Genomic DNA, 72,089 nt, shown 5'->3' with positions numbered 1-72,089 from the left:
AGTGAATCTGTCACTTTCACTTCCACCTTCATAACTCATAGTATTCATACATGCTAGAGTGAAACTTTCACTTTCATTACTCCTAGTATATATACTCGTATTCTTATATTACAGTACTACTCATTTACATTTCTATTTACATTCTCTATTTTATTTACATTACAGTATTTACATTTCTATTTTATTTACATTGTGTTATGCACTGTCACTTGCAGTAACTTATAAAACTATTTTCCACTGTTCACTAATATTTACATTCATTGCTTTCACTTGCTGTTTACACATTATTTACAGTACACATTATTTACATTTCTACTTGCACTGTTTTACTCACCAGGAAGATCGTAGTCACTGTCCATAATTTTCATTGATAAATTAGCCAATTCACATTCCACAGCAGCCACTTAGCCCTATACCCCTTTCCACACGAGGTTTAGTAGGGGGTACAGGTCACAGGGCCCTTTGCATGGGGCTAAAAAGCGGCGGAATTGGACAGGCGCGAATCCCACCTGGTTTCACTTTGAAAGACGACAGTAAACTGAATACAGTGTAGTGGACTGGTGGCCTAGGGGGAGTGCAATGCTGCCAATGTCAGCGTGGTGACAGCTGCTAATATATACGCTAGGAAATGACTGGCAGGAAATCTAGACAATACATAATAAATTAGGTAGTTCCAGGTGAATGTAGATATCACTTAGGCTTCTCCCTACCTTTCTTATATGTATTTTTATTAAACGAATAGATTATACGGCATATTTCAAGAGGAAATAAACAGTGAAAATTATCGAACGAGTGCACGTGAGGTGCTGTCAGGTGATAATTTGCCAATTCCAGGTGTATGGCACTATCACTTACCTTATTTCTTTTTTGTATATATTATTTGGTATAAGAATAGGGTATAGGGCTTATTTCAATGGATGAAATCAGTGGAAAATTCCAGGGAAGATTTACTTAGAGTAGCGCGGCCGGGCAGGCAAGAGGAGAGGGTAATGGAGGGGAGGTAGGGAGGGGAGTCAAGAATGGGGAGAAATGGCCAAATTGTCAACAATGGATGGGACTACAGATGACATTAGGAGTGCTGACTAGTGTTGGACATTGGCAGTACTGACAGATGATACAAGCCACCACTTGAAAGCCCGGGCGAATTCAAAATAACACAGAATCACAAAAGTGATGCCTCGTGGTATGATCCCTTGCTCTCAAGCATCACGAAAGTGACGCCCCGCGGTTAAGGGGTTAAGTAGCGAAGAACAGGCCACATCAACATAAGTAGTAATTTGCAATAGAAATGAAGGCAAGAACCATTAAGACAAAAACACACAAGGAAGTTTTTAAACTAAAAATACCCAGGAGTCCTTGAATAAAGTTTGGTGAAACTAGTGGAGAGACCTCAGTCACAAAATTTACAATTGTAGTTTTTTTCTCAATAAATGATAATTATCACTATAATAAATTTTAAAAGCTGTGGAAATGCATAATTTTGAAGAAATCAACTATACAACCTTATCAGTTTTACATGCAAACTATCGCAAGGGGTCACTCGCCATGACGGAGTTTCATGTTGATTCGGCTCCAAAGTCAATCCATAGCTTATTTTTCGTACCTACTAATGGAAGGAGTGTGTAGCACCAGCCGATCAGAGTGGTAATCCCAAGGGGAATGGGAATGCTGGTGACAGGGAGAGCTGGAGCTCCTCTTTCACTGGCTACTTAACCATCCCCCTTTGTTGACCATTTCAGTGTGACCCTAACATGGAGAATAAAGCAGCACACTCTCCCAAACACTTCCTTTAACTATCTCATACACCACACCACATGCGCTTTACATATCACACAATGTACCCCACTACGTCACAGGGGCTGACGGCAGCAAGGGCATGCGGACAGAAAACTTTGCCCCCACTACCTAGTGGCGGACCTTTTGAGGGGAGGCGTGACGAGGGCTCCGCCAGCATGCATTGTCGGGCCGGGATGAGCTGGGGCTCATACCTATGATAGAGGGTACAGAGCATTGCAGTTCCCTGGCTGCCACTTTCGTCCAATAGAGAAGGCCCAAACCTCATAACAGTGCCCCAGGTGGCTGCCCTATCAATGGGTGTATAACGGCAGGGCAGTTACAGTGCCAAGGCACACTTTGAGGGTATTCCTGTATCTATTCTGGCAGGATGCCTCAAGGCCACTACCACAGCCACTGGTCATGGCTGGTGGGCTAGAGGTCCCAGATCCATTGGCTGGACCTGGGACTGTGCAGTGGGTGGGGCCTATGGCATCTCTTTCTCCTTTAGTATTTTTACTGATTATGACCAGGTTAAAGAATGAAAGTCAAAGCATGCCTGAGGATGCAAAATCACTCAGGTGGAACAGAGTAACATCATGGAATGTGGGACGTTTGAGGGGTTGAGAGGGAGAAGTGGTTGAGACACTAAGTAGGAAGTGGGTGGATGTGGGATGTGTGCAAAAAGTCTAGTAGAGGGGTGGATCGGCGAGAAAGATTGCTGAGAGGGATTGATATTAAGTTGTTTTGGCAGGGTAGGACAGACGAATATGGCGGTGTGGGTGTGTTGGTTGGGGAGAAATGGGTTGAATATGTCATCAATGTTATGAGAGTAAGTGATAGGATAATAATATAGAAAAATTATGTTTGGTAGAAAAATGGCTGCATTAATATTGGCATATGCTCCACAGGCAAGATTTGATGATGCAGAGAAGTTAGATTTTGGGATGACTTAATAAGTGAGGCACCCTAAGTGGTATGGGGGATGATAAGATTGTAGTTTTGGGAGGAGACATAAATGGTTTTCTAAGTGATGCAGCTCAAGGATATGAAGGAATACATGGGGGATGTGCATATGGTACAAGAAATGAGAAAGGGGAAAGGATACTCGTGTTTGGCGGCAATGAACAGGATTGTGTGCAACACATAATATAGGAAGAGAGAGAGCAGCTTGATTACATACGAGTCTGAGGGAAATAACAGCCAAATGGACTATATTCTGGTCAGGAGGGTTGACAAGAGGATAGTGAGAGATGTTAAAATTATAGGGAGTGAGAAGTGTGTGCAGCAGCACAAGTTATTGATATGTGACACAGTGCTTAAAGAGTGGGTGATGAAAAAGAGGACCTTTGAACCAAGGAAGAAAATATGGAAGCTGAGAAACCAAGCAGTAAGGGATGCCTTCTATAGCGAGATGAAAGAGTGGTGGCTGAACAGAAAAGGCACTGACAGAGGTGTTGATGAACACTACAGTAGGGGAGTGTCAGATTAGCGATTTTTCTGATTTTGCATAGTCTCTGCATTTCAACTGGTGCTCCAAGTCAAGAATCTAGTGGTTAACTTATTTTTCACCTAAAATGTCATTTGACTCCCTGTACATGGGGTCTGAACATATGGCATGTCTGCCCGCAGGCCATTTATTAAGACTGGGTTGGGAACACATGCAATAATCCATCTCTGAAGAGCCGTGAATATCCATGTGTGCTCTAAAATTGTCAATTTCTCTATAAATCATTGTACATTCTGAGACTAGAGAAGTTACAAGACCCTGAGAGTTTCTTTAGGCAGTTGATCATACTTTTAAGGCATTTTGTCATCAAAAATAAGCATTACATCACATTTTATTCATAAAAATCTACGTTCATCACAACAACGAAGAGGTTCTCGCCCGTAGGTATCAAGGATTGCTTATTCAGGGCACAGCTGAAATCACTGATGTCCATGTCAACGTGTCAAGTAAGTTTCCTCAGGTACACTTTGAGGTTACTTGCGTATGTCTCGTTGGAGAGGTTTCTGTGGCTCTTCTTGAGCTTGAATATATCCGCCTGCTTTGGGTACGTCACGCAACTGTTCCTACCATGCCTGATTTCAAGATACAGTTGATCGTTCTTGTTCTTTTCGCTGATGTTACTGATTGTGTATTGGTCCACCTCTTCTACATCGGTGAATGGACCACCACGGTCCGTGAGACAAGCTAAATCAGCATTTCTCTGTATGTCTATGGAGATGTCAGCTACTTGTCTCTCGTCCATTCCTTCTCCCTCAACTCCCGTTGTTGCTTATTTCACTCCTTCATGATTTGCAGGAGCTCTCCATCTCTGCCTGTTATTTTCTTGAAATGTTTGACATTCATCTCTTTGTCCTCATCAGCCCAGATCCCGCTGCATTGACGTGGACTGTGCTCACTACCTTTAGCTGCAAGCCCCTTTCAACTTCAACCCATAACTGATGACACCCACAGATCTTTCAGAGTTCAGACTGCTGATGGACGCAGAAGCAAGCTTCTCCTGATCCATCTCACTCAGCTGATGGGGAGCTTCAAAAGTCAGCGTTCGGTCCAGACTGAAACATGTCTCCTCTCTGTCTCAACCACCCAGTCGCAAGTCATGGAAGCAGGATCTCCAGAACCTGGCAACATTCATCCCTGTACATCTGGAGTACAGCCTCAGCTGGTTTCAGGAGAGAACATCTCAAAACCTCTCTTCACTCACGAAGGAGAAGGCAGGCTAAGATGTTAAGCAATCTCTCCACGGAGGTCGTGGTTAGATCCAGGTACAGCTGACGGAAGGTCTCCATGATCTGGTCATATGTGGCTGAGCTACTGGAGAGGAGGGACACGAAAGGGTCCACCAGATGAATGCCGATCGCCACTCCCACTGAGGCTAAGATACGCATGCAATATTCGAAACACCTGACTATGCAAACCAGCTGATTTTGGTGATCGACTGGAACTTGAGCAAGAAACTCGTCATATCTTGGTCCAAGAAGAGAGCCACTGTACAGCAGAACTGAACCTCTCCTTCTGCAATCTCTTGGCCAGGTTTCTTCTGTCTGAGAAATACGTCGGACATATTTGCCTTGTTCCATTGCTTGTGGTCGAAGTTGTGGGAGACCAGTCTCAGAAGACATTCGACCCAGTTCTCAGTGACAGATACCTGAGGGTTGCCTGTCGTGATAGGAAATCTGTGAATATCTTCTCTGGCCCCAATAGACCTGTCGACGTCACTCCAGAGCTTGCACAGTTCCCTGTTGAACATTAAACTCGGATGAACTTGGCATAGCAGGTGGTCAGGGATGTGGTTGACTTCCAGCTTTTCAGCTACCATTCCCTTGACTCCAGTGCTGTGAATGACCCTGTCTGTCATGATGAAGTCGATCTTGCTCAACAGGCTTTGTGGAGTTATACCTCCACACACTGCCATGATCGAGAGGACAACCACTTTCAGACCGGCTAGGTTATCCTTTGTCTCAGAAAAAATTCTGAGTGTTGGGAAAGGATAGTGCTTCCCCCTGATTATGACTCCTTGGACGGAATACGGTACGCTCCAGTCCCTTGTGTTCTGATGCCATCATCGTGATAGGTAATCAGGACATTCTCATCACTGTCCAACATCTCGTGCACAATCTGGGAAAGCATGAACGCTTCGATGGCTTTGCTCATAGTGATGTTGATTTTCTTGTGAAGAACAATGTCGACATCGATGATATAGTAATCTTCGTCATGGTACTTCTAATTGAGGTTTAACGTATACCTCCTTACTTCCACTATGGCTGCAGAAGCCTGCCCCATTGACATGTGGAAACTGGACATCAATTTGTCTATGACATGGTAATATTCCGGCCAAACTTTTTGTAGGCTGTGCCTTATGTGATTCCAGACTTCAGGAAGTGTCTCCTCAACTGACGAGGACGAGGAGCCTGTCACAATCTTCCGCTTCTTGGACAACAGTTCCTCTTCTGGTGGTTGGTATTCCTCATCACTGCAAACTTCTGGACACTTGTGTTCGTGGTCGTCTGAGGCGAAGTTACTCAAACTTTATCCAGTCTTGCCAAATCAATCGCTTCCCTCCTCATCAATTCGGCCATTCCTTCTTCACTCTTCTTCCTCCTCAGTGCCATTTTCTTCCACTTCCTGTTCACGAACATTTCACAAAACATCTCCCTAGCTGTCCTCTGATCTTGCAGATACGCTTCTTCGTCTTTGGTCATTTTGACACCATACAGAAACTCTTGCTTCTTGACGAAAAAATTGCTCTCTCTCGCTACTTTGAAAAGAATGCTTTTCACATGGTTGTTGAATGGCTCAACACAATTTTGGCACTAGGATTCAGTTCTTCTGTTCTTCCTGGGTTGAAGGAGAGAAGAAAACTCTTCGTATAACTTCAGGATCATCTTTTTCATGTTGTTCTTGGTACCAAATGTATGGGAATGGTCTATGACTTCATCTGCAACCAGTCCAGCAGCTTGTTCACGACTAAGTTGGACACGACCACCACCACGAGGGCGAACATGGAAGATCATCAGTTCTATGATGTCTTTCTCGGCAGGCAGAAGGTCTGGAGCGAATTCATGATGTTCTCAGTAGATTTTGTCTTTCAACATCTTCTCTGTCACAGATCTGATTTCCCTCTTTTTGAGAAAAAGCAACACCATTCAATGAAAACCAGAAGAAGCATAAAAAATTAACTTAGACGTGTATAAAAACAACAAAACTGTGCTACGGACAACCTATTCGGCATACACCTGCCTGAATAAATTATAGGTGAACATCTCATACTTCACGGGGTAAGTACATGTGGTCAAAAATATTCATAGGTTGGTATAATTTTTCATGACAATGATTGTACTCAGGCAAGGCACATTTTAAGACCCGGAGATATAACATTCACAAAATTGTCAACCCTAACTCCAGAGCCCTCCAGAGCAGCCTCTTGAGAGTTATTGATTCAGCTGCTATGTGGATGGACTAGAAGCCTGCCACGACATACAGTAACTTGGTGGTAGGATGAGGGTGGAGAAGTTGCAGTTAAGGAGAAAAGAAGACTTTTCCAAGGATGGGAGAAGGGTGGTAACAAAGAGGAATACTTGGGTGCCAAGCACAGGGCTAGAAAAGAGGTTTCCAGGGCGAAGTCTGAGTCACAGAGACTTTTACTTGATAACCTAAATCGTGTGGAATGGAAGAAAATGTTTTTTAAGGAGGTAAATCGGATGAAGAGGGAGAACAGGGATATCATAGGTGGGCAGTGTGTGAAGAATGATCAAGGAAGGGTAGCTAGTGGTGAATAGTGGAAATAGTAAAGACTCATGGAGAGAACATTACAGCCAGTTGTAGAATGAGGAGTTTCACTGGGGCAGGGAAGGTTTGGCACCAGCAGATCCAGTGTTTGACCCTTGGCCTTTGATTGATGCTGCTACTGTGAGTGGGGCAATAGGCAGGATGCAGGAGAGGAACGCAGCAAGTGTGTCTGGGTTGACTGCTGAAATGCTGAGAGCCTCAGGATATTTGTCACTACTTAATGCTTTTCTTTCCGTTACAGGCGGCTTTACATTAAGTGACGAGCCAAATGATTTCCTGTAAGCCAAGAAACCATTTACAACGCTGGGTGGTAACCATATAACCAAACCATACGTGCTCCCTACGTGTCAAGTGAGTTGGTGGAGGGTTAGTGCCCCTCCCTGTAAAACAAATAACTCAAAGTCAAATGGCCACCCCGTATGGGATTATGGTGTCTGGCAATAGATAGATAGATAGATAGTATTTACTTAACTGAAATTGTAATTATCCTAATCACACTATTAGCATTTTCATAATAACTACGATAGGCTATATACTGGTTACTCTCTCTCTCTTATTTTTTTTACCTTGTGGGTCATGAAGTCTTGAAATATTCCAAATAGGGTCACCCACAAAAAGGTTTGAGAACCGCTGTTCTAAACGGTATGATTAGAGAAGGAATGAATACTCATGAGATGCAGTCTGGGTTTATGCCAGGCAAAGGGACCACTGGTGCCATATTCATTGTTCGACAGCTTCAGAAAAAACATAGAGCTAGGAAAGAAAAGGGAATTGTACTTTGGTTTAGTTGATTTGGAGAAGGCCTTTGACAGAGTCACTAGAGAGATTCTGCAGTGGGCTGTGAGAAAGCTTGGGATTCAGGAATGGCTGGTTATGCCCATGTATGTGAGTGCTCACACCCTGGTATGGGTGAATGGAGATTTGAGTGATGAGTTTCCCATGAATGTTGGTGTGCACCTGAGGTCAGTTTTGAGCCCCTTGTTGTTTATCATAGCACATGAAGCCCTCTCACATGACTTCAGAAATGGACTCCCGTGGGAAATGTTGTATGCTGATGATTTGGTGTTGATTGCAGAGAATGAAAGGGAGGTGGAGGAAAGATTTAGGAAGTGGAAATATGATATGGGGCATGTGGGCTTAAGAGTAAATGCAGATAAAGCAAAAGTGATGGTATCTAGGACTGGTGGTGGTACTGTCAAAGATGAGGGAGAGTGGCCATGTGCAATTTGCCACAAGGGCATGGGAAGTAATTCCATCTTGTGCAGTGTCTGTGATAAGTGGGTACAGTACATACAAGTACCGGCAGTAGTATTAGAGGCAGACTGCAAGATAATGCTGATTTCATGTGTGCCGTGTTGGGGAGAGCAGGTGGAGATTGTCAGGCATGAAAGGACTAAACTAGCTGGTGAGTATTTTGAGTGTGTGGAAGAATTTTATTATTTGGAAGATGTGCTATGTGCTGGACCTAGATCTGTGGCCGGAATGAGGAGTGACTGGAAGAAGTTCATGGAGCTGTTGCCTCTCCTGGCATTGAGAGGGCTGTCTCTCCATGCTGAGGGATCTTTGTATGCAGCTTAAGTTAGGAGTGTAACGCTGTATGGTAGTGAGACCTGGGTAGTAAAGGAAGAGGATATTCGCAGGCTCAAACGTACAGAAAAGACAATGATTTGGTAGATGTACAAATGCGTCCCTGAGTGTCAGGCCCGGGGAGGACTAGGTTTACAATGCAAGAGTTATGGGGTAAGTTGGGACTGGAGTGTACTGGTGTTGTGATGAGGAGAGATAGACTGAGATGGTTTGGGCATGTGGAGAGGATGGGGGATGATGACTGAGTGCAGAAAATGAGAAGTGTTAATGTTAAGGGTAGGGTAGCGAGAGACAGACCAAAAGAAACCTGGGACGAGGTCACAAAGTGTGACCTCATAGATATGGGACTGAATAGGGAAGCTGCCAGAGATCAAGCAGCATGGACAGCCACCATAATGACCAAAGCTGACGCATGCAAGCATGCTGGAACTCTCAAAAAGTGAACAAACTAATCTTAACCTATTATGGCCTATGGTAACCTAATCTAACAACTGAACCAAACCTAAGTAAACACAACAATTTGGGGATATATAAATTTTCTGTTCTCATCAACAAACTGCTCTCTGTAGGGCACTGTCAAAATCAACAAACCCAACTTGTTGGTATTTAGTCTATCTATCAATCTATCTATTGCCAGACGCCTCAATCCCGTTTGGGGTGGCCACAAACAAATCGCCTCCAAGTCGCCCTGTCCCCCGCCATTTCACTACCCTACTCCCAACTCACACCCCCCTCTCTCATATACCTCTCCACCCCATCCCTCCATCTCATCCTCGGCCTCCCCCTCCCTCTTCCCCCCTCCACCTCACTCACATACACTCTCTTCGTCAGTCTTTCACCCTCCATCCTCTCCACATGGCCAAACCACCTCAGTGTGTTCCTCATAACGCTCCCTATCACATCCACATCAACACCACAACGTTCCGTTATATCCTCATTTGTCAGCCTATCTCTCCATGTGACTCCACAGGCTCCTCTTAAATAACTCATTCCCACTGCTCTCACTCTTGACTTGTGTCCTTCCAACAACGTCCAAGCTTCACTTCCATACGTTAGAGTTGGTATCACAATACTGTCATGTTGTAACTTTTTCACTTCCATGCTCACTTCCCTGTTCTTATCACTGCTTTCAAAGAACCAGCAACCTTTCTTCCCTGCTGTACCCTTTCAAGCACTTCACCCTCCAAACCTCCATCCTCACTCATCACACTACCCAAGTACTTAAACGTACTCACATTTTCCAATTCCTCACCATCCAACCTCGCTGTACATTCACTGACTTCACCTCTCTCAAAGACCATCACTTTACTCTTCCCTACATTCACCTTCAGATTCCGTTTCTTACACACTCTCCCAAACTCATCCACCATGCCTTGCAGCTCCCCTTCGTCTTCACTCAACAACACAGTATCATCTGCAAACAACAGTACAGGGAGTTTCCAAACACTATCCTCTCTCACCAGGGCCACTCCAACATCCACTACCCTACCTTGTACCTCTTTTATTACCCCATCCATGTACAGATTGAACAACCATGAAGACATGACACATCCCTGTTTCAACCCAACTTTCAAAGAGAAAAATTCACTTAGTTCACCATCCACACGCACTGCAGCCTTCGCACCATCGTACATACTCTTCACAGCATTCAACAACTTCCCATCTACTCCATATATTCTTAACACTTTCCACAATCCTTGTCTATCCACCCTGTCATATGCTTTCTCCAAATCCATGAAAGCCGCATACAACTTCTTTCCCTTCTCTAGAAACTTTTCCACTAAAGATCTAAGAATGAATATCTGATCTACACAACCTCTTCCCTTCCTAAAGCCTCCCTGTTCTTCTCCAACTAATTTTTCTGTTCTTTCTCTAACTCTGTCAATAAGTATCCTACCATACACTTTTCCTATTATACTAAGAAGACAAATGCCCCTATGATTACCACACACTTCTTTTTCCCCTTTTCCTTTGTACAAGGGAATAATTATACCTGACTTCCAATCCTCCGGGACTCTACCTTCCTCCCAGGCTAATCTGCACATCTTCCACATCCATTCTACTACTATCTCTCCCCCATGCTTCAGGATTTCACCACACACTCCATCAATTCCTGGGGCTTTCCCAGATTTAACTTTCTTCATTGCTTCCACAACTTCTATCCTACTGATTTCTTCCTGTCTTCTCACCTCCCTCCTTCTCCCAGCCATTCCCCAGCCACTTATACTCGCATTACTTCCATCCTCTACGTTCAACAATTCCATAAAGTGTTCTCTCCATCTGCTCACTTTTTCTCCCTTCTCCACTAGTAATTTAGTCAACAGATATTATTTCTGCAGGCTTTGGGTGTCATAAAGGAACTATACCGTACATTTATGGAAGATAATTGCTGTCACAAAATGTTCATCTTTTTCTAATGGGAACTTTTCTGCAGTTTGTCCTAATGTTTGCCTAAAATTTATCTTGTGGGTTTGTATGACTCAATTTTTGCCTAAAAATTGGGATAATTCCCATGTTCCTTTTTTTCTGATGTTAACACCACTAGTGGCAATAATGTTTAAAATACTAAACTCCCTTAGTTTTGCTGTCTTGTGAACGTGTTCTTTATTCTTATACATATGATTAAAAACATGCAACAATACGTTGACGTCATTCTCTAACTGAAAACACGGTACCTTGATACGTTTCTTACTTCGGCACATTCCTAATGTAATTTATAAAGTGGTATGAATCTTATTATGGATACCTCACAATGTATAATACTAGGAATAGTAATAGCTATCAATGAATGCTGAAGTGTATAACATACCAGCATAACAGACGAGCAGAAACACCAGCAGGTTGTCCAGCCCAAGCGTGATGTTTATATTTTTAGGCGCCAGAAACTAAACGTAAACAGTAAAAGTAGTAGTTCGGTTTATTACGATTTCGGGACATATATGCAGCAACTTAGAACACATATGGCAACTAAACTATAATGATGTATAAACATTTCTAAATATATGTAAAGCTAAATATGACTTTACAAAGTACAATACACATAACGTTACTAGATTCGAGGACAAAATCGGCAAATTTATCTACGGAATTTAAGTATGTTCGTAGAAACAAGGTGAAAAAAAAATATTATCAAAGTCTTAGTTTTCCAAAGTTTTTAACGATAATGCGATTAAAGGGACTGACTGACGAAATATGTATCGCTGTAAGGTAACCTATACAAAATACGTATACAAGAGAAGGTGGTGGGTTTTGCCACACCACCGACTATTTTTTAGTTATGTACCTGAAATATCGACCGTGGCAACTGAGCTCCACCGGGACAGAGCGACACCCCCCAAGGAGGCGACCACGGAGGGGCTCTGAGAGCGCGCGCACTGCCAAGGCAATATGGACCTATGTCCCCGACAACCTTGCGCCCTTATTCCCCGGAACGGATCCAGCGGGAGTGTCGCAGTCCGTATACATTACCCTCCAACTATACTAGCCCTCAGCAGGTCCGGGGTGGGGCTGAAGAGGCAGTCCCGAGCAGCACCCTTGTGACGGCCTCTATAGCTACTCTACAAAGGAGACGGCCTCTAGCCGCTCAAAACTAGTGACGGCCTCCACCCGCACACAAAAAGTGTCGGCCTCCAGCCACACACAAAACGTGACGGCCTCTAGTCGCACACAAAATGTGACGGCCTCTAGCTCCACAAAACTAGAGATGACCTCTAGCCGCTCAGGTGCTGCTCGACCCCCCCCCCCTACTGCAAAAACCAGTGACGGCCTCCAGCCACACTCGGGGAAAGCAAGGTACGCCCCCTGTCCTTGTGCAGCTGCCTCCGGGAGTAGGACACCGGTGACGGCTTCCGTCCACACCTCAACTGCACGTCACTCCCCCTGGAGGACACCAGTGACAGCCTCTAGCCACACCCGCGGTCAGGGGATGGCCTCCACCCACACCTCGCCTACGGTCCTGCTAAGAAGTGGGGCCCCAGTGACAGCCTCCAGCCACACCGACAGGGAAGGGACGTCCTCTAGCCGCCCTCCCACTGTTGCATATGGGACCTTAATTGGTGATGGCCTCCAGCTGCGCCTGGGAGAGGCACCATCACCAAAGCTTCTCACCCCCTGAGACTTCCCCAGCAGAGGACAACCCTCACTCAGCTCACCCCTCCTGTAGCCAAGCGGGACATTCCAATGCTCCTCATCACAAAGGCAGTCCCCAGGAGGAGCCTTCCTGCCTGGAAGAAGTGTGACGAGGTCCCATGCTGTCCCCGGGAGCGTGTGCCATCCAGCTGGCACCCGTGGGAGACAACCAGCTGATGGACTCCTGCCGGAGGTGACGCCTCAGTCCAACCTTGACAGCAGCCCGATGGGAGGGAGACCGCAGATGCCGGACTCCCCGCGGAGCCCCTGCAACCCCGAGCATGATCTCTTCGGCCCTAGACAACAGCAACTTCCTCCCCAAGGTGGATGCAAGCAAGCGCACCTACTTGCACTGTTTGGCCCGAGCCGCAAGGACGAGACTACCCCGCCAGGCCCCACGAGTAGAGGGCCTCCCACCATGCCAGACCACAGCTCCCAGGAGATGACGTCACCTTTGAGGGTCATCCCGTGGCCTTTGAGAGAAGGGACACCAGATGGGTTCCCTCCAACACCTGGCCGACACCTGGGGACCACCCGGCTCCTGCAGCCTAGCCGGAGTCCCCCAGCCTGCCCAGTGTAACAGTGACTGCCCAGACATATCGTGATTATAGTGCTTGTGATATATACAGTGTCAAACTAATACTCTAGTGACTACGTAGTTTGCCTCTATGTCTATGTGTGTACTGTGCTTTACTAGTCCTCTTGCCACTGTGTAATATACGACAAGACACTTACATTCAGATTGACTCTAAACCCAAGTAACGAACTCTGTGAGATCTAACACCACTTGTTGTGCAGTGTCCATTCAGTGTCCTTCTGACTGGATACTATCCTGTGTGATACCAACCACACACAAGCTAGTCAGGACCCTCTAGTCTGCCCAGCACAGTTGAGAGTAAAGAGTGTATCGTGTACAACTCCCATCCATACTGTACGAAGGTTATAATTTAGATAATACACGTGTAAGGTTGTTGTCCAGAGTTTTTATGTCCTGCTCTTTTCGTGTGTTCTAGCTCCGGTCTTGAAAGAGGACACCGGCTCTATAGCTGGTGTTTCTAGGGCAAGAAGTCGGCCTAAAAACACCTAGTATAACAGTACCGGTATTTGTTTTGTACATGTCCTTCAGTGATACACACCAGTGTTTTCTTTTACATTGGCTTGAGTGGTATATAACTTTGTTAGCGTCTATGGCCAGGTTGTGGGAGATGGAGACTGTGAGGCTATGTAAATTATACCAGCAAAATATGTATACCTTTAACAACAACAAATATTGTTACGTCCCCGTCCCACACTGCCACAGGCTCCAACAGCAGTAGTTCATTACAGGAAGGCCGTTGCCCAGTGAGTTTTTTACTTATGGTCAACCTTTCGGTGTGCAACAACGAGATTAGCTCAGGCGCTGTAAATAAAACACTGGCTTCTTATGTTTCCTGTCTTTATTCTCCAAATAATTACACTTAATGCTTGCCAACTTTACTTCACTGTTTTAAAATACCCGGGACTCCAGCCCAACAGGTCGAAAGATCTACCACAGTCCCGGCTACAAAGCGGCCGTAGAAAATATGCTCACCTGGAGAAACCACCATCGAACTACGGGAATACAAGTGTCCGCCCAAGAAGGACACAGAGAGCTGCGGCATCCCATGGCCGGATGTCCCTCTAGCCAGGAGTTACCACAGAGCACCCATCGCAAACCAAGTCACCAGTACCAGCAGCGCCATGGACTCGTCAACTTAGTGCTTGCTAGAGGCAGCACAACTGAGCTTGATAGATGTCGCTTGGCAACGCAGAAGGAGTTCCAGTGTTCCAGTGTGTTTGCAAGATGCGGCACAACCGAGCTTGCTAGAATTAAGTGGTTTGGCAATGCAGAAGGAGTTCCCGTATTTCAGTGTGCTTGCTAGATGCGGCACGACCGAGCTTGGTAGAGGCGGCTTGGAAACACAGGAGTTCCAGTGTGCTTGCTAGACACAGCACGACCGAGCTTGCTTGAGGCGGCTTGGCAATGCAGAAGGAGTTCCAGACCACACACTCTCTGAAGTCTGGCAGGCTTCCCTAACGTGACACTGAAGCTGGAGTAGATCCACCCCAAACACACACGTCCCCTCCCACAGGTAGAGTACCCTCCTACCCCTGGAAAAGGAATCTCAGGTTTAGTAACATAACTTGTTGTCCTGACTGTCTCGGGTCCCTTCTAACCTCACTGCTAGACCCACTCTGGGTACAAACCACGTTATCCTATCCCCAAGCTAAAAGAGGGCGGAGCCAGACATTGGGCATCCACTTTCTGGAGCCTGGGTCATAGCCTATGTCCTCTGTAGCCCTATCATCATTGATCCACTACATTGCAACACCCATTACAGATCCAGGACCAAACCCCGGCCCCTTTCCTTTTCCAGAGTGTGCTCAAGCGGCGAATGTATGCATATTATCCAGGACATCTCCCTCCAGCTCTCCCTTCCCAATTCCCCTTTGCCCTAATTTACCATTTTCCTATAGATATACCTCACGATCTTGGAGGTAAATCTGTATATGGAGGCTAGTGAAATAAATCTTTTGCCTTTCCATCTGACAGTTCTGTGTCTACCTTTTACTCTTAAGGTGTGTCGAATCCTGCATTGGTGTTCCTCCCCCTTTGGAAGAACCCCATTAGACTAGAAAAGTCTTGGTATAAGACTGGTGGTTAGCGGTGGTTCAAAATACAAAGGGAAGGCAAAGCAGTTTGGGGGAAGCGGTGGCTCAATTGGTAGAGAGTTGGCCTAAAGGAGCCGGGTTCAAATCCCGCTGGGGCAGGGAACAGTTTAAGGATTTTAATTTCATAAAAGCAGACTTTACTGATCTACCAGAAGACCCACCGACATGTCGTAAAAGTACCCCAGCTAATACCAGTACACCAGTCCTGTATGAGACAGCCCTAGCATGTATTCAATACGGACGGTGGGTGTTAGCGCCGAAGTGGTGACATGTAGAGGTGTGTGGTATGTAGGAGGACTACTGGGCCTTGAAAGCAGGCTGTGAAGCCTATGCCCAGAATCGGTCACATAAAAAAAAAAAAAGTTTCTATCACAGTGCTGCCAACATGGCGGCAATGAGGCCCCACATCCTTATCCCCAAGTATGACCCAGAACTGTGTGATATCACTACTTATATGGAAATCGTCAAACCAGTGTTGGACTTGATATATGAGGAGGATGTACAAAAGATCGCAGTATTACTACCCCACTTGTGGCAGTTGGCTGCACTGGTAGCCAGGAAAGTTTACGTGGCCCTAACATGGGCACAATTCAAACAAATAGTTATTGATGCCACCCAACCGTCCCTTGGGGCATTCGTCGCACTGTCACAAGTCAATGAAGTAAAGTTTGAGGGAGACCTGGATGCTACTCTTGCAGATTTGTGGAAACTCATAATGTCTGCGTATGCCCAGCTCACGGAGGAACTACGTAACCAGCATATTTTCGCCCACTTGATATATGTCCTCTCCAGTGCTGTCCAGGAACATTTCACCATCCATGACACCCAGGGGTTCGATAAAGACATCGCAACAATCCGACAGCTGTTAGCAGCACACACAGCACATGGAGGCAGAAACCAATCAGAGCCGTGCGCCACGTCATCCGGCCAAATCAAAAGACTGAAGAGTGGCGAAGTGCAAACCACCCTTTCTGTCCTCATATCTTCTTATCTCCACAGGACAAACCACTGCAGCAAGACAACTTAATCTTGATCAGCCCTTGGGAGTTCAAGGCTTGCAATGCATCCTGTGCCCTACACAACACGCAGGAGCAAGTCAAGGCCCGACAGAACTGGCCGAATAGATGGGGCCCCCCTTCACCTCCCAGCGCCATCCCACATCGTGTAGCCAACACTGGCACCCATAAAGAGAACACAGAGGTTAGACTCAAGGACGCAGTGGAGCCAACTGCTCTCCGCGATGATGAGGAGACGCCACTAGAAGAGATGGACACCTCCGAAGTTGGGCTGGATTTTTAAGCCCTCCCCCGTCAGTTCTGGCCCTGGTGGGGGCAATCAGCAACTAACTCAAAACGCCAGTCTACTCAAAGATCAAGCTTCAAGGAGTCCCTGTTTGGCTCCTGGTGGACGCAGGCACTGCATATATCTGCCTGTACTTGCGGTATTACCATAAAATCATGCAGCCTTCAATCCCCTCCAACCTTCATCTAATGACCTCATTGGGGCAGGGCACGAACCGTTGACCTTCAGGGGCAAAACTCTCCCACTCATAGTAACTACCCCATAACCATCCGCCCACGCTAACCACCTGTTCATAGTGTTCGGTAGCATACAACGGCTACCTGGGGCTGGGACTGCTACAAAAAGTGGGAGCCACCATAGACTTCCTGCAAAGGTGGCTCCGATTCGGGGGCTGCCTGCACACACCTGGCCTGCACATGGTACAGGCCATCACAAAAAAAAATAAATAAACACCACCTTGCCAGCTTACCACCAGGCTTGGGTACTGCTGCATACCTTGGCCCAGCAACCTCTGCTCTCCTCCCCACGGATGGACCAACCATTTTTTTTTTTTTTATGCGAGGAAGAAGGAACTAAAGGCCGCGAGCCTGCAGTAACATTACCCTCCAAGAGAAAAACAAAATACAAGAGAAAGCCAAATTCAAGATCAGATCATTTTGAGATGCCTGGACACACTGCGTTTGAAAGACTGGAGATCATAGGAAGCAGGAAATACAGACAGAGGGAGACAGTTCCAGAGTTGACCTGTTTCATAAATGAAGGACTGGGAGTAACAGTTAACTCTTGCATGAGAGAGTTGGACAGAATAGGGATGAGAGTTTGCTGCTAGACGGGTGCTATGCGCCCATCGAAGAGGTGGAGGAATGCACAGAGACAGTTCAGAGGAGCGGTGACCATTGAAGTAGCAATAGAAAAGAGATAAAGATGCAACAGTGCAACGAAGAGACAGAGGTTGAAGGGAGCCAATAAGAGGAGGAGAGTTAATGAGACGAAAAGCCTTTGACTCCATCCTATTGAGAAGAGCTGTATGTGGGGAGCCTCCCCACACATGAGAGTTGTACTCCACACAGGGGCAGGTAAAACCCCTGTATAGAGTCAACAGTTGTGCAGGGGTGAAGCAGGAACGGAGTCGGCTTAGCACACCTAATCTCTTAAAGCAGATTTTACAAGAGATGTAATATGATCTTTCCAAGGTAAGTCCCGAGTAAATGAAACCCCAAGCATGTTCAAGGATGATGCATGATTAAGCTGAATATTATTAAACATTAGTGAGTATACCTGTGGAAGATTTTGTCGGGTTGATAGGTGTAAAAACTGAGTCTTGGATGCATTAAAAACAACCAGATTATTGTTACCCCAGTCAGAGATACGAGCCAAGTCAGACATTAGGTGTGCCATAGCTTCATCCCTTGTTTGCTGAAGTAACTGCTGAGATGTACGTTGTGGTAACCGCATGGAAAGGTGAAGGATGGAGTCATCACCATATGAGTGGATAGGGTTAGATGTACAGCTTAGAAGGTCATTGATGCATAAAAGGAAGAGAGTAGGACAGAGCCCTGAGGAACACCACTGTTAATAGATCTAGGAGAAGAACGATGGCCGTCTACAACAGCGGCTATATAGAAAGAGCAGAAAGGAAGTTAGAGATGAAGGCACAGATAGAAGGATAGAAACCGTAAGAGGGCAGTTTGGAAATTAAAGATTTATGCCAGACTCGATCAAAAGCCTTTGAGATATCAAGTGCAATGGCAATGCTTTCGCCAAAGTCCCGAAAGGAGGATGACCAGGAGTCTTGAATGGTAGGTGAGAAGATCGCGAGTGGAGCGTCCCTGACGGAACCCATACTGACGATCAGAAAGAAGGTTCTGATAGGAAAGATGCTTTTAAACTTTTCTGTTAAGAATTGACTCGAAAATTTTTGAGATACAGGATGTTAAAGCAATTGGACGATAGTTAGAGGGTTGGGAATGGTCACCCTTCCCCGGAACTGGCTGAATGAGAGCAAACTTCCAGCAAGAAGGAAAGGTACAAGTTGACAGACAAAGGCGAAAGAGTTTGCCTAGGCAGGGTGTAAGCACAGAAGCACGGTTCTTGAGAACAACAGGAGGGACTCCATCAGGCCCATATGCCTTATTAGTATTGAGCCCTGTGATGGCTGAAAATACATCAGCTGAAGAAATTTTAATGCCAGCCATGAGGAAGTCAGAGCGGGGAAGTGATGGAGGAACAGCACTGGAATCGTCTAAGGTGGAACTGGAGGAGAAAGTCTGAGTGAAGAGTTCTGCTTTATCAGTAGAAGAAATAGCTACAGAGCCATCAGAGTAGAAAAGAGGAGGGAAGGATGATGAGGTAATGTTGTTAGAAAGGTTTTGGCAAGGTGTCAGAAGGAGCGGGAACAATTCGAGTTGGAGAGTTGAGAGCATTTAGTACGGATGAAATTATTTTTAGCAGTGCAAAGAACAGACCTAGCACTACTTCGTATTCCGGGCAGAAACATATAAAAGATGTGATTCAAGGGTGGGTTGGCTCCGGTACCTTTTATAGGCGCTCTCCTTGTTGTGGACAGCATTAGAACAAGCGTGATTAAACCAAGGCTTTCTTGCATTAGTCAAAGAATATGAGAAAGGAATGTATGCTTCCATGCCCGAGAGAATAACCGCTAACTGCTTGATTTCCCCAGCATTGTTCCCCCTCACCTCAATGCTGTCAGGGTCGCAAATGTCTCTGACGAACTCTTCACTCACCCCAAAGGGTTAGTCATAGGAGACCTGGAGACATTTGACGCCCTCCCTGAACCACTGGGTGTCATGGGCACACCCGACCCCAGCACCCCCTCCTTGCCTCACATTTCTTCTCACCTTCCCCCACAGTACCAACAGGTCCTGGAAAAACTACTCCTCCAGTACTAGGAAGTCTTCGCTTTGCATCCAGGAGATCTGGGCCAGACCGAAGTCTTACACCACCCCATTCATACTACGGGATCCCCCATATGCCAGCCATCGTGCTGAAAAAAACTGGCACAGTGCCAAGAAGAAGACCGCCAGGTACAAAAAATGCTCGAGGCAGGAATAGCAGCATCCTCCAGCAGCCTCTTATTTTACCCGGTAGTCCTAATAAAGAAGAAAGATGGATCTACGAGGTTCTGCATTGGTTACCACCAGCTGAACGACGTAACCATTAGAGATGACAAGCCACTTCCTCGTATCAATGGCTCCATAGAAGCTCTATACGGTGCATGGTGGTTCTCCACGCTAGACCTGCAGTCGGGCTACTGGAAGGTACCCATCCAATCCGATTGCCATACCAAAACTGCCTTCTCCACAAGCGGCAACCAACTGTACGGATTCAACGTCCTCCCCTTTGGCCTGTGTAATGGGCCGGCCACCTTCTCCCGCCTCATGGAGTCAGTCCTGCAAGGGCTCACCTGGGAGACATGCCTCACTTACATGGATGACGTGATCATACTTGGTCGCACCTGGAAGGAACACCACGACACTTGGGGCAGGTGCTGCTCCGCATACAGACAGCGGGTTTTAAACTCTAACCATCTAAATGTGCCCTGGCATGACAGTCCATCACTTCCCTCGGCCACGCCATCTCATGCAAAGGACTCGCCCCAGATTCTGCTCCAAGCCATCACAGAAATCTCCCAACCTACAGATGTCAAATGAGTCCAAGCCTTCCTCGGCCTCGCCTCCTGCTACCGGAGATTCGTTCCAAATTTTGCCTCCATTGCAAAATCCCTACACAGCATGATGAAGAAGGAAGAGGCCTTCCAATGGAATACCCAGAGGTTGGAAACTTACAAGGCATTTGAGTGCCACCTCACTACTGCACTGGTAATCGGCTTCCCAGATTATACCCAGCCATTCCGACTATACTCCGATGTCTCCTTAGTCATGATCCGCGCTGTCTTCATGCGAGTACGGGAGGGCAAGGAGCACATCATAGCATGTACCAGTAGAACATTGACACCATCAGAAGTCAACTATGCTTCCTCGAAGCGCAAGTGCCTTGGCGTGATCTAGACGCTGAAACACTTTCGAACCTACCTGCTGGGCACCTTACTCACTATCAGCACAGACCACCATTCTCTACAGTGGCTGAGACGGTCCCAGACTACCAATGCTTTCTTAGTACAATGGAGAGAAACCTTGAAGGAGTTCCATTTTGCCATTTCATACCACCCCAGCAAACTCCACACTAATGCCAATGCCTTATTGAGGCTTCCCCTTAATTCACTCCCCATAACACAGAAAAAGGGACATCGTGCACCACAGAACACCCTAATGCAACAATGGAGTACTAGCTGAAAACTGGTGTGGCTGCCCAACCATATCTTTACCAAGCTGGTGAGGGTAGGAGACCACCTCAATACCCCTTCTGGCCATATTGTCATGAAGCCAGAAGAGGTGGATAACCTTCTGACCCACCTTCACCACAGGAACAGGAGCCACCTTGTGTAGCAGAAATTGTTACAAACTTTCAGGGACATCTATTGGATGCCACAGCCTTCAGCCACCATCAAACGAGTCATAGAAGCTTGTTGGGCCTGTGTATTGGGGAAGGACATCTCCCTAATTCCAGAACCCATCGGGCACTTAACAGTCACCCAACCTTGGCAACTGCTGGCCGTGGACGTCATGGGCTCTCTTAAATCAAAAACCGCAGTCTGACTTGTGATTACCTTTGTAGATGCCTATTCCAATTTTTTAATCACCTGCCCTGCCAAGTCCCACTCCACTACTACAGTTGTGGAGGCTTTCATCACCAAGATATTACTCTACTTCGGCCTTCCACAGGCCCTCCATTCGTATAATGCCCCGGAATTCTCAGATGAAGTCTGGAAATGACTGTCCCATCTCTCCCACTTCTCCCTTACCACCCCCAGGGAAACGCCATCTGTGAGAGAAGCCATTGGAGCCTTGCAAACCAACTCCAGACCCGGCTAGTTGCCCTGGATACCGAAGATTGGCCCTCCCAAGTAAAAATCATACATTGGGGGATAAATACCTGCTCTCGAGCGGATGGTATCATGCCCCACGAGCACGTCTTTGGAAAGCCCCCACTGCTACTTCCACTCCGGCACTGAGCTGAACCGCTAAGCAACTCCACCACCCAAAATCCACTCTCATACCTTAAGAACCGGCTCCACCACATGCAATCCTGCCAGGAGCTACCAAAGGATGAGACCACTGGACAACTCCTACCAGGTAGGCCAGAGAGTCATGGTTGCCAGATTGTCCCTCAACCACAGACTTCAAACCAAATTCTTAGGCACTTTCAAAATTACACACGTACTTGTTACCAGGTCATCATTGACTTTCACGGCAAAGCCAGGGTCTACCACAACAGGCATATATGATGATACAACCCACTCCTGAATGACCAGATCAATACTGAGACTAACGAAATAAAATCCCCCTTTGTCACCCAACCCTGTTGCCAACTGCTCCTGATTCCCACACCCCCATCAACTTTTCACCCCATCCCTCCACACCTAAAACCACCACCACCACCTCACTCCCTGCCTCCTCATCCACCCCATCTGCCCACTGACACCTAGTCCCATGACCCCACTGCCACCGCATTGTCGTCTACCTCTGCCTCATCCCCAACCAGTTCCCTTATTCCCCGAAACTCCAGCTACCCACCCACACCAACCACCACCAGATCCTCAGCCCCATGCTCCCAGACAACCACCCCCCACCCCACCACTCCCCCAACCCCTCCAACTTCGCCTCATCCCCATCCCAACACACTACCACTACACCCCTCTCTGTGCTTCCATCCAGGGATTCTTCCCCTTCCCTCACCACAAGTTCTACCTCACCCACCTCCCCATGACTCCCACATCCTTCCTCAGTCCCGTCTCCCCCTTTTCATAGCCCAGGCTCAATCTCCAGCTCCACGTCCTTCTTCTCCCACTTAATCATCCAACTGAGTCGCATTCCAGTTTTCATCAGATCGGGCCAACAATCACAGCCCCCAAAATGAAACAGGCCCACAACATCACCCCGCAACACAGCTCCACCCCGGCATCCCCACCAACTCCCACTGCCACTCCCCACGCCTGTACAACACCATCGTCCCCCCAGATCCAGTCCCTCACAAATACACTCTCCTACCCACCCTACTACAACAATACCTCTTCCCCTCACAGCAGCACTTTTGTGTCCGTGTCCCCATATGACAAGCCAACACCTGGGTCAAAGGTCACCATTCATCTCCCTGCGACGACTACAGCCGCTACCATCGCTGCCACCTCCTCTCCAATCACAGCCAAAGCAAGCCAGCATGTTTGCTCAATATGTCTTCTGAGTCTCACATTTTTTTTTTTTTTTTTTTTTTTATGTGTCCGACTCTGGGCATAGGCTTCACAGCCTGCTATCAAGGCCCAGCAGTCCTCCTACATACAATACACCTCTACATGTCACCACTTCGGCGCTAACACCCACCGTCCATATTGAATACATGCTAGGGCTGTCTCATACAGGACTGGTGTATTGGTATTAGCGGGGGTATTTTTACGACATGTCGACATGATGGGCAACAATGAAGAATTCACAAACCCCAACACTTGCCCCAATGCTAACCACCTATCCCCACTCCAGCTCCTTGATCTTCGTCGAAGACCCCACCAGAGAACCTGACGAGCCATCTCATCAATGGTACCGCCTCCTCCACAAGATCAAACCAACCACCGTCACCAGCCGAGAACAAATATTCGACCTCCTGCCACGAGAACATGGTTTACAGGATGGCAGGGGTGGTAAAGTCCCCGGGACTCAAGTCCAACAGGCCAAAAGATCTGCTGCAGTCCTGGCTCCAAAGGCTGCCATAGAAAATATGCATACCCAGAGATACCACCACCAAATCACGGGAATATGACTGTCTGCCTAAGAAGGACACAGGGAGCTGGTGCATCTGGCGGCCAGAAGTCCCTTTAGCCAGGAACCAGCCACAGCATCCCATCACAAACCAAGTGTCCAGTACCAGCAAAAACGAGGGCTCATCAACTTAGTGCTGGCCAGAGGTAGCACAACTGAGCTTGAGAGATGTGACTTGGCAATGCAGGAGTTCCAGTGTTCCAGTGTACTAGCTAGACACGACACAACCAAGCTTGCTAGAGGCGTGGCAATATAGAAGGAGTTCCAGTGTTCTAGTGTGCTTGCTAGATGCATCACTACCGATCTTGCTAGAGGTGGCTTGGCAATGCAGAAGGAGTTCCAGTATTCCATAGACGTGGAACAACCGAGCTTGCTAGAGACAGCTAGGCAACACAGAAGGGGTTCCAGACAATGCACTCCCTGGAGTCTGGCAGGCTTCCACAATGTGACGCTGAAGCTGGAGTAGGTACCATCTACACACACACATCCCCTCCCACAGGTAGACAGTGCCTTCCTACCCCTGGAAAAGGAATCCAGGGCATAGTAACACAACTTGTTGTTCCGACTGTCTCAGGTCCATTCTAACTTCACTAGACCCACTCTGGGCACAAATCACACAACCCTATCACCAGGCTGAGAGAGGAGCCAGACATCGGGCATCCACACTCCTGAGCCTGGGTTGTAGCCTATGTCCCCAATAGCCCTGTCATCACTGATCCACTACACTACAACAGCCGTTACAGATGTAGAGCCAAACCCTGGCCCCTTTCCTTTTCCATAGAGTCCCCTAGGAGCGAATGTACGTGTAATATCCGGGACACCTCCCTCCAGATCTCCCCTCCCAGTTCTCCCTCACCCTAACAGACCATTTCCTATAGACATACCTCACGATCTTGGATGTAAAGCTGTATACAGAGGCTGGTGAAATAATGAATCTTTTGCCTTGCCATCTGGATGTTATGTGCCTACCCTATACTCTTAAGGTGTGTCAGATCCTGCTTTGGTGTTCCTTCCCGTTTGGGAGAACCCCATTAGAATACAAAAGTTCCAGTATAACAGTTTTCACAAGTACCGGAGCTATACACTCTGCACTGACACTGAACTGCCGCTGAACTGAGACTCCTCTAGTCCCTTTCCCGTCCTTACATACACATCATAAATACTAGAATGATCTACTACCTTCTCGGAGAAGGTAGTTACCAACTCGAAGACATCCAAAATATCCAGAGTTTTCTTACACTGTGTAACTCTCTAATTTATTTAACATATAAACTGAGATAAAAGTACACAAATATCAATCACCTTGATAAAACATTATAGAGAATGAGTATAAAAATTAATGTACAGTATAATTTTACAAAATAACTCTGCTCACAATAGCTAGCTATACTTAGCAAATCTAACATGTGACAGAAAAATACGAGAACCTTCGGGAACCCTCCAGTACTGTGGTATCCCGCTTCTCAACACTACCCCCTTCCTAGTCCTTTTATCATCCCAACAAAACTATGCAGTATTTACAAACACAATCATTAATCCTAATGAAACATCTAATTATACACAAAATAATCCTCCAAATTATAAGGTCTTTTCCTTTGTGGCTTCTGACGACGTCCCTGCTCCTCCACACAGTCCACTCCCATTGGAATGACTTGGTCTTCTTCCTGATGCACTTCTCTTGGGAAACTGTCACCATCCTCTTGTACTTCAGCTCCTAGGTCCTCCTCAACATCTTTGGTTGCTGGTGAGCACGATTCCTCAAAGACGTCCCAGCTGTACTGTCCTGGCCCATGGTACTGCCACAGACGATTCATGTATACCACTTTTGGGAGAGATTTCCTGTCTCCCTGAATCCGGTATGTTACGTCTGATAGGCGGTGCAACACAGTGTATGATCCGTCCCACGGGCTTTGCAGCTTTGGTGACTGTCCCTTCTTCCGCCGAGGACTGTCTAACCAAACTTTGTCACCATCCTTGAAGCTTCCCTCACTTGCCTTGGCATCATACTTGCACTTCATAACTTCACCTGAAAACTTAAGGGTTCCTTGCACTTGATGTACCTCAACAGCCTTTACTGAAGATGCTTCAAATAGCTGGCAGTGTCTGTAGGCAGCTCTTCGCGAGGTGGTTTTCCATTTATTAAGTCGCCGGCAAGGGTGCAGTGCTGCCGGAGCTGGTCGGAGAGCCGCTCCGGCACCTCTGGAAATGGGTGGTGTGGTGGGGAAGCAAGAGGGGAAAGAGAGAGAGAGAGGATAGAACAATGGCTTCTGGGTGGTGGTGGACGGCAGTAGGAAAATACTAGTATTGTATGATTTGCATCACTATGTAGTGTATATATTTACCTAATCGTGTAAGAGTGTGTGTGCGTACATGTGTGTGTGTGTGTTTGCCTGTGTGAAAGTGTGAGTGTACGTGAAAGCTTCCTGTCCATTTTTTGCGAGACGATAACGTCACGCGTGTATGTCGACAGGGTTACCACTAAGACAATACCGTTCGATTCGTTCTCAAGTCGCTTAGGAGGTAGTTAGTAAATAAATATCGCTAATCACTAGAATACTGCCAGAATCAATAGACCATCACTCATAATGGCTCAAAATTACCAATGTCTATATCAAAATAATAAAGCTTTAGACATAGCAGAAGTGTAGCTAATTTGACCATTCTTTACATCTGACAGCAAAAACAAGCAGCTAACTAGATAGCTTTGTCATTTATAAATTTTAAGCGATATCCAAGAGGTTTTTTCTAGCTTTCTAGAAATATCCTCTTGTTCTCTATATTTAGCAATATCCTAGCAACTTTTAGGAATTGATCTAGCGGGTTTTGCTATAAAACTTGACAACGCTAGTATTTCAGTGACAATTTTATAGGCCATGGTGGCTGGTGGTCCGTGGATGACTCGCAAATACGGAAGTTATTTTCCTCACAAACAACCCATCATGGCTCCTAAGCAAACAACATTGACTTCTTTCTTTCGTAAACAAAATGAAGAGTGTAAAAGTAAGATACAGGAGACTGATAGCAGTGAAAGTGACAAAAGTTGTGATTTGGCTGCTGATACTTCAAATTTTCAAAAAGGATCTGCATGCAGTTCAGAAAGCAATAGCGCTCTGAAGTCTAGCTTGTATCCATGTTCAGATAATTGGACTGAAGAAATGTGGATGAAAAAGAAAGAAACTTATCCATGGTTAGACTTCAAAGGTGATAAACTTAAGTGTAAAGTAAAATGCGCGCTCCCACCGCCGGACCCTCCACCCCGCTACGGAGCCGCAGCCCTACCCCCACCCCAGGAAGACACCACGTTGGGCCAGTTGAATATGACACTGGCCCAGAGCGAGACGGGCTCAGATGTGCCCTGACCTTGTGTCCCTCCTCCTCTCAACCTACCCAACCACGACATCGCAGGAATGCGAAACTACTCAGCCGGATCAGCCCTTGTCAGGATTGGTGTGGGACTGCTCCAGAAACAGTCTCAGGAATGGCCACTGTACGTACCGGGGAGGGAACGGCCACTGTACGTCCCTCAGTTGTTTCCCCCTGCAGCCTCGCAACGACAGCCACGGTATGCGTAGGAGAAGGAACGGCCACTGTACATCCTTCTGCTGCAGCCACATCTGGAGCCCGCCTCAGTGTGGCAGCTATTGAGCACGCACCGACAGGCAAAGGCAGGAGAAGCGGAGCAGCGATGACGCCCACTGTACACGCCGGGGAGGGAAAGGCCACTGTACGTCCCTCATCTGCCTCTTCCTCCTTCGGGAGCAGCCCCGCGGTGATGGCAACTGTACGCGTTGGGGAAGGAACGGCCACTGTACGTCCTGCTGCTACCCCAAGGGGCTGTGGACCCGCAATGATGGCCACTGTACGCGTCGAGGAAGGGACGGCCACTGTATGCCCTTCATCCACAGTCCTGAGGGTTCTCCAGGAGGGGAAGGTCCCTTGCGTGGCCCACTCTATACCCCTCGGCTGTGTGGGATGCCCTTCTCCCTCCCTCCAGGTGTGGTTCCCCAGAGGTGCTGCCGGTCCAGGAGTGATGGCAAGGTCCTGTCTCCAAAGGCAGGGTTCATGCACTACATCCTGCTCCTGGACGACGTCAGATCTTCACGGACGCCTCGCGGGTGAGGTGCCGCAGCCAACCCCTGACGGCGCCCCAACCTAAAGGCTACCACAGTCCCAGGCCTCCCAGGGCCAGCCCGCAGACCCCAAGGCAGGACTGCTCTGACCCCACTCACCGTCAGCCCTCTGCCAGGAGCAAGAAGCAGCTGGCCCAACTCCTGATGCTATTCGGCCCCAGCCCCGAGGGCTCCTTACTAAGTCCAGGTCCAAATAGAAGAGGACCTCCCTGCACCCCGGACCAGACACGTGCCTGGGCAGGAACGCCTCCAAGAGCTATCCCGTGCCTCCTGCTGGAGGTCTCCCCAGAAGGGCTCCCTCCCACTCCCGGGCGCCACCTCAGTTAAACCCAGGCCTCAGCATTCCAGTGACGACTCCCCCAGATCCCAGGGTCGTGCTAAAGACTTGATAGTGAAAGTGACTACGAGTGATATAAATCAGAGAGACAGAAACTCTACCTCTGAAAAAACTCTGTTCCAGTGTATCCAGCGTACTGTGTCTATGTCTAAGCTTTCCAGAACCAGAGAATATCCTAGTGTGTGATCAAAAAGACCAACCTACTACGTACAATCCAAAGAGACCGCGAGTATAAAGTGTCCCCACGGCTGTGTGATATTCTCTCGTGTATTGCCTCAGACGTAAACACCGTGCCCATATAATATGTGATGCTAGTATTAATTAACCTGTCACTTTATCCCATCCATATTCAGTGTATCTTTGTATGTATATTGAAAGGAAATTGAACCGAGACAACAGATGTGTTAAGGTATCCTGTAGAGTTTTTATGCCCTGTTCCTTTGTAGGTATTTTACTTCCGGTCTAGAAAGAGGACCCCGCTCAGTCGCTGGTGTCTTTAGAAGAAGAAGTCGTTCTAAAAACATCCAGCATAAAATAAAGTATTTGCAGGCACAAACAATGTGACAATTTTCACTTCCAAGGGTGTCACGAATCAATTCGCGACATTTCCCTTTTGTGAGAAGCCACGAACTATTAGTGGAAAACTCACTGTGTATCGCTCAGCTAACCGTTTCTCCCTCCATTTCGGGGTATACTTTCCAAAACATTCGTCACTGTTTTCAAAAGTGACCGATTTAATGCACTTCACTAAGTGCTGTACTGAGCGATACTATTGTTCTTTATTGTTCGTCTCTGCTTGCTCTGACCGTTAGAAAATGCGGCCTGGTGCTCCGCTTTTCTTTCCCACGACTTAGTCAGTCTAGTTGTGGCTTTGACGGAGAGAGGTCCTGTGCTCAAGAAGTGTGAGAGGTCAGCTAGCACCCAAACTCCACTAGTACAGTTAATCCAAACTCCCACCCCCCGGGTGATACATAGCATTCATCGACTGGTATTTCCTTTGTGTATTTTGTAGTCTTAAGAGTTTAATTAAGGTGTTTTTTCCTAGGCGTAAGTATTTAGTTTTTGTGTGAGTGAGTGAGTGCGTCTCATTGATTTGATTTGAATTGTAACGTTAAATTTATTTTTTGTAATCAATAAATTTAACTTGTTTTTCTTAAGCTTAATGTAAAGTAAAATTTTGTTTCATTTCTCCAAATTAAGCTTATTTTCCATATAGCTCCTAGCTTGCATAAACGTTTGCCTTCATAACTGGTACTTAGACCAGTCTTGTTGTATTAACTTAAAATCCGTTGTGCCATAGGAGTTAAGCATCAGCAAGGACCTGATTATTATTAGTAGTATTAGTTATTTATTGTCAGGGGTGAAGTAACTTTCTCCAGAGGCTAACAGTACTAATTCAGCAATTGTGAGTAATTAGTCTCTGCTGTGTACTGTTGAGAAAGTTTATAAATTCTCGTTCTTAGAGAATCTTAGCAAGTCAGCGTAAAGTAATCGTTGTTTGATGTAGCAAGACAATCATTGTCTCTGCTCTTCAATATTGTTGAACATTAATATCAATTAAATAATATTTAAGCATTTATATCAAAATTACCCTGATATTATATAAAAACCCCGTGACAATTGGCGACCTCATTCCAGGATATTAACTCCTAGCTCTAAAGCTATTCACGAGATAGTGTTCACTCATTCATATTTAGGTATTTATCATTAAAGTCTATAGGCACAAGTTTACTGGTGGTTACCGTTGATTTAGCAAGTGAATTTTTGCTTTATTAATGAATAGAGTACTTAACTCTAGTTTATTCTTGGTAATGCCAGACGATTTTATTCGCTCCTGGGTAGCCGCCGTACCCATTGTGTTAATTATTGAGAGTTCTTAGTTGTTCGCATTTTTGCTTTAGTCTTTGCCAGTTAACTAGATAAGACTGGTCACCACTAGCTTGTGTCTGTATTCTTTACTTGTGTTTATTAGTATTCGTCGCTAAGCAGTCAGTACTTAATTTCGGGTTGCTTAATAAATTAGCGCCATGGCTACCGCTGTATTTGTACAGGAAGCCAAAGATATGGGTCTCACAGACCCAGAGAAAATACAGAGTTACGTTCTCTCACGGTTCAATTACGAGCAAGAACGTGAGAAAGATGCTCGTGAAGAGCGTAGGATTCAGCGCGAATACGAGCGAGAACAGCGTGAGGAACGTGAAAGAGAGCGTGCATATGAACAAGAGCAGCGTGAGAAACAGCGCGAATACGAGCAGAAACAACGCGAGCTCGAGTTAGAAAAAGAGCGACAACAGCGCGAACACGAGTTAGAAAAAGAGCGACAACAACGCGAACACGAGTTAGAAAAAGAGCGACAACAGCGCGAATACGAGCGTGAACGACATGAACGCGAGCGAGAACAGCGCGAATACGAGCGTGAACGACATGAACGCGAGCGAGAACAGCGCGAATACGAGCGTGCCGAACGTGAGGCACGAGAAAAACATGAACTTGAAGTGCTGAAGCTCCAGCGAGATTCCTTGGCTTCAGACACGTCTGGTGCAGTTGGTCCAAGCTCCACGAGCGTTCTCCCTGCACATGTCCTGGCGACCCCACGCATCAAGCTTCCTTCATACAAGGAAAGCGAGCGAATCGAGCCGTACATAGCTCGTTTTGAGGACATGGCAGACATGTATCAACTGGATGAGGCAGCTAAGCGGCTTCAGTTTCTTAGCCTATTTGAGGGCCCTGCCCTCGATATTCTCCACAGAATTCGTGGAGACAATCTCACATATGAGATGATGAAAGCTGCACTCATTAAGGCATATGGTCTCACAGTAGACGACGCCAAAGTTCAGTTCATGCGAGCTCGTCTCCAAGACAAGGAGACAGCTGTTCAGTTCCTTGATCGTCTCACAGCTTACTTAAATGAGTGGATGGAGAAAGATGAAACTCCTTCCACGCGTGAGGGGATAATTGACCTTATGCTGCGTACACAGCTAGAGAGGTCGTGGCCTGCTGAGCTCATAGCACAGCTTAAGATCTGCCAGGTGAAAGATGCCAGCCAAATGGCAGAGAAGGCTGACGCATTCTTTACTGCATACGGGTATCAAGCTCGTAAGCAAAACACCTGGAGCAGAAAAGATACTGCCAAGTCTGGGAAGCCGTCACAGACTGAATCCCAGCACCAAGGCCGGTCTTAGAGTAATGGCCAAGGTCCAAAACCGCAGTGGAAGGACCAAGGGCAAAACACTCAGAAACCTGAGTGGAAAAGGTACAACAAGTACCCTAACCAGCAGCAGTATCAGCCACGCAACCGACCGTCGGGACAAACTTTTTCACCACCAGCTCAAAAGAGGCAGGAAGCGAATGCAGCCTTCATTCCTCAGCAGCAGCATGGTGGTCACGTCCCTACCAGTGTGGGTACTTCCCCACAGTTCACTAGTCCCACAGTGACAGTGAACCCCCCTCCACAGATGGCCAATGTTCCATCTTCCCAATATAACCCTCAAGGCACAATGTTTGCCGCATCAATTCAGCAGCCTCATGAGTGGCTAGCTGCTTCCTCCACAGGCCCTCCCACAGGTGACAGTACCTTCCTTGTTCAGCCAGGGTTTGTGGGAGGCATTCCTGTGAAGGTCCTGAGAGACAATGGTTCCTCAGGTTGCTCTGTCAAGCAGAGTCTAGTTCGGCCTGAGCAGTATACAGGTCGACAGATCCATGCAAACCTTATTGATGGATCAGTGAGATTGTTCCCTGAGGCATGTATCCAGGTGGCATCTCCATTTTATACTGGTACGACACTTGCAGTTGTCATGCCAGAGCCTCTATTTGACTTAATAGTAGGCAATATTCAAGGAGTCAAGGATAGTTGCTCCGATGATGACGCTACTCAGACTTCAGCTGCTGCGGTAACACGAGCCACGGCTGAGGCTCCAGACTGTGTCACCCCAGTGATCATCGAATCGCCGCAAGATCTGATGTGTAGTCAACTTGTTGTACAAGAACAACATTCTGACCCGACACTTGCTGCCGTGTGGAACAAACAAAAGGGTCGAGTGATTAAGTATTCACGGGGAGGTCGAGCCAAGTTCCTTCGCAAACAAGGGCGGCTCTACCGTGAGTCACGAACACCCGAGGGCGAGGTTCGACTGCAGTTTGTCGTTCCCGCCAAGTACCGCCTAGCAGTGTTACAATGGGGTCATTGTTCAGCCTCAGGAGGTCACATGGGCAAAAGGAAGACCCAGGGCCGTATCCGAGCTGACTTTTTCTGGCCAGGGATGGGACGAGACATAGATAGTTTTGTCCGTTCCTGCAGTGTGTGCCAAAGTATCACCACTAATCAGGGACATGCCCTTCCTGTGCCATTTGTAACCACACCCCTAATCTCTGAGACAGTTGAGAGACAGGGTAGTGGTGAAGTGGGTGCAGACCTCACGTCTCGCCCATTGGCCCCACAGGACACATTATGTCCAGGGCCTGTACATACATATTATGTACCGTAAGTTAAGGGGGAAGTTGAGAGGCAACTTGAGGCTATGGAAGACCCGAGTTTGCACAAGGGTTCTCAGCTTCCCGGTACTAATATACTGTATGTACCATAGGTTAAGGGGGAAGTTCGAGAGAGAACTCCGCAGAGGCGACTTGAGGCTATGGAAGACCCAAGTTTGCACAAGGATTCTCAGCTCCCCGATACTAATATAAGTACTGTAGGTTAAGGGGGAAGTTCGAGAGAGAACTCCGCAAAGGCAACTTGAGGCTATGGAAGACCCAAGTTTGCACAAGGATTCTCACCTCCCCGATACTAATATAAGTACTGTAGGTTAGGGGGGAAGTTCGAGAGAGAACTCCGCAGAGGCGACTTGAGGCTATGGAAGACCCAAGTTTGCACAAGGATTCTCAACTCCCCGATACTAATATAAGTACTGTAGGTTAAGGGGGAAGTGAGAATTCCGCAGAGGCGACTTGAGGCTATGGAAGACCCAAGTTTGCACAAGGATTCTCAGCTCCCCGATACTAATATAAGTACTGTAGGTTAAGGGGAAAGTGAGAATTCTGCAGAGGCGACTTGAGGCTATGGAAGGCCCGAGTTTGCACAAGGATTCTCAGCTTCCCGATATTAATATAAGAACTGTAGGTTAAGGCACAGGTTGAGGACCCGTGTGCAGTTCGAGGCTATGGAAGACCCGAGTTTGCACAAGGATTCTCAACTTGCCGACACTAATCGTGTGCTAAAATTAATGGCGACCTCGAGTGTACTTTTCGTAGCATGTACTGATTGCTAGGCAGAGAGAGTAATTGTAACGTAATAAGAATTTTATCTCATTGACACTTTTGATGCTCCACCTTAATTGGTTTTGCAGGTTCAGCAATGGGTGTAGCAGTTTTGCTGTGCAGACCAGCTGATCATCTGCCGCACGCTGCCGCCTCTTCTCCTCTGCCTTCGTCGTCGCCATGTTATTATTTACTATGTCATTTTACACATAGGTACAGTTACACTACACCTGTCACACCTACACCGTGTATTACATACACCACGCTACACAACAATTAGTTGTCAGTGTAAATGTAGCGAATTTTCGCTCAGTTTGACCTGAGTACAGGATTTTCACCGTCGTCACGGAGTTTTTCCCTCAAGCTTGCTTCTATTAACGTAAATACGAGGTTTTTTCGCTCACTGGCGACTGTGACTTTCTCCTGTAGCAGGATAGCACACACACCACAGGGTGAATCTTGTGTGACTGAGTTAGGATGTGTACATATATATATATATATATATATATATATATATATACAGTATATATATATATATATCACAAATTTTTTCCCATAAGGAAAAAATTTAATTTTGTAGGGGCGTAATGTCACGAATCAATTCGCGACATTTCCCTTTTGTGAGAAGCCACGAACCATTAGTGGAAAACTCACTGTGTATCGCTCAGCTAACCGTTTCTCCCTCCATTTCGGGGTATACTTTCCAAAACATTCGTCACTGTTTTCAAAAGTGACCGATTTAATGACTTCACTAAGTGCTGTACTGAGCGATACTATTGTTCTTTATTGTTCGGCTCTGCTTGCTCTGACCGTTAGAAAATGCGGCCTGGTGCTCCGCTTTTCTTTCCCACGACTTAGTCAGTCTAGTTGTGGCTTTGACGGAGAGAGGTCCTGTGCTCAAGAAGTGTGAGAGGTCAGCTAGCACCCAAACTCCACTAGTACAGTTAATCCAAACTCCCACCCCCCGGGTGATACATAGCATTCATCGACTGGTATTTCCTTTGTGTATTTTGTAGTCTTAAGAGTTTAATTAAGGTGTTTTTTCCTAGGCGTAAGTATTTAGATTTTGTGTGAGTGAGTGAGTGCGTCTCATTGATTTGATTTGAATTGTAACGTTAAATTTTGTAATCAATAAATTTAACAGTTCTTTTTCTTGAGCTTAATGTAAAGTAAAATTTTGTTTCATTTCTCCAAATTAAGCTTATTTTCCATATAGCTCCTAGCTTGCATAAACGTTTGCCTTCATAACTGGTACTTAGACCAGTCTTGTTGTATTAACTTAAAATCCGTTGTGCCATAGGAGTTAAGCATCAGCAAGGACCTGATTATTATTTTTAGTATTAGTTATTTATTGTCAGGGGTGAAGTAACTTTCTCCAGAGGCTAACAGTACTAATTCAGCAATTGTGAGTAATTAGTCTCTGCTGTGTACTGTTGAGAAAGTTTATAAATTCTCGTTCTTAGAGAATCGTAGCAAGTCAGCGTAAAGTAGTCGTTGTTTGATGTAGCAAGACAATCATTGTCTCTGCTCTTCAATATTGTTAAACATTAATATCAATTAAATAATATTTAAGCATTTATATCAAAATTACCCTGATATTATAAAAACCCCGTGACAAAGGGGTTGAGACTATCAAATGAGTGGCAGACGTACCAAGTATCCTATTATGATGCAGATCGAAGTACAGTCTCTCAGGAAAAAAAATTGAACATAAAGGATCAAAAACTCACATTGCTGCTCAGCGTGTTCAAAATGTAGCTAGTGAAGATGCTCCTGGAAAACTCTGTGATCCCATGAATGCTTCTCATCTGAAAACAACTTGTTCAGTTTTTCGTTCTGCATATTATTTAGCTCAAAATGACAGACCATACTCTGACCATTTAGGCTTACTGGAACTACTAAAAGAAAATGGTGTTGACATTGGAATTGGACTGCATTCCCGCACGAGTGCTACGGGAATAATTAATCACATTGCCATTAATATGAAAAAGAAAATTTGCCAGCATATCAAGCAGATGAATGGCAATATATCTGTTCTCATCGATGAATCAACAAACCTGAGCATTAAAACAGCCTTGATAATTTACCTGAAATGTGAAAGTGATAAAGAAGGTGATCCCCTTTTCATGTTCTTGAATCTGGTTGAACTACCTGATCAGAAAGCAGCAACTACCGCTCGGTATCTTTTGGACTGCCTCAATAACCATGGGTTTGATGACTCGTATTTGAAACAACTTTGTAGCATTTGCTAGTGATGGGGCGAGTGTCATGCTTGGTGTCAAATCAGGTGTTGCAACTATTCTCAAGGAACATTACCCTGATATAATAATTTGGCACTGTCTTAATCACAAACTATAGGACTTGCAGTAGGTGATTCAGTGAGAGAAGTGCATGGAATTAATCATTTCCAAGCATTTACGGACAGATTGTTCTCAGTTTACAGTAGATCACCTCTAAATCAAAAGGAACTTGCTGAATCAGCCTCGCAACTAGAACAACAAATTTGCAAAATAGGTCGTGTTTTGGGCACCAGGTTGGTGGCTAGCTCGTTTCGAACAGTTTCAGCAGTGTGGCAAAATTATGAGGCACTGTGTTTTCATTTTGAAAAAGAAATGATCGATGAAACAAGATCTGGAAGTGTTAGAAAAACGTGTGAAGGTCTGTTGAAAAAACTATCTTCAGAACAATTTCTATTGGATTTAGCTCTAATGTATGACACACTGCATGAACTTGGTTTACTGTCAGAGTGTCAACAGAAACGCAGTACTTCCATTGTGTATGCAGACAAACTGATCACACGGAGCATAAAGCTTCTGCATGGACTAAAAGAAAAACCTGGTACCAATACTTCAGAAGCTCGAGAGGCAATTAAAAAGGGGAGGTTTGGAAGAATTTCCATAACAAGCAACCAAAAATTTGTCTCCATTAATTATCAACAGTTTCTTACTAGTCTTGTTAACAATTTGCAGCATCGGATGTTCACAACAACATCCTTGAAAGGTTCTCAAACGTCTGAACCTCAAAGTATCTATAAATAACTGCTAAAAGAGATGTCTGTCCTTGAAAAAGCCTACTGGCCTGATGAAATACCACTAACTTATGTAGAAGCTGAAATATCATCTCTCTGTAAGAGGTTTAAGCTCTCTTCTTACTCTGTACTGAATGCTTTTAGAGATTATGTGGAAGATCATGGGCGTCACATCCCCCAAGATTTACGTCCATTAATGAATTGTTCACAAGTTATTCCCGTTAGTATTGCTAAGTGTGAGAGAGAATTTAGTCACATGAACTTGATAATAACAACAACACGCTCAAGAATTCTCATAAATCATGTGTCAGCCCTTATGTTTGTTAAACTACAAGGACCTCCTCTAGTGCAGTGGAATCCTGAGCCGTATGCCAAATCATGGCTGCGGTACCACAGATCAGGAGATGACACCAGGACAAGAGTTGTTTCAGACCCTCAGAAACATATCACACCTGACCTTTTGTGGAAATTATTGTTAATCTTCTCACTGGTGGTGGTATTTGGTAAGTAAACTCCATAAATTGGTAAATTACGCAATTGGCAATATGTAAGTTTTTTTTTCCCCCTTTTTTGCTTGATAATTATATTTCATGATAATTAGTTAGTTCAGTCTGCAGTACTTACTGTAGTCATCTTTAATATTATAGATATAAGAGATAGGAAATGGCAGGCTTTTGCCAGGTCCACTAGAGCTCCGTCACATATAGAAATGGGCACTGCACCCCTGGTCACCGGGTAAATGTAACTCGTGGCCCAGTATCAGTTTTGCAGAGGTGTAGCTGGTAGACTCGTGGGATTCAGAACGATATGCCCTCAGCAACGCAAGTACTTTCTCGTCGCATTCCATTTCTCTTTTCACGCAGTACATGTTCCAGTGTACATTTCAATTTCTCCACCATCCCATCTGACTGTGACCTTATTGGGGTCGTCCTATTTTTTTTCATCCCCATTAATTTGCAGCACTCACGGAACACAGCAGACTCGAAGTTTTTACCGTGGTCTGACTGTAGCTCTTATGGCACCCCAAAACGACGAAAAACTGGTCAACCAACACCTCAGCAAAATTCGCAGCCTTATGATTGGGGATGGCATAGGCTTCTGGCCACTTTGTGACGCAGTCCATAGTGACACATAAATACGGGTTTCCTATTTCAGTACGGTAAGTGGCAGAGGTCCAACAATGTCGACTGCGCCTTTCCATCAGCGCACCCACTTGGTACAGCTGGAGAGGGACACAACCACGTTTCTTGGGTCCCTTCTTGGCACAACATGCATCACAGGCGTGACACCACTCTTCAACATCCTGATGTATGTCAGTCCTGTAGAATCTCTGTTGCAGCTTTGAGTTTTCCTCACCCCCAGGTGCCCATTAGTGATCTGGTTATGAGACTCATCCAAGATCCCAGACCTCATTTTCTTCGGAACCACCAGTTGCCAATACTTGCTAAGGCCACCAGGTGTCTCCCACTGACACTCCAGTAGTTCGTTGTTCAAACGAAGAAGGTCCCATTGACTCCAGTAGCTCTTAGTTGCAGGGCTAAACCTGGAAACCTCTTCCCAAGATTGTTGCACTGTATTCCACTGCAGCCACTCTAGCACTGGTTGTAAATCTGCATTCTCCATCTGCATCCTCTTCAGGTCTTCATCAGACACTGACGGCGGCATTTCTTGCTAGGATTCCCATTCCTACAACACTGCTCAGTGAAGTTGACTCGAAACTCTCCTTTTTAGACCTTAATATACAAAAATGTAACGATGGCCTTGCTTTCTGTTTTTTGGAAACCCACATAGTCACTGGGTACCAGTTCTTCAGTTTTTGCCATTTTAATTACAAGCTCAATGCCATCAAAACTCTGATGCACCGAGCCTTTAATATTCATCTAGCTATTTTCATTTTCATAACGAAGTCTCATTTTGAAGGAATTTCTTTTACCATAATGGTTACAGTTTCCATGTCTTTGATAAACAAGTTAATAATTTTCTCAGTCGTAAACACCAGCCGAAACAATGAGTCGCTACTGTCAACAAAGAGATCGTTTACTTCTGCATTCTATACCTTGGTGACAACTATAATTAAGCTGATGCAACACTCACTAGATGAGCAAAATGCAGGCGGTGACAACTATAATTAAGCTGATGCAACACTCACTAGATGAGCAAAATGCAGGCGGTGACAACTATAATTAAGCTGATGCAACACTCACTAGATGAGCAAAATGCAGGCGGTGACAACTATAATTAAGCTGATGCAACACTCACTAGATGAGCAAAATGCAGGCGGTGACAACACAAGCTGCCACCACACCCCCAGGAGGAGGACATGGAGGGCTGGACGGTGCATGGATCGCACCCGGGCAACAGAGCCATAAGATCACCCGGGCTGGACGCCCCTATTCCCAGGAACTCGCCCGCCGCCACCACCTTAGTCAAAGTGCACTACCTTCCAGGCGAGCTAACCACCGACAAGATTGGGGTGGAACTGGCCTAACAGTTCTGAGCAGCACCCCAGCCACGGCCTATAGCCAGGCACCTGAGACGGCTGATAGCCGCTCAGTTTTTAAAGAGACGGCCTATACCCGCTCAAAAAAAGAAAGGCCATGGCCTATAGCCGGGCATCAGAGACGGCCTGTAGCTGCTCACCAAAAAGAAAGGGACACGGCCTATAGCCGGGCACCAGAGATGGCCTATAGCCACTCACAAAAAAGGTCATGGCCTATAGACAGACCATCAATTAAGAGACGGCCTATAGCCGCTCCACCCAGTGCTGCTCACACCCCCTACAGAAACCAGCAACGGCCTATAGGCATGCTGGGGGGAGACAGGCACATCCCCTCTCCTGTAGTAGCCTCTGAGGGCATACCACCGGTGACGGCTGATAGCTGCGCCTGTAGGGAGGAGACGGCCTATAGCCGCTCTTCTGCACAGCGCCCTCCTTGTGGGACCTCGGTGACAGTGGATAGCCACACCAGCAGGCAGGTGAAGGCCTATAGCCTCACCTAGCCTGGGTGCTCCTTAGGGAGTCGGGCTCCGGCAACGGCCAATAGCCATGCCGACAACGAAGGGACAGCCTGTAGCTGCCCTCCGTCTGTTGCCCATGGGAACCGAGCGATGGCCGATAGCTGCGCCGAGGAGTCACCAAAGTCTTTCACCCCCTGTGACTCTGCAACAAAACAGTGAGCTGTGCTCAGTCCTGCCATCTGGCAGGAGCACAGGTTACCTGCCTGTCCACCCAGACCTCCAGGAGGAGGACCACCACTCGGAGGACTGGTGGAGCAGCCCAGTACTGTCCCCGGGGTTGTTCTCCCTCCGGGAGTAGCACCGCGGTAACGGCCATCATCCGTACTGGGGAGGGAATGGCCACCGTACGTTCATCAGCTACTTCCTGTAGGGCAGGCAGAGCCACAGTAATGGCCATCGTCCATACCGGGGAAGGAATGGCCACCGTACATCCTTCTGCTGCTACCCCAGAGGGCTGTGGAGCCACGACGATGGCCATCATCTGCGTCAGGGAAGGGACGGCCATCGTACACCCTTCGTCCACAGCTCTCGAGGTTTCTCCGGAGGGGAAGGTCCCTTGCGTGGCCCGCCCTCCACCTCTGGGCTGCGTGGGACGCCCGTCTCTCCCTCCTTCCAGGTGTGGTTTCACAGAGGCGCTGCTGTTCCGGGAGTGGTTGCAAAGTCCTGTTGCTGAAGGCAAGGTCTGCTCCCTGCACCTGTCCCCTGGACGACGCCGGTTCCTGACGCACGCCCTGCAGGCGAGGTGCCACAGCCAACCCCTGACAGCACCCCAACCTAAGGGCGGCCGCAGTTCCAAGTCTCCCAGGGCCAGCCCGCAGCCCCCAAGGCGGGACTGCTCTGGCCTCACTTGCCATCGGCCCTCCGCCTGGAGTGAGAGGTGGCAGGCCTGACTCCTTGCCCTGTTTGGCCCTAGTCCCGAGAGCCACCTACCAGGTCGAGGCCCTAACAAGGAAGGGTCTCCCTGCACCCCAGACCAGACACGCGCCCTGGTCACGACGCCCCTGAGATTGATCCAGTGCCTCCTGCAGGAGGACTCTCCGGAAGGCCTCCCTTCTACTCCCGGGTGACACCTTAGGTAAACTCAGGCCAAATGATGCAGTGACGATGCCCTAACTCCCAGTGTCGTGTGAAAAGACTTAGTAGTGACAGTGACCTCCAGTGATACAGAGCAGTGGGACAAATAAAACCCACGAGGGTCGCTACTCCTGTCAACCCTGAGTATTGTGCCTATAACTAAGTTCCCTAGAAACAGAGTGATACCTAGAGTGTGTGACTCCGAGACTAACTCACTGCCAACAGTCCAGTGATATAAAGTATGTAAACCAGTGTCGCCCTATGTGTTATTCGCCCTATATTGACTCAGATGTAAAGATCATGCTATGTACTATGTTATTAGAGTACTAAGTTCCCTAGAAATGGAGCAATATCTTAAGTGTGCAACTCGGGGACTAACTTACTATCAATAGTCCAGTGAAGTAAACTGTATAAGTGAACGTCACCACAACGCTGTGCTATTCACCCCCACGCTAACTCAGGTGTAAAGACTGTGCCCATGATATGTTATAGTAATATTAAATCCCTTGTCATTTTATCCCAATCATATTCATTGTACCTCTGTATGTATCTTGAAAGGAAATTGATCCACGGCAGTAGATGTGTTAAAATGTCCTGCCGAGTTTTTATGCCCTGTTCCTTTGTAAGTCTTCTACTTCCGATCTAGAAAGGGGACCCCACTCAGTCACTGGTGTCTTTGGCGTGAGAAGTTGATCCAAAGGCCACCAGCATAACACTGGTGGCAAGCGGTGGTTCTGGATCTGATTAGAACACAGAGGAACAAATATGGAAATCTTGCACAATGGCGGTCAAACCACACGTTCAATTGCCAAAGTTCAATCCCGAACAATAGGACATCAATGTGTACTTGGATATGGTTAAATCCTTATTGGACACAGGGTTTGATACCGACAGGGAGAATATTGCAGTCGCATTACCTCACCTGGGCAAAATTGTGGCAACCATAGCCACCAAAGTCGTCCCTGACTTACAGTGGGACCAATTCATGCATATCGTGAAGCAGGCTATCACGCCTTCTTTGGGCAGAGTTGTTGCTCTCTCACAACTGGACGCCCTCACTTATGACAGTAGCTTCAATGACACTGTCATCCAGGCATGGCGACTCATCACCGCCGCCTATCCCGAAGCCTGCACTGCCACTCAGAACCTACATACAGTACATTCACTACCCTGCTGAGAATCCTCCCGAGCAGTCAGAGAACACTTCACAATATATGATCCTTCGGGAGACATGGACCAAGACCTACAGCTTGTATACCGCCTCCTCGCCGCCCGCCCTACACCTCAACCTATACATGCGGTCAGTAAATTCCCCACAACCAAGGTGCCACCACAAAAGCAACGGACGCCACCAACACCACCCACTCCGGGGCCGTCACCTGTCATACCCAGAGCTCACCCTCCAAAGAAACGCCCTAACCCCTGAGAAAACTTCAACCTGATCTCCATAAACCCATGGGAATTTACCGCCTGCAGTTGCAGCTGCTCTCTGCATGATATACGCGAACAACTGAAGGCCACACGATGCAGGGCAGCCCCACAAGGGTGCCGGAAGGTGTCATCTTTGGACGATGATGCACCGGACGACGATGCTCCACCCCTCCCTTATGCAGACCCAGGGGATGTGAAGCCCGACGAGGAGAGCAACATACAACAGATGGATTTTTAGGTCCGCCCCCGCACCTCCCCATGGTGGTGGGGGCCAATTCACACAAGTACAGACCCCCAGTCTATGACAAAAAGAGGCTGAATGGGGTCAAGGCAAGACTGTTGGTTGACACAGGAGCAGCCAGACCTCATCCAAATGTGGCAGGCCAAGCAACGTCCCCCATGGATACCGTCGCATACCTTCGCCAAACTACACCAACACAGCGAGTACCTGCTCAACCAGGATGGCCACATTGTCTTGGACCCCAATGCTACGCGCGACACCATGCTTCACCTCCACACAGACAACGATATCCACCTTGGCACAAACAAACTACTGCAAGTTTTCAACGACATTTATTGGACATCCAACCCCTCGACCATTGCCAAAGACATTATCCAATCATGCCGAGCCTGCTCCTTGAGGAAAGATATCACGTGCACAGCTGGACCTATGGGAAAAATCACGGTAAGCAAGCCATGGCAATTGCTATCAGTTGACATAGTCTGGTCCCTAACACCCAAAGCAGGCTACAAATATATTATTACCTTCGTTGATGTATATTCCAAATTTCTCATTGCCTGCCCCACAAAAGAACATAACGCAGTGACAGTAGCGGATGCATTAGTCCGCCATATTTTCCCCTATTTTGGGATTCCCCAGGCCCTACACTCTGATAACGCCCCCGAGTTTACCGGCAAAGTCTGGGACGAATTAGCCAACCTGTTCGGCTATCAAATCTCACACTTCTCCCCATACTGGCCCCAAGGAAATAGTATCTGTGAGAGAAGTCACCGTTCTCTCCTTAATCAGGTGTGGACAAGAATTTTACAAACAGGCAACGATGACTGCCCAGCCCATGTGAAAATTGTTCAGTGTGGTTTGAACACATGCCCTAGGGATGATGGAACCACCCCCAACGAGTGAGTTTCGGGGAAACCCCGCTCCTACTGCCCCTTCGCCACCACCTCCAGCCACCCCCCACACCCACCACCAGCAACCCCCTACACCACCTCAAGCGACACCTCCATCACCTTCAACAACAACAAGATCTGCAACTGGACACACTCACCTCCAACTCCTACAAACCAAGAGACTCTGTCATCGTGGCACATTTACCCACCCCAGACAAGCAATCCCCCCGATTCGACGACTCCTTCACCATCTTTAAAGTCCCTAACCCCTACCAAGTCACCGTCCAACAGCACAGGCGCCCACGCACGTAACGCAACCGCCACGTGCGCCCTTTCCAACCCACCAACAATGACATTCCCCCAGCCTGCGCGCCACACACCTCCCACCGTGCAGCAACCACCTCCACTCCCTCCAAGAATCAAACCCCCGATTCATACTCCTGCTCCTTCTCACCCTCCCTCGCCACCTCACCTACTGCGACTCCCCCTCCCACTACCCCTCTACATGACCCGCCGCTGACATCCGCCGATTCCACAACATCACCAACCCCCCCCCTCCTCCACACCCCACTCAGACACCTCGCCATCACCTCCCCCACCTTCCCCATCACCAACCTCTACCCCGCACCACACTTCAACCACACACCACTCCGTGACAACTCCTGCCACAACCCCAGCAGAAACAGCCACCCTCACCTTGCCACCACGACGCTCACCCCCACCCACCCACATTCCCCCCGCCACCACCTCCCGCATCACCATACCAGCAAACCTCCCACGTCCACCACCCACCACCCAAGCAGCCACTCCTGCCCACCCGTTACCCACCGATCACGCCCACTACACCCACCACCCCTAACCACCACCCGTAACCACTCACGCCCAAACCACGATGCCCACACCACCACAGCTTCACCCCCCACGCCCGTCCCAACTACCACGACCACCAGATCCAGACGCCTCTCACGCCCACTAGCCAGATACACCCCAGTGCCCACTCCTACATCACTGACACCACCACACTCACCCCCACACACAACACCCCCCCCCCAATACTAGGCCCATCACCTTCAGCCTCCGTCAAGCCAAGCGGAAACTTCCACCAGCCCAATTCCCCAGGGGGAGCCTTCGCTCCGCCCCTCACCTCCCCCATAAGAGCCCGAAGACTTCACCCCTGGCCAGCATACAGCCACCAACCCTGCACCAATCACCACCACCAGAGATGAGGATCCACAGAAATGTTTGGCATCCCTCCCACGGACCGGGACAGAGTACAAGGGATGCAACACCTCCTCCACAGCCTTTGTCACACCTAACACACTTCCAAACTCCACATCACACTTAACCACCACCAAGAACCTAACCATACAACACACCTTTGGACCACCTTCCTCCAACACATCACACCTGCACACCGGACCTCCATTACAACTACATATCACCTCCAGTCACAGGGCCATGACTTTCTTACCAGGGACGATGGTAATATGCCTGCCCCCGCCTACCCAACCATGATGTCACAGGAATGCAGCAGTACTTCTCAACCAGACCAGCCCTCGGCAGGATTGGAGTGGGACTGCACCAGATACAGTCCCAGGCAGCGCAGTGGTAACAGCCATCGTTCGTACTGGGGAGGGAACGGCCATCGTACGTCCCTCAGCTGCTTCCCCCTGCAGCGCCATGGAAATGGCCATCGTCCGTACTGGGGAAGGAACGGCCATCGTACGTCCTTCTGCTGTAGCCACATCTGGTGACCGCCTCGGCGAGTTAGCTATTGAGCGCTTGCTGACTGGGACAGGAAGGAGTGAGACCGCAATGATGGCCATCGTCCGCATCAGGGAGGAAACGGCCATCGTACATCCCTCACCCACTTCCTTCTCCTATGGGAATAGCCCTGGAGTCGGTGAGTTAGCTACTGAGTGCTCACTGACAGAAGAATGCAGGAGAGGTGGAGCCGCGGTAACGGCCATCGTTTGTACTGGGGAGGGAACAGCCATTGTACGTCCCTCGTCCACCTCCTCCTCCTCCTTCAGGAGTAGCACTGCAGTAATGGCCATCGTCCGTACCGGGGAGGAAACGGCCACCGTATGTCCTTCGGCTACTTCCTGTAGGGCAGACAGGGCCGCGGTAAAGGCCATCGTCCATACTGGGGAGGGAACGGCCAATGTATGTCCCTCATCTGCCTCTTCCTCCTTCAGGAGCAGCGGCATGGTAATGGCCATCGTCCGTACCGAGGAAGGAACAGCCACCGTACGTCCTTCTGCTGCTGGTTGTGGAGCCGTGACGACGGCCATCGTCCCCGTCGGGGAAGGGACGGTCATTGTACGCCCTTCATCCACAGCTCGGGGTTTCACTGGAGGGGAAGGTCCCTTGCGTGGCTCGCCCTCCACCTCTGTGCTGCTTGGGAAGCCCGTCTCTCCCTCCAGGTGTGGCTCCCCAGAGGCGCTGCCGTCCCAGGAGTGGTGGCGAGGTCCGTGCCCTGCACCCGGCCCCTGGATGACGCTGGTTCCTGACGGACGCCCCGCAGGCGAGTTGCCGCAGCCAACCCCTGACAGCGCCCCAACCTAAGGGCGGCCGCAGTTCCAAGTCTCCCAGGGCCAGCCCGCAGCCCCCAAGGCGGGACTGCTCCGGCCCCACTTGCCATCGGCCCTCTGCTTGGAGTGAGAGGCAGCAGGCCCGACTCCTGGCCCTGTTCAGCCCTAGTCCCGAGGGCCACCTACCAGGTCAAGGCCCTAACAAGGAGGGGCCTCCCTGCACCCCAGACCAGACACGCGCCTGGGTCACAATGCCCCCGAGAGTGATCCAGTGCCTCCTGCAGGAGGACTCTCCGGAAGGCCTCCCTCCTATTCCCGGGTGACACCTCAGGTAAACCCAGGCCAAATGATGCAGTGATGACGCCCTAACTCCCAGTGTCATGTGAAAAGACTTAGTAGTGACAGTGACCTCCAGTAATACAGGGCAGTGGGACAGAAATAAAACCCACGAGAGTCGCTACTCCAGTCAACCCCGAGTATTGTGCCTATAACTAAGTTCCCTAGAAACAGAGTGATATAGTGTGTGACTCCAAGACTAACTCACTACCAGTGATATAAAGTGATATAAAGTGTGCAAACTAGTGTCGCCACAGCCCTGTGTTATTCATATTTTGACTCAGATGTAAAGATCATGCTATGTACTGTGTTATTTGAGTACTAAGTTCCCTAGAAATGGAGCGATATCTTAAGTGTGCGACTCGGGGACTAACTTACTAACAATAGTCCAGTGAAGTAAAATATATAAGTGAATGTCACCACAACACTGTGCTATTCACCCCCACACAAACTCAGATGTAATGACTGTGCCCATGATATGTAATAGTATTATGAAGTCCCTTGTCATTTTATCCCAATCATATCCATTGTACCTCTGTATGTATCTTGAAAGGAAATTGATCCATACGGCAATAGATGTGTTAAATGTCCTGCCGAGTTCTTATGCCCTGTTCCTTTGTAAGTCTTATACTTCTGGTCTAGAAAGGGGACCCCGCTCAGTTGCTGGTGTCTTTGGCGCGAGAAGTTGATCCAAAGATCACCAGCATAACAATACCGAAATCAGCAAGGATCATATAGAACTGAGTATGGTGCAGAGAAGTGTTGATGGCAGCACTGTCCGAAGGAGAGTGGTAATGTTTATGACTGGGAACTCTGGCGGGCGGGATGTCGATTGCCGACATTTACGTCAGCTGGAAAAAAAAAAAAAAACGACTATAGGCGTTCTAGGGACGGAAAGCCGCCCCTTAAACACCTAGTATAACATTGAGAAACTATGTAAATTTTTTCCTGATAGAGGATTCAGATTTATGCTTATGACCTCTAAAATGCACTATAGTGCCACAGAGGGCAACCTAACAACCCCAGAAGGAGCCCACAGTGGAGCAACGACAATGTGCCGGGACTCAGGGTGACAATGACATAAGTCTGCCCGGGCCACACGCCCCTATGACCCGGAGCTCACCCTCCGCCCCCATAGCAGGAATACAAGACTACCTTCCGGGCAAGCCTTCCCCAACCAACATCGGGGTGGAGCTGTTACTCCAGCTCCAGTCAGCACCCTTGAGACGGCCGGTAGCCGCTCAACCCTCCTGAAGGAGACGGCCTGTAGCCGCTCTGAGGGAAAACAGAAGACAGCCAGCAGCCGCTCCTGCCTTCATCAGCAGACAGCCTATAGCTGCTCTGAAGGTGTTCTTTCCGAGACGGCCTGTAGCTGCTCAACCCTCCTGAAGGAGATGGGCTGTAGCCGCTCTGAGGGAAAACAGGAGATGGCCTGTAGCCGCTGCCACCTTCGTCAGGAGACGGCCTTTAGCCACTCTGAAGGTGCCCTTCCCGAGATGGCCTGTAGCCACTCAACCCTCCTGAAGGAGATGGCCTGTAGCCGCTCTGAGGGAAATCAGAAGACAGCCTGTAGCCACTCCCGCCTTCATCAGGAGACGGCCTGTAGCCGTTCTGAAGGTGCCCCTGAGTTGGCTTGTAGCTGCTCCCTTCCCAGGCCATGGCCAGTAGCTAGGCCTTAGCGACGGCCTGTAGCCGCACCCCTAGAAGGCCACAGCCAGTAGCCGGGCCCTATGGCAGGAGACAGTCTGTAGCCACTCCTCCGTCAGGTTCTGACTCCTATTCACCAAGCTGCAACTCAGAGGGAGCCCCCAGCCTGGAGTACTGGAGAGGCCCCATGACTTCCCCTGGCCTCTTCTCCCTGGAGCCAGATCTGGGGAGGACTAACCTGACGGACTCTGACATAGGCCGGCGCCACAGCCCCTTCTTGGCGGCACCACCGAACACCAGGGACTCCAGCCCTCGGGATCCCCAGACCACTCCCAGGACCCCCGGGCAGGACCTCCCTACACCCAGATGCCGGAGAAATTCGTCCTTCATCAGGCGCCTGAGCGAGAAGTTCAGGCAGTTATTCGGCCCCAGCCCTGAGGGCCGTACTCCCACCCCAAGCCCCCAAAGCGCGGGGCCCTTCGCCACCCGCAGCCCCGGACGAGAGAGGACTCCCCTATGTGTGATCCTGTGGCCCCTGAACACAGAGGCCCCCTGCGGAACCCAGCCCCATCAGTAGTGAGGCTGGGTCACCTCCGCCGCTCTTGTACCTGGCCGCCACGATGCCCAGCCCCGAAAGGAGTGACAGTGAAAGTACAGTGTCCGTAACTTAGTGACGTGAAGGCAGAGCAGTGAATTAACCATATAAAGGAAGTCAGTGAGAGAAGCACCAGTGACAATATAAAAGTGGTGGAGTGAATAAAAGTAACAATGAAACTGTGAACACGGCCAAGCAGTGAAATACGGATCTGTTACAGTGAATATGCTACCATCTGATAACGCCGCATCATGCTAAAATCATACACAGACCCGTGTTAATGTAATAATTGCCAACAGTGAAATACTACCACCCACCCCACAAATATATAAAACTTGGACTTCCTGCAATAATAGTATACAAACCTCTGCCCTAGGTGCTATTCACCTTGCCCGGCCTTGACCTGGGTAATATCCTGTGCGATACTAATAACCCATATCTAGGCCTAAGAATTTTAATTGACCAGTGTACCTGTATTCGTGACATCTACCCGTTCCACTGTAGAATTTAGTAATACACGTGTAAGATCGTTGCCTTGAGATTTTGTGTCCTGCCTTTCTCCTCTTTGTCTAAGCTCCGGTCTAAAAAGGAAGCCCAGCTACACACTAGGCGTTAGAGGGACAGGAGGCCGACCGTAGAACACCTAGCATTACAAACTCCTTTAAAATTAGTAGCTTTTTTCGTTTTACAGATTGTATGACAGCTGACATGCGCTTGTCGATTGTCTATCTTTTTACTTGTCCCAGTTGCCAAGCAGGTTATATGGGTTGCACGATTCGCTTACTTAAAATCCGAATCGACAAGTACCTAGGTCAGTCTGCCAAAACGGGTCTCCCACTGCACAGTCAATCTTATTCAGCAGCGCGGGAACATTTTAAGTCCTGTAATATTGTACCCAGCAGAAATCATTGCAGTATCCTTGACGCTTGTCCCGAGCGAAGACCTAAGAATTTTAGAATCTCTGTATATTAAGAGATTTAAGCCGTGCCTTAATAACACAGTATCTGCTTATCCTGTAAGTCTTGTATAAGTTACATTCACACATAGAAAACTTTAACGGTAGACTATAGTAATTTTTTTTTAATATGACGTGTGCTCCCCCTACGCCGGGCATTAGTGTGGCATTCTGGGCTATCCTGCCTACTCGTTGTGCAATGTTAATAACATTAAGACCCGGCAAAGTCAGGGTTATGGGTAAGGGGAAGCGCAAAGCCAAACCAGCCTCCTCATTAGCACAACACAAACTGCTACTACACCCAGTGCTGTCACCCCGACTGTTGTACGCTGTCGCACACACTCCCAGCCAGACATTGATGCCCCCCACACTTCAGCCCTGGCTGTTGGTGATCCTGCTGCATCCAACGAACCTACTACTGGAATAATTAAATGCATCAAGCTCGGTGGTGCTCGTGGTTGTGGTGATGATGATGACGGTGCCTCACGCTTCCCAACAAGAGAGCGTGCTGAACTGGCGGTCATCGACCCCCGGTGCCAAGTGCCAACCACCTAGAACGACCCTCCTCCTTAAATTCACACCCCTCCAGCCCTGATGACCCTGCCTCTACCCTCACGACCATTATCCCTCCTGTGGGCTCATACCCTCCTCCCCGGCCAGGGCCGGATTTATCTACATGTGGGCCCTAGGCCAAACTCATCAGTGGGCCCTCAAATTTACATAAATGTTTGCATGTTTCAATAATAGAATATATATATATATATATATATATATATATATATATATTATAAATAACAACGGAGGAAGGAAAAACAAATGAGTAAAAAAAAAAAAAATCCGATACCAGATAACTGGCATCCTCCGTTCATAAAATATCTGTAACAGTTAGACTTGAACAGCTGTGGGTTGAAATTTGGAGGGAAACAACTCTGGGGAAGCGAGTTCCAGAGAGATGCAGTTCGGGAATGAAAGAGTTCTGATAGGCAGAAGTTCTGCAATATGGCTGAGTGACAATCCAGTCATGAGCGCTACCAGATGCCCGTGGAGCACAAGGGAAGGCATGGAGAGGTGGCACCATGGATGCAACTTCGTCTGAGCATTTGCCAAAAAAATATCTGTAAAATAATGCAAGGGAGGCAACATTCCTCCTTACTTGCAGGGGAGGTAGTTTATATGTAATGGCAAGGTTGTTAATAATTCTAACAGCTTTGTTCTGAATTTTGTTTAGTTGTCTTAATGCAACCTCTCCACAACCATTCCGCAAGGGTGAGCAATATTCAAGCTGAGAGCGCACATGACTCTTATAAATTATAGCTAACTGCTCATCGGCGAAGAAGTTACGGACTCTGTACAATAATCCAAGTTTCTTTGAGGCGGTTTTAGCAAGTGATCTGACATGAGAGGTCCAGCTGAGGGCACTGTTAAGTGAGATGCCAAGAATTTCAATACTTTTAGAGATGGGAATATTAGTAGCACTGAAGGTAATGTACGAATCTGGCAATATATGTCTATTAGTAAACTGTATATATTTAGTGTTACTAGCATTAAAAGAGACAAGGTTGTTTTGTCCCCATTCACTGATCGTAGATAGATCTTGATTTATGGAGATGGCTGTACTGAGTTGAGAGGTAGAGATAGACTTTGTAAATGGGTGTCTGAGTGTGAATGAACTATCTGCATATGAGTGAATGGGATTGTGGGCGACAGATAAGAGATCATTAACATGAACCAGAAATAGGGTTGGCGCCAGAACTGATCCCTGCGGCACGCCGGCGTTAATTGAGTGGAAATTGGAATATACATCATCTACTTTTACTCTTATTTTCCTGCCACTAAGATATGAAGAAATCAAAGGAAAAAAGATGTTAGTCCATAGCAGGGGAGTTTGGACAGCAGGGAACGGTGCCATACTCTGTCGAAAGCTTTAGAGATATCAAGAGCTACTGCATGAGTTTCTCCAAAAAGATCAATTGATTCATGGATGGTATGAGTTAAGAGATTGAGTATGTCAATGGTGGATCTTTTGTGCCGAAAACCATATTTTCTATCACTAATTAAGTTTTTGGATTCAAGATGTTTAACAATGTGCTTATTAATTAAACTTTCAAATACCTTACCAAGAGAAGATGTGACAGCTATTGGTCTGTAATCGGAGGGGTCAGACGAACTTCCTTTCTTCGGAACTGGGTGGATATTGGCTTCTTTCCATAAATTTGGGAATAAAGAAGTATGTATGCATAGTCTGAATAATTTAGCTAGGACAGAGGCAAGTTCAGGGGAACACTTTTTCAAAACAATTGGCGGAATTCCATCTGGGCCTGGAGCTTTGTTGGCAGGTAAATTGTCTAGGATGAATTTTACGTATCTTGTCTGTATTTTAAGAGAGGCAATTTCGGGATAATCAAGTTCCAGTACTGGGACATTCTGGCTGGTATCGTCTATGGTAGATTTTCTGGCAAAGGTACCAGCAAAGATATCTGCTTTCCCACGTGGGTCATTTGTAATGTTGCCGTCTGAAGATTTTATTGGGGGAATGGAAGATGACTTGTTAAAGTTATTATTGAAAGAATTAAGAGTTGACCACACACACACACACACACACACACATATATATATATATATATATATATATATATATATATATAATATAATATATATATATATAATATATATATATATATATATATATATATATATATATATATATATATTGCTGTAATTACTTTGCATTGGCCAAATGTCATCAAATATTACGTAATATCATAATATTATAATGTAAGAAATGAGAATTTCAACACAATGTAACAGATCATTACTTTTAAATAAATTAGTTCTATATCGTGTACGTCTTATATATGGGAATAATGAAAGAAATACAGTTAACTTGAAGCATAATGAACTTTATCTTATTTTCTTCAGTTTACTATAGCGCTTAGGTAATACAACACCGCTGATGCCAACCTGTGTAATGATGGGAATTTTAGACACCGCTAGTGCCACTAGTATAATGCTGGAAAGTTTAGACACCCCTGTAATGATCAGAATTTTAGAGATTATGAGAAATTGTGTAGCGTGATCTTATTTGAGAATTTTATGGATTATGGGAAATGGAGGGTAGCGTGATCTTATCTGATTATGGGAAATAGGGCAGTGTGATCTTATATGAGCGTGCGTGAGCAGAATAGATATTAGTACCCCTTGCGGGCCACTCAATCTCGTCTGTACCACTCCTTAGAGGATAGCAAAATTGAAACTTGAAATAACTTTACCTAAGATTTACTTAACATTAAGAACTGAAAGACAGATGACTCTTGGAACTGTGAATGAAACAAAGCAGATAAAATATAATCAGGGTCTGTACCTCCAAAATTATGAATCTTTAAAACCTTAATTATTATTCAAAGAATACTGATACACCTGGATATATTAATCCCGTGGTCTCAGTTGGACTCTTCGGGAAGAAACCTCAAGATTACCACCAAATAATAATCTCTTAAGACTGAGTAAGTACAACTCAAGAATCATATACAACTGAATACAGTATTCAAATGGACCAGCCGATAAGCACTCTTATTTCACGAACTAAGAAAAATAGGGAGGGGGGTGATTTAGTGTTAGAGGTTAGGCAGTGGCTTGAACGTACGATCTGTGAACAATGGAGAGAGAAGCGGCGGTCTCATTATTCAGTACAACTAAGATCAGAGGAAATGTCACCAATTTATCTAACGAACGTATATGAAGACTTACATTACACGAGGGAGAAAGGGTGAGGGGATGAGAGTTCGGCACTAATCTGTGAACGATGTAGAGGAGCAGCGGTCTCGTTGCTTTTTTTTTTTTTTTTTTTTTTTTTTTTGCCTATCGACCATTGGGGCCGAAGCCCCTGGTCATTAAGGTAAAAATATATATATGTATATACATTGACACATATATACACATATACACAAACATATACAGTATATATACATACATACATACACACATCCATGCATATGAACATACACACATTCATGCACACGTACATATATATATAATAATTTTTATTTTATATTTTTTTATTTTTTTTTTTTATTTTTTACCTTACATTATAACCAATAATGCCTAATCTAAAGAACCTAAAACTAATCATCTAACTGACAAATCGCTAACCTATACTAAACCCTAAAGAGACAAATAACTAAACCTACACTAATGGTAAAAAGACCTCGACCAAGAGAACACCATCGACTGCAGATATGTAATGCCTTTCTACATTACATACCTGCACTCATCACCTGGTGACTGTCAGTCGAGGCACAACCTAATATAGGGGACATCAATATATGAAAGGGAACCAGACGAGTCTGGAACATTTCCATATATGTCAGCTGTGGGCCCTAATTAGAATAATTTAAGCAAGATGTTAGATTATATTTACATATTATGTACAAAAAGTGAAGAACCTCGCCCATCAGACCACCATCGACTGCAAATGCCCAATACTTTTCTATATTGCACACTTGCACTCTTCAGCTGGTGACTGTCAGTCGAGGAACGGGGTTTAATGTAGGGGACATCAATATTAGAAATAGATCAGTGGGTGGAGGAACTATTTCAAATACGTCAACTGTCAACCCTAATTAACAGTACAATATATACATATTTACGGTTGATAAAAATCATAACCATACAGTAAAAAGGTCACATCACTCTGATCAGTCCGGTCTCTCTCAGGAAAGCCATCAATTTATCAGTCATAACAACGTCCCCATCACCCAGGATGGTGGAAAGCTCGTTAGATGTTCGTTCGTTCGTTGAAAGATTCCCTGCACAGATAGTGCAGGCCGGGCCATACATTAGCCCGGTCAGTGTTGTATGGGCTGATTAAAAAAGAGTAAGGGGAGAACAGGACCTGAGGAATGCCCAGCACACACGTCCTGACTCCTGACTGGCTTTCTGGTGTGTGTCGTTAGACGCCGCTCCCTGTCCTTTTATACTCATCATCACAGTATTCGGGAATTGGCTAAAACTTTAACTTTTTACCTTGTAATAGTATTGACACTTGAAAGTTCTCCAAAGAATATGAAATATATGTTTGCACTCAACATACATAGAAAAGTGACTTACGATGTTTAAAATTTTTGTAATGGGCATAAAGGAACTTTAATCATAACGATGCCAAATCAGTTAGGAATCCGAACAATTTTATTACCATACAAGGTTCATGTGCCTACGTGACTGTGAACACGACTCCAGTAACATGAATTTTGCGCTTCACAAATGACTCATCAACATTCATATCTCAGATAAGTCTCAATTATCCACTGCATAGTTCAAAAGGGGAATACTGTTAACTTCGGCATGTAAATCTCTAGATCAAAGTATGAAGGAAGACATTCGCGATTATTAATCCCTACTAAAATTTCCGTGGTTATACGTCTTCGCTGAAAACGGCTGATTCATATGTAAAACGTTAATCATATTCACACCAATACTTGACTTAGTTCTGTCAATAACAGAATCATGTTTACATTATGAATATCAACTAAGACTAAACTTAAATATAAGACTTAACAGCTAAATTATGAACTGTACGAACTATATCAATACCTAAGCTTAATATTACACTTACAATACTAGTTTATACTAACTTCAAGTTACGGCACTACACGGGTCCTTCCTCTGGAAAAAAAAAAAAATTAACATCAGAAGTCAACATTGAATTTCAATCATCTACATTTCCTAGGGACGTGTGTGCAGACGGGACAGACCTAACAAATTTGAGTGTGAACCTCTCTATGATGAGATAAAGATTTCCCTGACTCTTCCTCCAATAAGTGGCACCTGTCAGTCCACAAGTAAAATCGCGTACCACAGGCGGTCGCTTCTCTGTCACGATAACTCTTGAAATTCATTGGAGAGATATGCCCCAGCCAACCTCCCGCCTGGGTGGCAACATGGTTGTCTCACCTGTACTCTTGCTGCCAGGATCGTCCCAGGGGCGCTTCCCATTCACACAACCTACTAATTGCATTCACTCTCCCATCCATTCACTCTTACGCTTCCAGCTCTCCATCTTGCAACTGACGAGCGCCTGTCGGGTCCTGAAGTCACTGTTTCACCCTAGACTGTGTTGACTGTAATGTGAGGGGTAGGTGCACACTGCCCCTCGAATTAAGGCAACCTAAAATTCCCACTGAATTGGGCTGCACCCATAACCCAAAGTCCTATGAACACTCTAAACTGTCACAGTCAATTGTCAGACAGTCTGAACCGCACACATTTCCCTATCCATCTCTTAACTTAATACTACAATAACCAGCTTAAACACTTAACATTCCTCAATAAGTCTTCGGGGAGGGCGTCTTTCAGAGGGCGGTAATTGTTCATCCATTGGATCAGGTTCGAAGGCCCCCTCCAGGGGTTCCAAGAGCCACTCTTCTGCTACACAACAGGGCTTCACCTGTCCTGCGGCCTCCTGTATCCTCTCCCCCGTGAACACATCCTCTACCACGTATACACCTCCATCCATCAACACTTCCACTACACGATGGCGTGATATGTGTGGATTGTTTTGTTTTGAGGGGGAAGAACCTTACGAATCGGCTATAGTGGTCCACTGAGCTGCACTCGTTCTTCTTGACATGTGACCCCTAATTTCCGTCAACAACTCATCTTCCACCTTACTCCTTCTCTCACCAGACCCAACCACAAAATACATAAGTTGAGTTTCCATCTCGGTATTCATTCTATTATCAGTGAAGAATAATTTTGTTCGTCCTCCAGGAGCTTTAAAGATCATTAATTCTAGAAATATCGTGAGATTAAGTGGGCCTACAGTGTACTGTTAATGTGGAATTCTATCTCGATTCATTAACTGTAACAATGTCTATGCCACAACAATATCTTATCCCACAACAATATCTTATCCCACAACAATGTTTTATCTCACAACAGTATCTTATCCCACAACAATATCTTATCCCACCGCTGCGACCAGAGTAACGCAGAAAAATTTTGATACCGTTAATGCCACCAGTGTAATGCTGGGAAATTTTGACATCCCTGTAATGATCAGAATTTTAGAGATTATGAGAAATTGGGTAGCGTGATCTTATTTGAGAATTTTAGGGATTATGGGAAATGGAGGGTAGCATGATCTTATATGAGCGTGCGTGAGCAGAATAGATATTAGCACCCCTTGCGGGCCACTCAATCTCGTTTGTACCACTCCTTAGAGGATAGCAAAATTGAAACTTGAAATAACCTAAGATTTACTAAACATTAAGAACTGAAAGACAGATTACTCTAGGAACTGTGAATGGAACGAAGCAGATAAAATATAATCAGGGTCTGTAACTCCAGAATTATGAATCTTTACAACTTAAATTAATATTCAAAGAATACTGATGCACCTGGATATTTTAATCCCGTGGTCTCAGTTGGACTCTTCGGGAAGAAACCTAAAGATTACCATCAAAGAATATTCTCTTAAGACTAAATAGGTACAACTCAAGAATCATATACATCTGAATACAGTATTCAAATGGACAGTAATCAAATGGACCAGCCGATAAACACTTTGATTGCATGAACTGTGAAAAAAGGGTGTGTGATTCAGTGTTAGAGGTTAGGCAGTGGCTTGAACGCACGATCTGTGAACGATGGAGAGAGAAGCGGCAGTCTCATTAGTCAGTACAACTAAGAGCAGAGGAAATATCATCAGTTTAACTAACAAACATATATGAAGACTTACATTACACGAGGGAGAAAGGGGGGATGAGAGTTCGGCTCTAACCTATGAACGATGTTGAGAGGAGCGGCGGTCTCATTGTTAGACGCCGCTCCCTGCCTTTTTATACTCATCACAGTATTCGGGAATTGAGTAAAACTTTAACTTATTACTCTTGTAAGTTCTCCAAAGCATATGAAAGATACGTTTGCACTCAGCATACGGAGAAAAGTGACTTACGATGTTTAAAATTTTTGTAATAGGCATAAAAGAACTTTAATCATAACGAAGCCAGATCAGTTAGGAATCCAAACAATTTTATTACCATGCAAGGTTCATGTGCCTACGTGACTGTGAACACGACTCCAGTAACATGAATTTTGCGCTTCACAAATGACTCATCAACATTCATATCTCAGCTAACTCTCAATTATCCACTGCATAGTTCAAAAGGGGAATACTGTTCGGCATGTAAATCTCTAGATCAGAATTTTTTTTTTTTTTTTTTTTTTTGTGAGGAAGGAACCAAAAGCTGCGAGCCCTCAAATTGTTCCTTCCAAGAGAAAAACAAAATACAAGAAAGAGCCAAATTCAAGATCCGATCATTTCGAGATGCTGGACACACTGCGTTTGAAAGACTGGAGAGCATAGGAAGCAGGAAATACAGACAAAGGGAGACAGATCCAGACTTGACCTGTTGCATAAATGAAGGACTGGGAGTAACGGTTAACTCTTGCATTAGAGAGTTGGACAGAAAAGGGATGAGAGTTTGCTGCTAGACAGTTGCTATGTGCCCATCGTAGAGGTGGAGGAATGCATGCAGACAGTTGAGAGGAGCAGTGACCATTGAAGTAGTGATAGAAAAGAGATAAAGATGCAACAGTGCAGCGAAGAGAAAGAGGTTGAAGGGAGTCAGTAAGAGGAGGAGATTTAATGAGACGAAAAGCCTTTGACTCCATCCTATTGAGAAGAGCTGTATGTGGGGAGCCTCCCCACAAATGAGAGTTGTACTCCACACAGGGGCAGGTAAAACCCCTGTGTAGAGTCAAAAGTTGTGCAGGGGTAAAGAAGGAACAGAGTCAGCTTAGCACACCTAATCTCTTAAAGCAGATTTTACAAGAGATGTAATATGATCTTTCCAAGATAAGTCCCGAGTAAATGAAACCCCACACATGTTCTAGGATGATGCAGGATTCAGCTGGATATTATTAAACATTAGTGGATATACCTGTGGAAGATTTTGTCGGGTTGATACGAAGGAAGACATTCGCGATTATTAATCCCTGCTAAAAATTTCCGCAGTTATACGTCTTCGCTGAAAATGGCTGGTTCATATGTAATAAAGGTTAATCATATCCACACCAATACTTGACTTAGTTCTGTCAATATCAGAATCATGCTCACATTATGAATATCAACTAAGACTAAACTTAAACATCGGACTTAACAGCTAAATAATGAACTGTACGAATTATAGCAATACCTAAACTTAAAATTACACTTACAATACTAGTTTATACTAACTTAAACTATACTTAAAATTATGGCACTACACTTGGTCTGTGCCCACCTGAGAACAAACCCACGGCCCACTGGTTGAAGACCACTGCGGGGCTGTATTTATTGTATAGGGCCCCCATATTCTAGGCCCTATACTTAATGTACAGGGGCCCTTATGCGTGTGAATATATTATATAATGAATGGGGTTTACTTGAAACAAGGTTATACTCTGGCACTCTGCACGACAAATTAGTTTCAGTGGGCCCCTAGATAATGGTGGGCCCTAAGCTAATGGCCTACTTGGACTGTTGGTAAATCTGGACCTGTCTCCGACCCTGACCTCAGCTCCCTCCTGTCGTACCATGAGACCAACATGTGCGCCTGGCATTCCCCTCCACATGCACACCTGCTGTCCGCGGTGTCTGGCACCACCGTACAGTACATTCACTGATCACCTCATCACTTGACACCCTGAAGCTGTTCGCCTTATGTCTCCTGCACCTCCTAACATCTACATCAACAGGAATCAGCCTGATCTCATCCAAATCCTAACAACTGAGGGGGTTTGGGGCATCAAATCTATACTTCATGATGCCCTAATTTGGCAGAAAAAGCAGCCAGAGCACGTGATCAAATGCCTGGCAGCTGACTGTTCTGTTACAGTCCTGTACGAACTACCTGGTGTCAAGTGGGCATGTCGCCTGTACAACTCTTTGGGAGAACCCATCAACTGTGCCACTGCTGTATGGAAGAGAGAGGACTCCCCCCTTCCTGAATAACGCTATGAGTTACTCCTTCCTCCCCGTACCTTCGTAGAGGTCACGCCATCACAGCCCTTGTGTTAACGCTGTTATGAGTCTGGCCACATCTCGCGCTACTGCCGGTCTGCAGAACGGTGTGGTCTGTGCAGTAACCCCCATTCAACCACAACCTGTCCTGTCAGGCACTCCGCCATCGATCTCTCTCCCAGTCCCCATGCACCTGACCCCCACTCATCTGAGTTCCCGGAACTGTCCCTACCACCCACGCCATCAGCCCCCACTGACCCCATGGCTGCCCACCCTCGTCTCCTACACTCACCGCAGTTCCAGTACCATGTTGGGCCTGCTCCTGCCCCCACCACCACCCGTGCTCCTGATCATCAGCCGATGCACCCTCCTGCTCATGCCCCCCTCCTCCCTCCCCCTCAGCCCCTACCCCTCCCCATGCCCTGCAGCAAGGTGATCACCCCTCCCCTCCTTACCCCCTGCCCCACCCATCAGACCATCAAATGCAACTCCTGCAACAACAGTACGAAGAACTACGCAGTCTCCTTTTGTATGTACTCTCTCACCTTAATATTCCTTCACTGCCTATGGTACAACTCCCACAAACCAACTCCCATGTAACTCACACCACTGCTGTTATTCCTGCTGCTTCCCTCCCTCCCGTCTCACCACCATCCAGCCTTGTCCCTCCACCTGTTTCCCAGACTCACCCTTTCACACAAGTCTTCTTTGTTTGTGCTCACCCTCTCCTTTCCCCCATTTATCCTCGCCTCTCTGCCACCCCCCATCCCCTCCCCCACCCTCCTCATACCTCCCTCCCTCACGGCAACCGCACATATGGGACCTCCCTCTCTACTACCTCCCCATCCACTCTCCTCATCCTCTCTCCCACTTCCCCAATCATACGTTCCCCAACCATCTCATAACAATTCTCTGTCTCCCCCCTTGTCCTAGTGGCACCCACACCCAGGCGATACACAATGTTATCTTGGAACACATGGAGCGTCCCACGACGCCTGGCTGACCTTTCTCATTATGCTTCATCTCCTCACCCTGGTGTTATCTGCCTTCAGGTGGCTTTCCCTCACTCTCGTCATCCCAGACCCCCACCCAGGCTTCGGGGATACCACTGATATCATACCTATTCTGGCCAAGGCCTGGTTAAATACATTCGTCACTCCATTCCTCACACCCTCATTTCCAAATCACTTGCCTCTTTTAACTCCTCCCTCTTTCACTTATTTCGCCTCACTGTCAACGATGCCTCTTTGCATAGGTGGGCAGTATCGAGGTACAAAAGTACCGAGTTACATTACCGGGTTACAATTCGAGTACCGGTAGCAGTAGTGACACTACTTTTCTCGTCATGTACCGAAATTGGGTACCGACGGTACGTTTTTAAACATATTTTGTCGGTTCTCGGTACTGGTACATTTTATTTATCTATATTCACGCATCGTGTGATAAAAAGGTGAGGAGAAGGCCTACAGGGAGTGCTGCTGCCGACTCTGGCCATGTGCCTCAAGAAATTAAAAGAGGTGAAGGAAAGCGCCGATCTGACGGTGTGCTAGCCTCTAGTGCAGGGCTCTCAGTTTTAAGGAAATTTCTTTAGATTGAGAAACCTGAGGTTATATGAAGAAATTTTTAAGGATACGGGGATTTTAGAGAAAATCTGAAGAAATTTGATGGAATTTACTTGAAATATCTGAGTATTTTTAACGATTTTTCGAGAAAAGCGGAGTAGGCGGTGGCTGAATCGGTAGAGAGGCGGCCTGCAGTCCTGATGGACCCAGGTTCGAATCCCGGCTGGGGCAGGGAACAGTTTAAGGATTTGAATTTCATAAAAAACAGACTTTCCTGATCTACCAGAAGACCCGCCAACATGTCGTAAAAATACCCCCGCTAATACCAATACACCAGTCCTGTATGAGACAGCCCTAGCATGTATTCAGTACGGACGGTGGGTGTTAGCGCGAAAGTGGTGACATGAGGAGGTGTAGGAGAACTACTGGGCCCTGGGACAGGCTACTGCCCCCGAGATATAGGCCCTCAAGCCTTTGCCCAGAGTCGGACACAAAAAAAAGAAAAAAAGCTAACAATCGACTGTCAGGGGGAGGCTATATGATGTCTTTGAGTTTTTTTTTTCTTTTTGGTTACATCGCTACCACGCGTTGGCGAAAAAAAAGATAATTCATTAAAAATTATCTAAAATTAAGATTTATAAGTTTGGTTATTATGCATTTGGAATTTTTTATTTGATTGTGAGTTATGGCAGTTATCGAATCGGACGATTTGCAGTATTTTGTATAGCATGTATTAACTGCAAAGCTTATGAATGTGTGGTCATTGTATTTTATTTTATGTCTGCAAGTAAAAGTGATGTTATTATGTCTTTGTTTAAGAGTTTTGGCCTGCTCAATAATTTTATACGTTCGATTTACTACGAAAGTATCTGAGGAAATATGATCAAATTTAGAGAAATTTTTACAGCTTTCCAATGAAATTCCGCGAACAAGAACTGAGAGCCCTGCTCTAGTGAACGCAGTGATTGGGGGTGTAGAGGGCAGGTTCGGCCATCGTTTCAAAGGACATCGACCGCCTGCTTGCTGCTGCCTTTCATCCCCAATTCAGGCTATCGTGGTTGGCGTGGTTACCTGAGTCTGCCTCCTACGTCATAAAGAAAATGAGGAGGAGGGTGGAGAAGAAAATGGTGTCAGTACTGGAGAGCAAACTAGAGGACGCGGAGAGCAGCACCACTGATGATGATGACGAGCAGGATGTCAAGGAAGAGTTTTTCGAACCCCTCTATGTAAAAGGGTGAAAGAAAAGGGAGACTGGGATAAAGCTAGTAAAAGAATTTTTGGAGAAACCCCAGAAACATAAAATCAACAAGGACTGCTTTCCCTGCAAGATTTTCAGAGACTTATTTGTAACTTATAACACGCCAATACCATCCAGTGCTGCTGTGGAACGTCTGTTTTCACTGGGGAAGGACGTGCTGAAACCAAAACGGGCGGGACTCAGTGACTATCATTTTGAAGTGCTCATTTTCCTCAAGGGCAGCACTGGAAAAGAAAACTGAAGTGCACTGTGTAATTATTAATCAGATTATTGTGCATGTAATGACACGATGTAGTCATAAAATTGCGTTTATTTTGATAAACACTAAACTAGGTGTATAAGAATGTGAATTACAATGGCCGGTTAAAGTTTAGCGATCTATGTGTTGAAAGTAAAGGACTGAACGGTCGCAAAACCTTATGCTTTTGTCACTCCATTGTTAATGTGACTGATAATTGGCTGATAATATTTTTCATCTCTCCTCAGGTCCGGCTTTGCTGACAAGACTGGTCTCTGGATCCTCAGTGTGGTAAAAAAAAAAAAAAAATCAATACTGAGCAAGTTTACGTTATTCATATTCATGTACCGAGTACCGAGTCGGTACTCGGTACTTCTTTTTTTTGTGTACCGGTACCGGTAGTGACACTACAATTTTGGGCAAGTACCGGTACCGGTACCGATGGTACTTTTTGTGTGCCGGGTGCCCTCCTGTGCCTCTTTGTATATATGTAACTGTCATGCAGCGTAGTCTGGACGCCGACTTCTCGGGTCCAGGTACGGTGCAGCCTTGGATTCTTTGTTCTCGATCGTGTCAGAGTACTCAGACAAGGAAAGGAAGTCCAAACATGACTGGTCAAAGGCACACGTATATACTGGTATTAACAATAAAAAAATTACACACTACAGTCCGTGACCAAACCTAAATGATACAGAATATTAATATGACAGAAGACTATACCTTACACTAAATATCTCCACCAAGTTCATATGGAGTTTTGACCAACACACACACACACACACACATATATCTCTACTTAGAATAATCCCACACGGCAATACACATATATCTTATACAATATTCGAGGTGTGTCCTGTTCCTGTATGTAAAACACTCCCAATATATACTATTTCAGTATACACAGCACGTGACAGGTACGGAAGTACATTCTCATTCCAATACACATTTGCGTGACATAGACGGCACCCTATGCTAGTTATACACATCCGCGTGACATGGACGAGAGCTACTGTACGTTATGTTACACCCACGTGACATGGAATGGAAGAATATACCACTTATTACCTACTCGCATGACAGGGACAAAGGGGACTATTGTTACACAGTATCTCTACGTAGGCAAATCACAGAGAGTATACCCTAAGTGTATGCACTCGGTGTGTACGGAATCAGAGTAACGGGGAGGATATATGGTAATTACAGGGGGAGGGGCACAGCACTGATACTTGGAGGGAGTTCGTCGTGTATTGCACTGGGAGGGGGGGTCACACTGGGGAACAGCCAGGACCTCTCGCCTTGTATACCAATATGAGCAGTCAACGTGGGTTTCCCCTGGGGTAGCTAGTTCACTTGTCCAGCAAGAGGGGGGGAAGGAGGGGTAGCACTGGGGACACTGGGGGGGGGGGTTTCACTGGCGATTGTATCTTTACATTACCAGTGGACAAAACAATAACCTCAGATTCTTTCTACTCACAGGTACAGGCAGAGAGGAGTGCTAGGGTGCGCCGGGGAGGAGGCCCTTATACTGGCAGCCGCAGGTGGCAGTCGGGTGTAGGGGGCGGGCCGTCAGGAGTATATTCTTGGTGTAGGTCATCGTCAGGATCGTCATGGGTCCTACGGGAGCTGATGGGCGGAGTGGTGGACAGCCCTCTTTCTGTAGGGGCCCTGGGTGAAGTGGGGCCCTCAGGGCTGGGGCAGAATAGGGCCAGGAGGCGCACAGCACAGCGCCGGCCCTTCATTGTGGTTGGAGTCCTGGCGGCGGACCTGGATAGGCCCGGGCCAAGGTTGTCTATGGGTAGGGTGGCACCCTTGTGGGGCCGTGGTCCCATCCGGGAGGGGCGGCCGTCAGGGGCTGGCTGTGGCCACCTACGCTGGGAGGGGTCTGGCGGCTATGGTGGGCGGTGGAGGTGTTCCATCTACTCCAAGGACTGCGGCCTTACCTGCGGGAGGAGGCCATCAGGGGTGGTCTGCGGCCGCTCTCTCTGGGGGAGTCTGGCAGTGCCCATGGGTGGTGAGGGTGGAACCACAGCAACAGGACACCTGGCCTTGGGGTCGTCTCACCCTGGCTGGTCTCTGGCGGGGTACCTGCGGGGGAGCAGTTCCCACTCTCCAGAGGAGAGGGGCAAGGAGAGGGGTGCCTCACTCTGCCACAGGAAGGCCAGGCTGAGCAAGGGGTGTCACCCTCAGTAGAAACTCCGAGGGTTGCGAAGTGGGAGCGACCGGTGGTCTGCTCCCTGGCTTGGTGGGCCTGATGGTCCCTGCTGGAACTCCGGACTGGGGTGTAAGAGGGAGACCCGGTGGGTGCTCCTTCGGCCAGACAGACCCGGTGGGCACTGCCTAAATTCCTACTCAGGACAGAAGTGGAAGGAGATCCTGGGTACTCTCCTTCAGGTGCCACTGAACCTGACAACAGCGGGAAGGGGTACTACTCGGGACAGAGATGGAAGGGGGTTCTGGGTACGCTCCTTCAGGTGCCACTGAACCTGACGACGGTGGGAAGGGGAAGCTTGGTGGGCTCTCCTGGCTATTGCCGAAACTCTGGTGGAGTCTGTTCTCCTGCCTTTGGGACTGGGGCAGCTTGGGAGACGACAGGTGGTCTGTCCCGCATAGGTAGCTCTGATGGAGTCTACCCCTGGGCCTGCCTCCCTCCTGGGGAGATCCAGTGAAGTTCGTCTGTAAGACGTGCCGATGTGCTGGCTCCCGAAGGTGGGTGGCAGAGGATGGAGAACCAATGGTCGCTCCACCCACAGTAGATCCGGTGGATGCTAATGTGCCATTGCTCCCCTGGGGTATAGCAAGACTGGAGGCTCTAGTGGAGCCCTCTCCTCTTATGAAGGCCGATCCTGTGGATATGGCATCCGAGGGCTTGCCTGGGACTTGAGGGTTGTAAGTCCCACCTGATTCTGGCAAGTGCTTCCTTCATCATAGTGTAATGCATTCAGACTGCGTACTGCCTGGTGATCCAGCTGTAAGTAAGAGGGGCATCGGGTCATGGGGGAGATATGTCGTTCCCGCTCGGAAGGCTCGGCAGGTGAAAAAGCCTCCCTGTCATAATGTGGGGTGAGGGTCACCTCCCTGTACCCTTCTCCTGGGGTGGTGGTGTCTGGCTTGCTCCGCCGAGAAGGTATTTCACCACCGTCACAGGGGTGGAAGTCACGTCCTCGTGACTGGAGTTGGTAAAAGTTGACAGTGGGGGTGCGGTGCGAGGGCATAAGATGGCATAGGTTGGTTTTCCAGTGGAGAGTTGGCTGGTTGGGCTGCTGATGCGGGGAGTAGACCATGGTGAGGGTGGATGGTAGAGGTGTTTGCCACAGAAGGTGGAGGAATTGCACAATGCCCTTGAAGCGGCGTTTGCGTCCTAGGGTCGGGGCCCACAGGACAGGTTTGATTTTCATCTTGGGCATGTGGCTAGGGTGGGTGGTTGGTGGATGGGTGGGCGGGGTTGTGATTTGGGGTAGTGGTGGAGGGGCAGGGGGGGGGAGAATGGGGAGGTGTAGTGGCTGCTGGTACTGAGTGATGGGGTGGAGTGAGGAGTGGGCGAATGTGATGGGCTTCAGGGCGTAGGTTGGCCATGTGGTGTTGGGCTTGGGGGTGGTGACATCATGGGGAAGGTGAGTGTGTGAGGTAGGGTTGCTGAGGGTGGTGTGCTGGTGGAGTGAGTGGTCGGTTGGTGGGTGGTTGGAGTTGTGATTCGGGGTAGTGGCGGAGGAGTGGAGGAGGGAGATGGGGAGGTAGGGTGGCTGGTGTGGCTGGGAGCGGGTGAAGGTGTGGGGCATGTGGGTGCAAGTCGGATTGCCCTAGGGGTGGCGGGGGTGGGGGCAGGTGTAGGTGGCATGGAGTGCTGGTCTCGGGGTGGGTGGGGGGTTTCCCGGTTGGGTGGCAGCGCCTTTGTGTGCGGTGGTGGGTATTGGGGTGGATGGTGAGGTCGCTGGAGGTGAGTGGGTGGTCTGCGGTGAGGGTGTGGAGCTGGTGAAGGGTGTGGTTGGGGTTGGGGTTGTGTGTGAGGGTGTGTGATGGTGTGAGATAGCAGGTGTATGGGTCAGTTGTGTGGTTGGTGGAGGTGGGTGGTGGCATGGCGTGCTGGGTGGGGAGGTGAGTGTGGAGTGGTTGCGAGGTGGCAGGTGGGGGGCGATGGCGATTATGGTATGTGTTGGAGGCGTTGTGGCAGTGAATGAAAGAGATTGTGTGAGGGCTTTTTGTGGTTGTTTTTCTTCGGGTTGCCATCAATTGCTCCCATATGTAGTGAATGAGGTGCCGGTGATCGCACACCAAGAGCTCCCATGGGTCCACAGAGATCAGGCTGGTATTTTCGTTGAGAGGGGGACGCCTTTTGGTGGGGGGCAGTCTGGGTGCACTTGGTGGTGTTGGTGAGACATTGCAGGTGGGTGATGTCTGTGGCTTTGAGGGCTGTGCCCCATTTGGTGGGATTGTTTTTGCTGCACCGATGAGTTGTGGGGTGGTGTGAACAGCTAGGAGGTGCCTGACAATTTGAATATCCTTGTCAAGGTCGCTCACTGGATCGAAGATTGTGAAATGATCTCTGATGGTTATGGGGAGGATTCTGAGCGGAGTACTGAAGGTGAGTTGGTCCTGGGTGTTTGTATCTACCTCCAGGTAGGCAGTGGCGACAAGTCGTTGGGTTTGGATAAGGGTGTCGTCTAGGTTCCCACTATATGTCGGGCATCCAGTTGGAAAAAGGCGACGACTTTCCCGAGCGGGGGTGTGATGGCCTGTGTCACAATTTGCTGAAATTGGTCCCATTTCAGCTCCGGGACTATTTTCGTGGCGAAACTTGTTACGATTTTTTCCAGGTGGGGGGTGTGACGGCTATCTTTTTGCGGTCGTTTTCGAAGCTTATGTCCAGTATAGCTTTGATCATGGGCATGTAAGTGTGTATGTCAAAAAGTTTGAAGTCAAACTTGAGGAGTTGTATGTGTGGTTCGGCAGCCATGTTTGTGATTTTTCCTCCTTCCTTGTTGCCCTACTGCCGGATCGAGAACCACTACTAGCCACCAGTGCTAATGGACGCCGACTTCTCGGGTGCAAGTATGGTGCAGCCTTGGATTCTTTGTTCTCAACCGGGTCAGAGTACACTAACAAGGAAGGGAAGTCCAAACACGACTGGACAAAAGCACACATATATTAACAATGACAAATTACACACTACAGTTCGTGACCAAACCTAAATGATACAGAATATTAATATGACACAGAAGACTACTGTATACCTTACACTAAATATCTCCACCTAGTTCATATGGAGTTTTGACCAACACACAGAGATGTCTCTACTTATACAGAGTAATCCCACACGGCAGTACACATATATCTCATACAATATACCAGGTGTGTCCTGTTCCCATATGTATAACACTCCCAATATAGTCTATTTCAGGATACACAGCACGTGACAGGTACGGAAGTATATTATCATTCCAATACACAATTGCGTGACATAGATGGCACCTTATGCTAGTTATACTCATCTGCGTGACATGGACGAGATCCCAGCTACCTTATGTTACGCCTGCGTGACATGAAACAGAAGAATATACCACTTATTATCTACTCACGTGACAGGAACGAAGGGGACTATTGTTACACAGTATCTCTATGTAGGCCAGTCACAGAGAGTATACCCTAAGTGTATGCACTCGGTGTGTACAGAATCAGACTAAGTGGGGGGGGATATACGGTAATTACAGGGGGAGGGGCACGGCACTGATACTTGGAGGAAGTTCATCGTGTATTGCACTGGGAGGGTGTCACACTGGGGAACGGCCGGTGCTTCTCGCCTTCTACCAATGTGAGCAGTTAAAGTGGGTTTCCCGTGGGGTAGCTGGTTACTTGTCCAGCAAGAGGGGGGGGAAGAGGGGTAGCAATGGGGACACTGGGGGGGTCTGTTTTACTGGGGATCGTATCTTTACGTTACCAGGGGACAAAACAATAACCTCAGAGTCTTTCTACCCACAGGTACAGGTGGAGAGGGGTGCTAGGGCACGCCGGGGTGGAGGCTCCTATACTGGCAGCCGTAGGTGTTGGCTGGGTGTAGGTGGCAGGCCGTCAGGAGTATATTCTCGGTGTATGTCATTGTCGAGATCACCACAGGTCCTATGGGAGCCGATGGGCAGAGTGGCGGGCGGCCCTCTTTCTGTAGGGGCCGTGGGCGAAATGTGGTCCTCAGGGCTGGGTTTGAATAGGGCCAGGAGGCTGGACCTGACTAGGACCGGGCCAAGGGTCGGCTGCGGGTTGGGCGGCGACCTTGCAGAGCTGCGGTCCCATCCAGCAGGGGCAGCCATCAGGGGCTGGCTGTGGCCACCTACACCGGGAGGGGTCTGGCAGCTACGGTAGGCAGTGGAGGTGTCCGTCTGCTCTGGAGACTGCAGCCTCACCTGGGGGAGGAGGCCGTCAAGGGTGGTCTGCGGCTGCTCTCTCTGGGGGAGTCCGGTGGCGCCTGTGGGTGGTGAGGATGGAGTCGCAGCGACAGGACACCTGGCCTCAGGGTAGTCTCGCCCTGGCTGGTCTCTGGCAGGGTACCTGTGGGGAAGCAGTTCCCACACTCCAAGGGAGAGGAGCTGGGAGAGGGGCACTTCGCTACAGGAAGGGTGGACTGAGCAAGGGGCGTCACCCTAAGTAGGAACTCTGGTTGCGGAGGGGGAGTGACTGGTGGTCTGCTCCCCGGCTTGGCGGGCCTGACAGTCCCTGCCAGAACTCCAGACTGGGGCGTGAGAGGGAGACCCAGTGGGTGCTCCTTCGGCCAGACAGACCCGGTGGGCACTGCCTATGTTCCTACTCGGGATAGAGGTGGAAGGAGGTCCTGGGTAAGCTCCTTCGGGTGCTGCTGAACCTGACGACGCCGGGAAGGGAAGCCCTGGTGGGCTATCCTGGCAAATGTCGCAGCTCCGGTGGAGTCTATCCTCCTGCTGTCGGGACTGGGGCAGCTTGGGAGATGACTGGTGCTCTGCCCCACGTAGGTAGCTCCAGTGGAGTCTACCCCTGGGCCTGCCTCCCTCCTGGGAAGATCCAGCGAAGTTCGTCTGTGAGACATGCCGACGTGCTGGCTCCCGAAGGTGGGTGGCAGAGGGTGGAGAACCGGTGGTCGCTCCACCTACAATAGATCTGGTGGATGCTAATGTGTCACTGCTTCCCTGGGGTATAGCAAGACTGGAGGCTCCAGTGGAGTCCTCTCCTCTTGTGAAGGCCGATCCGGTGGATATGGCATCCGAGAGCTTCCTTGGGACTTGAGGGTTGTAAGTTCCACCCTGATTCTGGCAAGTGCTTCCTCCATCAGAGTGTAGTGCACTCAGACTGCGTACTGCCTGGTGGTTTGGCTGTGAGGAAGAGGGGCATCAGGTCACGAGGAGATATGTCGTTCCTGCTCGGAAGACTTGGCAAGTGAAAAAGCCTCCCTGTCATCATCTCCTTGTGGGGTGGGGGTCACCTCCCTATACCCTTCTCGGGTGGTGGTGCCTGGCGCGCTCCACTGAGCAGGTACTTTTGTAACATTTTTCTCAGTCCAACTGGGAATGACCCCACCACTTTACCTACCCACCGCTCCTCACCTATCTTTTACCTTGGCGATTTTAATGCCTCACGTCCATCATTTGGCTGTTCCCGTGTTTTTCCTGCAGGTCATCGTCTCCATGACTTTGCTAGTAACCATCATCTGCATCCATTCCCCACCCCTCATCCCATTCATGTTAGGGGAGGCTATCTCGACCTCATCCTTGGTAGCAACGTGGTAGAACATGCTGTCACTATTGACATTGTTCGTACTCTTATCTTCGACCACAATGCCATCCTTGCCACATATACCATTTCCATACTACACTCTCAGCACTGTCATGTCATGAAAAAGATTAGTATTCCTACCGTATTCCTCTGCAGCCTACTTTCAGGGACATGATAACCGCCTGGTTTGCCAGTCATTCGTTCACTACATGAACAGAACTTTACACCTCCCTAGTTACCGTAGAAAAAACCTCCTATGATCATTATGTGCTGCAAGTCAACCATAAAAAAACCTCTGCCAGGCTGGGGAGTAATTGCCATCTACATGACAGTGAGGAAGATGTGTGGTGAGTGGCAGCTGTTTACAGTGCTGACCGTACCAGTGACAACCTCCACTCCTATCTCACTGCAGCCAGGTCCTCCTGTGGTCTCAAACACAGTGTTCACCAGGAGTACTGACATGACTTTCTCCAACATATTAATGGACACACTCCTTGATCTAAGGCTTGGCGGCTTGTTAACAGAGTTGTTCAGTCACGTGAGTCCCCCTCCCCTCCGCTCCACCATAATCCTGTGGAATATGCCAACAATCTAGTTGAAAAATGGTCCACCCAATCTGAACTGACATCCCTGCCTCCCCCCATCAAGACTCGCCTCTCAGCTGCTAGTGAAAACAGGCTAGCATGTATTGCAGAGGCTCACTCCATGCCCTCTCCCCTCGACAAGCACCCCACCACCGGTGATGAGTTGCGCCTTGCGCTATTGCAAGGCACAGCAACTGCCCCGGGTGATGATGGGATCACCTACACCACACTCAGACTCATCGCTCAAGTCTCTGGCAATCCCTTACTCTCACTGTTCAACCTGAATCCTTCTGAAGGTAGTCTCCCTGCGGAATGGACCCGTAGCACCATTATCCCCATCCCTAAGCCATATTCCTCTAATTTCCGTTCCAACTCCCTATCTTGCTGCATCTGCAAAGTCCTTGAGAGAATTCTTTTAGCAAGGCTCTGCGATCTTCTTCAGGACCAGCGCTCTCCCCATCTCTTTGGTTTCCTCCCAGGCTGAAACACATAACATTGCCTTGCAGAATTACTCACTCACCTCACATCCTCCTCCTGTATTGCCTTCATTGACCTCAAAGCTGCATTCGGCATCACAAACCGTGATGTCATCCTTGACGAACTTGCCCACCTGGGTGTCTTTGACCACCTGTTCTGCTGGCTGGAAAGCTACCTGTCCCATCATCACTCTGTTTTGCAGGATGGTTAGTGATTACCGACCCTTCAATACTGGCAAACCTCAGGATGGGGTACTTAGCCCCTTTTTCTTCAGTCTTCTCATGAATAGACTCCTCCATCTTTTAGGTCCTATCCCTGACTCCTTTCTGATCCTAACCTATGCTGATGATATCTGCATCCACTCCCCATCTCCCATCACTCTTCAATGCCTCAAGTTAAGTTCGGCCAGGCTGCATCTGCTTGTGAGTTATCAACACTGCCAAAACCAAACTGTTTACATGATCGTTTACTCATAAGCTTGCTTGCACAACCTGAACCCTCATCGGTTCTCATCTTGAGGTAGTACAGGATTATACATACCTCGGAATTCCTCTCTCTTCCTTCTTAACCCCTCCCAGTATGTCTCCACTATCAGCACCTGCCTCCACCGCAGACTTAACCCGCCCCATCCCGACCACTTTTCCACCACTGACTCCCCACAATCCCAACCATTTTAGGAAATTTTTTTTTTTCTGGCTCAAACCTTCGCTTTTGGTGAGAAACATCGAAAATTCATAGAGAAATCGCTCACCTTAGGTTTAAAATACTCATTACAGGTAGGAGTACCTCCTTACCTTACTGGGTTTTCTATCAGGCTGGCACCAAAGAAAACGAGTTCTATGGGAGGATAACTATTTCACACAACTCATAAACGGTATTTATTTATTTACTTGGTACGAATTTATATGTAGTACAAGAGTATATTGGTTTTCAAGCAGTAATATAGGCATTATAAGCATTGTTTCACTCACTAATACCTGACCTTTTTTTGCCACATTACCTGATCATCATTTCTAACTGTTTCTTCCTCTAATGCTATGTAAAGTTTGTCCTCCACATTGTCATTGATTGGGGAATCACTCTGGTCCTGATTTTCGTACCGT

Source organism: Coenobita brevimanus, chromosome 52, assembly GCF_032717465.1.
Source record: "Coenobita brevimanus isolate Jiangsu-jjx chromosome 52, ASM3271746v2, whole genome shotgun sequence".
Classification (NCBI taxonomy): domain Eukaryota; kingdom Metazoa; phylum Arthropoda; class Malacostraca; order Decapoda; family Coenobitidae; genus Coenobita; species Coenobita brevimanus.
This window is presented reverse-complemented; position numbering follows the sequence as displayed.